General features: G+C 43.0%; 1 protein-coding gene across 1 annotated transcript; it reads left to right on the forward strand.

The window, feature by feature from the left end:
• The first annotated feature begins 21,750 nt into the window (after positions 1-21,750).
• On the forward strand, positions 21,751-59,007 carry LOC144487985 (scavenger receptor cysteine-rich type 1 protein M130-like). Its single transcript, XM_078206017.1, has 14 exons — positions 21,751-21,790; positions 25,074-25,718; positions 26,886-27,140; positions 33,337-33,651; positions 43,568-43,882; positions 48,677-48,994; positions 49,075-49,131; positions 49,217-49,534; positions 49,679-49,720; positions 49,928-50,044; positions 51,704-51,811; positions 56,901-56,953; positions 57,116-57,206; positions 58,952-59,007. Exons 1-14 carry the CDS (start codon positions 21,751-21,753, stop codon positions 59,005-59,007), a joined length of 2,730 nt encoding a protein of 909 aa, XP_078062143.1.
• The last annotated feature ends 3,433 nt before the right edge of the window (positions 59,008-62,440 follow it).

Here is a 62,440-nt window from a genome sequence, read left to right on the forward strand (position 1 = left end):
AAAGGGTTGTTGCAATGTATAGGAGAGACGTAAAGGATGGGGGAGCTGGCGCGAGATGGATTGAGGAATGATGTATTTTTCGGGGACTTGCCTTAATATTTCCAGGAATTATCCAGCAGTTTGCTGAACATTTCAACATTTACATATCAACTGAACAGGAGAAAGCTGCGTGGGAATGAAAGCAAATGGAGTCAATAAATGAATACAGAAACAGAAAATGCTGGGAGATCTCAGCAGGTCTGACAGTATCTGTGGAGAGAGAATAGAGCCAATGTTTCACGACTGTGTGACTCTTCCTCAGGGTCCATTCGTGAGACCATTTTGATGATAATGTAAGCAAAGTTGTCAGTAAAGGAGACTACATCCTGAGGGTGTCATCCAAGGTAATCAATAATCAACAAAGAACAAAGGAAAGTACAGCACAGGAACAGGCTCTTCGGCCCTCCAAATCTATGCCGATCATGATGCCCTAACTGAACTACAAAAAACAACTTCTGCCCTTACCCGGGACTGTCGGGGGTGAAGACCTTAAAACGATCACTATTACTAAAGAGGTAGTGCTGGGTAGGCTAATGGGACTAAAGGTAGACAAGTGCCCTGGTCCGGATGGAATGCATCCCAGGGTTCTAAAAGAAACAACAGAAGTAATCGCAAATTCATTAGTTGTAATTTTTCAAAATTCACTGGACTCTGGGGAGGTGCCAGCTGATTGGAAAACAGCTAATGTAACGCCACTGTTTAAAAAAGGAGGTAGACAAAAGGCAGGTAACTACAGGCCGGTTAGCTTAACATCCGTAGTTGGGAAAATGCTGCAATCTATCATTAAGGAAGAAATAACAGGACACCTGGAAAAGAATGGTTCAATCAAGCAGACGCAGCATGGATTCTTGAAGGGAAAGCCATGTTTGACTAATTTACTGGAATTGTTTGAGGATACGACGAGTGCAGTTGACAGAGGGGAACCAGTGGATGTTGTGTAAATAGATTTCCAGAAGGCATTCAATAAGGTGCCTCACAAAAGGTTGCTGCATAAGATAAAGGTACACGGAGTTGGGGGTAAAGTGTTAGCGTGGATTGAGGATTGGCTATCTAACAGAAAGCAGCGAGTCGGGATAAATGGTTGCTTTTCCGCTTGGCAATCAGTGACGAGTGGCGCGCCGCAGGGATCGGTGCTGGGGCCTCAACTATTTACCATATACATAGACGATCTGGAGGAGGGGAGCGAGTGTAGGGTAACAAAGTTTGCGGATGACACAAAGATGAGTGGGAAAGCAAATTGCGTGGAGGACAAAGAGAGTCTGCAGAGAGATTTGGAGAGGCTAAGTGAGTGGGCAAGGATCTGGCAGATGGAGTATAACGTTGGTAAGTGTGAGGTTATCCACTTTGGAAGGAATAATAGTAAAATGGACTCTTATTTAAACGGTGAAAAATTACAACGTGCTACTGTGCAGAGGGACCTGGGGGTCCTTGTGCATGAATCACAAAAACTCAGTTTGCAGGTGCAGCAGGTGATCAAGAAGGCAAATGGAATGTTGGCCTTCATCGCGTGAGGGATGGAGTATAAAAGCAGGGATGTCATGCTGCAACTGTACAGGGTACTGATGAGGCCGCACCTAGAGTACTGTGTGCAGTTTTGGTCCCCTTATTTAAGAAAGGATATATTAGCTTTGGAGGGGGGACAGAGAAGGTTCACCAGGTCGATTCCGGAGATGAGGGGGTCAGCTTATGAGGAGAGGTTGAGTAGACTGGGCCTGTACTCATTAGAGTTTAGAAGCTTGAAGGGAGATCTTTTAGATACATATAAGATAATGAAGGGGCGAGCCAGGGTAGAAGAAGCGAGGTTTTTTCCACTTCCAATGGAAACAAGAACTAGGGGGCATAGCCTCAAAATATGGGGGAGTCAATTTAGAACAGAGTTGAGGAGGAACTTCTTCTCCCAGAGCGGAGTGAATCTTTGGAATTCTCTGCCCAATGAAGAATTCGTGGCGACCTCGTTAAATGTGTTTAAGTCACAGATAGATAGATTTTTAACCATTAAGGGAATTAAGGGTTATGGGGAGCGGACGGGTAAGTGGAACTAAACCCACTATCAGATCAGCCATGATTTTATTGAATGGCGGAGCAGGCTTGAGGGGCTAGATGGCCTACTCCTGCTCCTATTTCTTATGTTCTTATGTTCTAACATTACAGTCTATTGTTGTCAGATTCTGATCCAGTATTGTAACATCCCGTTCTATTATTCCCAGATCCTGATCCAGTATTGGAACATTACAGTCTATCGTTTTCAGATTCTGATACATTATGGGAACATTGCAGTCTATTGTTCTCAGATTCTGATCCAGTATTAGAACATTACAGTCTATTGTTCTCAGAATCTGATCCAAAATTGGAACATTACAGTCTAAAGATCTCAGATTCTGATTCATCATTGTAATATTCCAGTCCATTGTTCTCAGATTCTGATCCAATATTGGAACATTGCAGTCTATTGTTCAGATTCTGATCAACGATTGGAACATTACAGTCTGTTGTTTTCAAATTCTGATCCTTTATGGGAGAAGTACAGTCTATTGTTCTCAGATTCTGATCCAGTATTGGAACATTGTAATCTCTTCTTCTCAGATTCTGATCCAGTATTGAATCTTGGCAGTCTATTGATCTCAGATTCGGATTCACTATTGGAACATTACAGTCTATTGCTCTCAGATTCTGTTCAATTATTCTAAAATTGCAGACTATTGTTCTCAGAGTATGATGCTCTATTGAACATTACAGTCCATTGTTCTCAGATTCTGATCCATTATTGGAACATTGCAGCCTACTGTTCTCAGAATCTGATCCATTATTGGAACATCCCGGTCTATTGTTCTCAGATTCTGATCCAGTACTGGAACAATACTGTGTATTGTTCTCAGATTCTGATGCAGTTTTGGAATATTACATTCTATTGTTCTCAGATTCTGATCCAAGTATTGTAACATCCCAGTCATTGGTTCCCAGATTCTAATTCGTATTGGAACATTACAGCCTATAGTTCTCAGATTCTGATCAATTATTGGAACATTGCAGTCTACTGTTCTCAGGTTCTGAACCAGTATTGGAACATTGCAGTGTATGGTTCTTAGAATCTTATCCATTATTGGAACATCCCGGTCCATTGTTTCCAACTTCTGATCCGTTATTGGAACATTCCAGTCTATTGTTCTGATTCTGATCCATTTTTGGAAAATTGCAGTGTATTTGTCTCAGATTCTGAACCAGTATTGGAAAATTACAGTCTATTGTTCTCAGATTCTGATCCAGTATTGGAACATTGCAGTCTTTTGATCTCAGATTCTAATCCAGAATTAGAACAATACAGTCTATTGTTCTCAGTTTCTGATCCAGTATTGGAACATTACTGTCTATTGTTCTCAGATTCTGATCCAGGATTGGAACATTACAGCCTATTTTTCTCAGAGTCCGATCCATTATTCGAACATTGCAGTGTATTTTACTCAGATTATGATCCTTTAGTGCAACTTTACAGTCTATTGTTCTCAGAGTCTGATCCAGTATTTGTAAGAGGGAGGTCGTGCCTTACAAAATTGGTGGGGTTTTTTGAGGAAGTGACAAAAACAGTTGACGAAGGAAGGGCTGTGGATGTCGTCTATATGGATTTCAGTAAGGCATTTGACAAAGTCCCTCATGGCAGGTTAGTTAAGAAGGTTAAGGCTCAGGGGATCCAAGGAGAGGTGGCTAGATGGGGAGAGAACTGGCTTGGCCACAGGAAGAAGTTTAACAACACCAGGTTAATGTCCAACAGTTTATTTGGCAGCAAAAGCCACACAAGCTTTCGGAGCTCCAAGCCACTTCCTCAGGTGAGGGCTCCGAAAGCGTTTGTGGCTTTTGCTACCAAATAAACCTGTTGGACTTTAACCTGGTGTTGTTAAACTTCTTACTGTTTTTACCCCAGTCCAACGCCAGCATCTTCACATCTTGGCCACAGGAGACAGAGGGTAGCAGTCGAAGGGTCTTTTTTCCGGCTGGAGGTCTGCGACTTTACAGTCTATTGCCCTCAGAATCTGATCCAGTATTGAAAAATTGCAGTCGATTGTTCTCAGAATCTGATCCTTTATTAGAACATTACAGTCTGATCCATCATTGTAATATTCAGGTACACTGTTATCAGATTCTGATCCAGTATTGGAACAGGACAGTCTATTGTTCAGATTCTGATCAACGGTTGGAACATTGGAGTCGGTTGTTCTCAAATTCTGCTCCAGTATTGGAACATGACTGTCTATTGATCTCAGATTCTGATCCATCATTGTAATATCCCAGTCCACTGTTCTCAGATTCTGATCCAGTCTTGGAACATTGAAGTCTACTATTCTCAGATTCGGATCAATGATTGGAACATTACAGCCTATTGTTCTCAGAGTCCGATCCAGTATTCGAACTTTGCAGTCTATTGTTCTCAGATTCTGATCGAGCATTGGAACATTACGGCCTATTGTTCAGATTCTGATCAACGATGGGAACATCACAGTCTGCTGTTCTCAAATTCTGATCCTTTATTGGAACATTACCGTTTATTGTTCTTAGAATCTTATCCATTATTGGAACATCCCGGGCCATTGTTTCCAGCTTCTGATCCATTATTGGAACATGACAGTCTGTTTATCTCAGATTCTGAACCAGTATTGGAAAATTACAGTCTATTGTTCTCAGATGCCGATCCAGTATTGGACCATTGCAATCTATTGTTCCCAGATTCTGATCCATAATGGAACATTGCAGTGTATTGTTCTCAGATTCTGGTCCTGTATTGGAACATTGCAGTCTATTTTTCTCAGATTCTGATCCATTATAGGAACAGCCCGGACCATTGTTCCCTCATTCTGGTCCATTATTGGAACATTGCAGTCTACTATTCTCAGATTCTGTGCAATTATTCCAACATTTCAGTCTATTGTTCTCAGATTCTGATCCAGTATTGGAACATTGCAGTCTGTTGTTATCAGATTCTGAACCAGTACTGGATCCTTGCCGTCTGTTGTTCGCAGATTCTGATCCAGTTTTGAAACATTGCAGTCTATTGTTCTCAAATTCTGATCCTGTATTAGAACATTACAGTCTATTGTTCTCAGAGTCCGATCCATTATTCGAGCATTGCAGTGTATTGTTCTCAGATTCTGATCCTTTATTTGAACATTACAGTCTATTGATCTCAGATTCTGATCCATCATTGTAATATCCCGGTCCATTGTTCTCAGATTCTGATCCAGTATTGGAACATTTCAGTCTATTGTTCAGATTCTGACCAATGATTGGAACATTACAGTGTTGTTCTCAAATTTTGATCCTTTATTGGAACATTACAGTCTATTGTTCTCAGATTCTGTTCCAGTATTGGAACATTACAGTCTATTGTTCAGATTCTGATCAATGATTTGAACATTACAGTCGGTTGTTCTCAAATTCTAATACTTTATTGGAACATTGTAATCTCTTTTTCTCACATTCTGATCCAGTATTGGAACTTTACAGTTCATTGATCTCAGATTCTGATCCATCATTGTAATATCCCGCCCCATTGTTCTCAGGTTCTGATCCAGTATTGGAACATTACAGTCTATTTTTCAGATTCTGATCAATGATTGGAACATTACAGTCTGTTGTTCTCAAATTCTGATCCTTTATTGTAACATTACCGTCTATTGTTCTCAGATTCTGATCAGTGTTGAACACTGCAGTCTATTGTTTTCGGATTCTGTTCAATTATTCTAACATTGCACTCTCCTGTTCTCAGATTATGATCCTTTATTGGAACATTACAGTCTATTGCTCTCAGATTCTGATCCAGTATTGAAACTGTGCAGTCGATTGATTGATCTCAGGTTCTGATCCAGTATTGGAACATTACAGTCTATTGTTCAGATTCTGATCAATGATTGGAACATTGCAGTCTGTTATTCTCAAATTCTGATCCAGTATTGGAACATAGTAGTCCATTGTTCTCAGATTCTGATCCAGTATTGGAACATTACTGTCTATTGTTTTCAGATTCTGTTCAATTATTCTAACTCTGCAGTCTGTTGTTCACAGATTTTGATCCTTTATTGGAACAGTGCAGTCTATTGGTCTCAGGGTCTGACCCAGTATTGGAACATTGCAGTCGAATTTTCTCAGATTCTGAGCCAGTATTGTAAAATCCCAGTTTACTGTCTGTGTGGAGTTTGCACATTCTCCTCGTGTCTGCGTGGGTTTCCTCCGGGTGCTCCGGTTTCCTCCCACAGTCCAAAGATGTGCGGGTTAGGTTGATTGGCCAGGTTAAAATTGCCCCTGACATGCGTAGGTTAGAGGGATTAGCGGGTAAATATGTGAGGGTAGGGCCTGGGTGGGATTGTGGTCGGTGCAGACTCGATGGGCCGAATGGCCTCCTTCTGCACTGTAGGGTTTCTATGTTTCTATGTTTCTATTGTTCCCAGATTCTACTCCAGTATTTGAACATTACAGTCTATAGTTTTCAGTATCTGATCCGGTATTGGAACATTACAGAGTATTGTTCTCAGATTGTGATCCTTTAGTGCAACATTCCAGTCTCTTGTTCTCGGAGTCTGATGCAGTATTGAAACTTTGCAGTCTCTTGATCTCAGATTCTGATCCAGTATTGGAATATTACAGCCTATAGTTTTCAGATTCTGATCCGCTTTTGGAACATGGCAGCCTATTGTTCCCAGATTCTGATCCGTAATGGAACATTACACTGTATTGTTCTTAGATTCTGATCCAGTATAGAACATTACAGTGTATTGTTCTAAGATTCAGATCCATTAATGGAACATCCATTTCTATTGTTCCCAGATTCTGATCCACTTTTGGAACATGACAGCCTATTGTTCCCAGATTCTGATCCATAATGGAACATTACAGAGTATTGTTCTCAGATTCTAATCCAGTATTGGAACATTACAGTGTATTGTTCCCAGATTCTGTTCCATAATGGAACATTACAGTCGATTGTTCTTAGATTCTGATCCAGTATTGGAACATTGCAGTCCATTGTTCTCTGATTCTGGTCCAGTATTGTAAAATCCCGGTCCATTGTTCCCACATTCCAATCCAGTATTGGAACATTGCCGTCTCTTGTTCTCAGATTCTGATCCATTATTGGAACTTTGCAGCCTACTGTTCTCAGATTCTGATCAAGTATTGGAACATTGCAAGTCACAAATGGAAGGGTAGAGTGTGGTGGAAATAATTTTTAGAAGTTTGTCTATTTCAATGCCAGGAGGATTGTGGGGAAGGCGGATGAGCTGAAGGCGTGGATAGACACGTGGAAATATGACATTATAGCCATTAGTGAAACTTGGCTACAGGAGGGGCAGGACTGGCAGCTCAATGTTTCAGGGTTCCAATGTTTCAGGCGGGATAGAGGCAGAGGGATAAAAGGTGGGGGGGGTGGCATTGTTGGTCAGGAAAAATGTTACAGCGGTACTCAGGCAGGATCGATTAGGGAGCTTGTCTACAGAGGCCCTATGGGTGGAGCTGAGAAACAGGAAAGGTATGACCACATTAATGGACTTGTATTATAGACCACCCAATAGTCAGCGAGAATTGGAGGAGCAAATCAGCGGAGAGATAGCTGACAACTGCAAGAAACACAAAGTTGTGAAAGTAGGGGATTTTAATTTTCCACATATAGATTGGGACTCGCATACTGTTAAAGGTTTAGACGGGGTAGAGTTTGTAAAATGTGTTCAGGAAAATTTTCTACATCAGTATATAGAGGTGCCAACTAGAGAGGATGCAATATTGGATCTCCTATTGGGAAATGAGTTAGGGCAGGTGATGGATGTGAGTGTGAGGGAACACTTTGGATCCAGTGATCATAATGCCATTAGTTTCAACCTGATCGTGGATAAGGATAGATCTGGTGCTCGGGTTGAAGTTCTGAACTGGAAAAAGGCCAAATTTGATGAAATGAGAAGGGATCTGGGAAGTGTGGATTGGCACAGGCTGTTCTCTGGTAAGGATGTAAATGGAAAGGGGGAGGCCTTCAAAGGAGAAATTTTGAGAGTGCAGAGTTTGTATGTTCCTGTCAGGATTAAAGGCAAAGTAAATAGGAATAAGGAACCTTGGTTGTCGAGGGAGATTGTAACACTGATTAAGAGGAAGAGAGAGTTGTATGAAATGTACAGGCAGCAAGGAACAGATCAGATGCTCGAGGAGTATAAAAAGTGCAAGAAGCTACTTAAGAGGGAAATCAGGAGGGCTAAAAGAAGACATGAGGTTGCTTTGGCAGACAGAGTGAAGGAAAATCCAAAGAGCTTCTATAGGTATGTTAGGAGCAAAAGGATAGTGAGGGATAAAATTGGTCCTCTTGAAGACCAGAGTGGTCGACTGTGTATGGAACCAGAAGAGATGGGGGAGATACTAAATGGTTTCTTTGCATCCGTATTTACTGAGGAAACGGGCATGGAGTCTACGGAAATAGGGCAAACTGGTAGGGAGGTCATGGAACCTTTACAGATTAAAGGTGAGGAGGTGCTCGCTGCCTTGAGGCAAATCAGAGTGGATAAATCCCCAGGACCGGACAGGGTATTCCCACGGACCTTGAGGGAAGCTAGTGTTGAACTTGCAGGGGCCCTGGCAGACATATTTAAAATGTCAGTATTCACGGGGGAGGTGCCGGATGATTGGAGGGTGGCTCATGTCGTTCCGTTGTTTAAAAAAGGTTCCAAAAGAAATCCGGGAAATTATCGGCCAGTAAGTTTGACGTCGGTGGTGGGCAAGTTATTGGAACGTGTGATAAGGGATAGGATCTACAAATATTTGGATAGACAGGGACTTATTAGGGAGAGTCAACATGGCTTTGTGCGTGGTAGGTCATGTTTGACCAATCTATTAGAGTTTTTCGAGGAGGTTACCAGGAAAGTGGATAAAGGGAAGGCGGTGGATGTTGTCTACCTGGATTGCAGCAAGGCCATTGACAAGGTTCCTCATGGGAGGTTAGTTAGGAAGGTTCAGTCGCTAGGTATACATGGGGACGTAGTAAATTGGCGAAGATACTGGCTCAATGGAATAACCACAGTAAGAAGTTTAACAACACCAGGTTAAAGTCCAACAGGTTTATTTGGTAGCAAAAGCCACACAAGCTTTCGGAGCTGCAAGCCCCTTCTTCAGGTGAGTGGGAATTCTGTTCACAAACAGAGCATATAAAGACACAAACTCAATTTACACGAATAATGGTTGGAATGCGAATACTTACAACTAATCAAGTCTTTAAGAAACAAAACAATGTGAGTGGAGAGAGCATCAAGACAGGCTAAAAAGGTGTGTATTGTCTCCAGACAAGACAGCCAGTGAAACTCTGTGGGGGTTACAAATAGTGTGCCATGAACCCAATATCCCGGTTGAGGCCGTCCTCGTGTGTGCGGAACTTGGCTATCAGTTTCTGCTCAGCGACTCTGCGCTGTCGTGTGTCGCGAAGGCCGCCCTGGAGAACGCTGACCCGAATATCAGAGGCTGAATGCCCGTGACCGCTGAAGTGCTCCCCAACAGGAAGAGGACAGTCTTGCCTGGTGATTGTCGAGCGGTGTTCATTCATCCGTTGTCGCAGCATCTGCATAGTTTCCCCAATGTACCATGCCTCGGGACATCCTTTCTTGCAGCGTATCAGGTAGACAACGTTGGCCGAGTTGCAAGAGTATGTACCGTGTACCTGGTGGATGGTGTTCTCACGTGAGATGATGGCATCTGTGTCGATGATCCGGCACGTCTTGCAGAGGTTGCTGTGGCAGGGTTGTGTGGTGTCATGGTCACTGTTCTCCTGAAGGCTGGGTAGTTTGCTGCGGACAATGGTCTGTTTGTGGTTGTGCGATTGTTTGAAGGCAAGAAGTGGGGGTGTGGGGATGGCCTTGGCGAGATGTTCGTCTTCATCAATGACATGTTGAAGGCTCCGGAGGAGATGCCATAGCTTCTCCGCTCCGGGGAAGTACTGGACAACGAAGGGTACTCTGTCCACTGTGTCCCGTGTTTGTCTTCTGAGGAGGTCGGTGCGGTTTTTCGCTGTGGCGCGATGGAACTGTTGATCAATGAGTCGAGCGCCATATCCTGTTCTTATGAGGGTACCTTTCAGCGTCTGGAGGTGTCTGTTGCGATCCTCCTCATCCGAGCAGATCCTGTGTATACGGAGGGCTTGTCCGTCGGGGATGGCTTCTTTAACGTGTTTAGTGTGGAAGCTGGAGAAGTGGAGCATCGTGAGGTTATCCGTGGGCTTGCGGTACAGTGAGGTGCTGAAGTCCTTCATGGAGATGCGTGTGTCCAAGAATGCAACCGATTCCGGAGAGTAGTCCATGGTGAGTCTGATGGTGGGATGGAACTTGTTGATGTCATCATAGAGTTGTTTCAGTGATTGTTCACCATGAGTCCAAAGGAAGAAAATATCATCGCTGTATCTAGTGTTTAGCATCGGTTGAAGATCCCGTGCGGTGAAGAAGCCTTGTTCGAACCTGTGCATGAAGATGTTGGCATATTGAGGTGCGAATTTGGTCCCCATGGCTGTTCCGTGTGTCTGGATGAAGAACTGGTTGTTGAAGGTGAAGATATTGTGGTCCAGGATGAAGAGGATGAGATGTAAAATTGCATCTGGAAACTGGCAGTTGTTGGCGCTGAGCACTGAGGCCGTTGCAGCAATGCCATCGTCATGGGGGATGCTGGTGTAGAGTGCCGAGACATCCATTGTGACGAGGAGTGCTCCTGGTTCAACTGCTCCATGTGTGCCGAGTTTCTGTAGGAAGTCCTTCGTGTCACGACAAAAGCTGGGGGTTCTTTGTACAATGGGTTTCAGGATGCCCTCGACATAGCCGGAGAGGTTCTCGCACAGGTTCCCATTGCCCGATACGATGGGACGGCCGGGTGTGTTTGCCTTGTGTATCTTCGGGAGGCAGTAGAGATCTCCAACACGGGGAGTACGTGGGATTGCTGTTTGTCATTTTCATAAATGACCTGGATGAGGAAGTGGAGGGATGGGTTGGTAAGTTTGCTGACGACACCAAGGTAGGTGGTGTTGTGGATAGTTTGGAGGGATGTCAGAAGTTGCAGCGAGACATAGATAGAATGCAAAACTGGGCGGAGAAGTGGCAGATGGACTTCAACCCGGATAAGTGTGTGGTGATCCATTTTGGCAGATCCAATGGGATGAAGCAGCAGTATAATATGAAGGGTACCATTCTTAGCAGTGTAGAGGATCAGAAGGACCTTGGGGTCCGGGTCCATAGGACTCTTAAATCGGCCTCGCAGGTGGAGGATGCGGTCAAGAAGGCGTACGGCGTACTGGCCTTCATTAATCAAGGGATTGAGTTTAGGAGTCGGGAGATAATGCTGCAGCTTTATAGGACCCTGGTTAGACCCCACTTGGAGTACTGCGCGCAGTTCTGGTCACCTCATTACAGGAAAGATGTTGAAGCCATTGAAAGGGTGCAGAGGAGATTTACAAGGATGTTGCCTGGATTGGGGGGCATGCCTTATGAGGATAGGTTGAGGGAGCTTGGTCTCTTCTCCCTGGAGAGACGAAGGATGAGTGGTGACCTGATAGAGGTTTACAAGATGTTGAGAGGTCTGGATAGGGTAGACTCTCAGAGGCTATTTCCAAGGGCTGAAATGGTTGCTACGACAGGACACAGGTTTAAGGTGCTGGGGGGTAGGTACAGAGGAGATGTCAGGGGTAAGTTTCTCACTCAGAGGGTGGTGGGTGAGTGGAATCGGCTGACGTCGGTGGTGGTGGAGGCAAACTCGTTGGGGTCTTTTAAGAGACTTCTGGATGAGTACATGGGATTTAATGGGATTGAGGGCTATAGATAGGCCTAGAGGTGGGGATGTGATCGGCGCAACTTGTGGGCCGAAGGGCCTGTTTGTGCTGTGGCTTTCTATGTTCTATGAGAGCACGGAGGGTGTTCTGAAGGTCCGGATCAAAGGTCTTGATCACAGTGTTGAGTTGACGGGTGTGTTCTTTGGTCGGATCTGTCAGTAACTGTCTGTAGTGTTCCTCGTTGTTTAGTTGTCGGTACACTTCTTTGCAGTAATCCGTTCTGTTCAGTATGACGATGGCTCCTCCTTTGTCTGCTGGTTTGATGACAATGTTGTGGTTGGTCTTGAGAGCGTGGATGGCGTTACGTTGTGCTTGGGTGATGTTCGGGGCTGTCTTGTGAGTGCGGCTGATGAATTTGGTGTTGACGCACATCCTGACGGCTTGGGCATACATGTCAAGTCGAGGGCAGCGGCCTTCCGGAGGAGTCCAATTCGACTCTTTCCTCTTCGGATGCACTGCGGATCTCTCTGTCGGCTGTTCCGGTTCATTGGCTGTCCCATTGTGTTCGTTGTTGGCCTCTTGGGGTTTGTGGAAGAACTCCCTCAGCCTCATTCGCCTGATGAATTCCTCTATGTCTGCTGCGAGAATGATGGGGTCTATTTTGGTGGTGGGGCAAAAATTAAGCCCTCGGCTGAGAACTTCGATTTCATCTGGTTGAAGTGTGTGGTCCGATAAGTTGACAATGGACTTCCCTGCAGTGGTGCTGTTTTCTACTGTGGTACCGGGGGAGGCTTGGTTGCTGCTGGTGGTGATGCCGAGTTTCTCAAGTTTTCTGTTCTTGGTGTGCATGTAGATGGTGTAGTTCCTTTGTCTCGTCTGCTTGGCAGAGTTTCGCAGCTGGTCTGCATCCTGAGTGCAAGTTGAGAATATGGACTCTATCTTGGTTTCCAGTCTACGGCGTTTGCTGTAGAGTTGGTGTATGAGGTGGTTGAGGAGGGTGAGAGAGGTGCGACAGCAAAGTCTCTCAGTGTCGTCTGTGTTATAGGTTGACCTGAGTGGGTTCGTGATCCGTAGTCCTTTCGGTATTTTGTCTGTTTTCTTGCATCTTTGTAGAAACTTGATGTCTGTGTCGATATGCGCGATCTTCTTGGAGATCCTCTCCACTTGGAGCTGGCAGTTTGCGGTGTCTATGGTAGTCATGATGTGGAGATGCCGGCGTTGGACTGGGATAAACACAGTAAACCTTCTAACTGTGTTTACCCCAGTCCAACGCCGGCATCTCCACATCAATGGAATAAGCCAGAGAGTGGTTGTGGAGGATTGCTTCTCTGAGTGGAGGCCTGTGACTAGTGATGTGCCGAAGGGATCGGTGTTGGGTCCATTGTTGTTTGTCATCTATATCAATGATCTGGATGATAATGTGGTCAATTGGATCAGCAGGTTTGCTGATGATACAAAGATTGGAGGTGTAGTGGACAGTGAGGAAGGTTTTCAAAGCTTGCAGAGGGATTTGGACCAACTAGAAAAATGGGCTGAAAAATGGCAAATGGAATTTAACGCAGACAAGTGTGAGATATTGCACTTTGGAAGGACAAACGAAAGACGAACGTACAGGGTAAATGGTAGGGCTCTGAAGAGTGCAGTTGAACAGAGGGATCTGGGAATACAGGTACAGAATTCCCTAAAAGTGACGTCACAGGTGGATCGGGTCGTAAAGAGTGCCTTTGGTACATTGGCCTTTATAAATCGGAGTATCGAGTATAAAAGTTGGAGTGGTACGGTAAGGTTATATAAGGCATTGGTGAGGCCGAATTTGGAGTATTGTGCACAGTTTTGGTCACCTAGTTACAGGAAGGATGTAAATAAGATTGCAAGAGTGCAGAGAAGGTTCACAAGGATGTTGCCGGGACTTGAGAAGCTGAGTTACAGAGAGAGATTGAATAGGTTGGGACTTTATTCCCTGGAGTGTAGAAGATGGAGGGGAGATTTGATAGAGGTGTACAAGATTTTGCTGGGTATAGATAGAGTGAATGCAAGCAGGCTTTTTCCGCTGAGGCTAGGGGAGAAAAAAACCAGAGGGCATGGGTTAAGGGTGAAAGGAGAAAAGTTTAAAGGGAATATTAGGGGGGGCTTCTTCACGCAGAGAGTGGTGGGAGTGTGGAATGAGCTGCCGGATAAAGTGGTAAATGCGGGGTCACTTTTAACATTTAAGAAAAACTTGGCGGGTTCATGGATGAGAGGGGTGTGGAGGGATATGGTCCAAGTGCAGGTCAGTGGGACTAGGCATAAAATGGTTCGGCACAGACAAGAAGGGCCAAAAGGCCTGTTTCTGAGCTGTAATTTTCTATGGTTCTATGCAGTCCGTTTTTCTCTGATTGTGGTCCAGTATTGGAAAATCCCGGTACATTGTTCCCACCTTCCAATCCAGTATTGGAATATTGCCCTCTCTTGTTCTCATATTCTGATCCATTATTGGAACTTTGCAGACTATTGATCTCAGATTCTGATCCAGTATTCGAACATTACAGTGTACTGTTCTCAGATTTTGTTCCAGTGTTGGAACATTTCAGTCTATTGTTCTCAGATTCTGATCCATTATTGGAACATTGCAGTTGATTGTTCTCAGAATCTGATCCGTTATTAGAACATCCCGGTCAATTTTTCCGACATTGCCGTCCATTATTGGAACATGATGGACTATTGTTCTCGGATTCTGATCCATTATTGGAAAATTGCAGTCTATTTTTCTCATAATCTGATTCATTATTGGAGCATCCCGGTCCATTGTTCCCACATTGTCATCCATTATTGGAACACTACAGGATGTTGTTCTCAGATTCTCATCCATTATTGGATAATCCCTTTCCATTGTTCCCAGACTTTGGACCAGTATTGGAACATTACAGTCTAATATTCTCCGATTCTGGCCCAGTATTGGAACATTGCAGTCTATTGTTGTCAGATTCTGACCCAGTATTGGAACATTCCGGTCCATTGTTCTCAGATTCTGATCCAGTATTGGAACATTACAGTCTATTGTTCAGATTCTGATCAACGATTAACATTGCAGTCTCTTGTTCTCAGATTCTGCTCCAAAATTGGAATATGAAGAATATGGAATATGGAGAATATGGAATATGGAGAACTGGCCCAGTAGTGCAAAAGGGTAAGGAAAGGAGGGTAGTGCTAATTGGGGACTCTACGGTGAGGGGGTCAGATAGGCGTTTTTGCGGACACAGACGGGACTCTCGGATGGTGGTTTGCCTCCCTGGTGCAGGGGTCCGGGATGTCTCTGGTCGAGTCCCAGAAATCCTGAAGGGGGAGGGAGAGGAGCCGAAGGTCGTGATGCATATAGGTACTGCTGACATAGGTAGGGAGAGGGAAGGGGTCATGAAAAGAGAATATAGGGAGTTAGGTAGACAGCTGAGAAAGAGGAATGCAAAGGTAGTAATCTCGGGATTGCTGCCTGTGCCGCGAGAGAGTGAGAACAGGAATCGGTGGAGAATGAATGCGTGGCTGAGGGACTGGAGCAAGGGACAAGGATTTGGGTACTTGGATCATTGGGACCTCTTTAGGGGCAGGTGTGACCTGTTTAAAAAAGACGGGTGGCACTTGAATCCCAGGGGGACCAATATCCTGGCGGGAAGGTTGGCTAAGGCTACTGGAGAGACTTTAAACTAGAAAGGTTGGGGGGAGGGAATCGAAATGAGGGGACTGAGAGCGAGGAGGTTAGCTCGCAAATAGATAAGGAATGTAGACAGGGTAAGAGGGAGGTTAGACGAGTGATGGAGAAGGGAAGTGCTCAGGATGAAGGTCTGAGATGTGTCTATTTTAATGCCAGGAGTGTAGTGAATAAAGTGGATGAGCTTAGAGCGTGGATTGCTGCTTCGAATTGTGATGTGGTGGCCATTACGGAGACTTGGATGTCTCAGGGACAGGACTGGGTGCTTCAGGTGCCGGGTTTTAGATGTTTCAGGAAGGACAGGGAGGGAGTCAAGAGAGGGGGGGGATTGGCACTGTTGATCAGGGATAGTGTCACGGCTGTAGAGAAGGTGGACGCCGTGGAGGGATTGACTACGGAGTCTCTGTGGGTGGAGGTTAGGAACAGGAAGGGGTCGGTAACTTTGCTGGGTGTTTTCTATAGGCCGCCCAATAGTAACAGAGATGTTGAGGAGCAGATGGGGAAACAGATCCTGGAGAGATGTAGGAATAACAGAGTTGTCGTGATGGGAGATTTTAATTTCCCAAACATAGATTGGAATATCCCTAGGGCTAGGGGTTTGGATGGAGAGGAGTGTGTTAGGTGTGTCCAGGAGAGTTTCCTGACACAGTATGTGGATAAGCCTACTAGAGGAGAGGCTGTACTTGATCTGGTGCTGGCTAATGAACCTGGACAGGTGGAGGATCTCTCGGTGGGTGAGCATCTTGGGGATAGCGATCATAATTCTATCTCCTTCACGATAGCATTGGAAAGAGATAGGATCAGGCAGGCTAGGAAAGTGTTTCTCTGGAGTAAAGGGAAATACAGTGTCATCAGGGAGGAAATTAGACGGGTAAATTGGAAGGAGGCATTCTTGGGGAAAAGTACCGAAGGAAAGTGGAGGATTTTCAAGGAATGTTTGTCTGGAGCTCTGCATGACAACGTTCCGATGAGACAGGGGGTTGTTGGTAGGGTACGGGAACCGTGGTGCACGAAGGTTGTGATGAACCTGGTGAATAAGAAAAGAGAGGCGTACAGAAGGTTCAGAGAGCTAGGAGGTGTTAAGGATTTAGAGGAGTATACGGGATGTAGGAAGGAGCTTAAGAAGGAAATTAGGAGAGCGAGAAGGGGTCACGAGAAGACCTTGGCGGGTAAGATTAAGGAGAATCCCAAGGCTTTCTACAAATATGTCAAGAGTAAAAGGATGAGATGTGAAGGCATAGGACCCTTAAAAGGTGAAGGGGGAAAAGTTTGTGCGGAACCGTTAGAAATGGCGGAGGTGCTTAATGAATACTTTACCTCGGTATTCACGGTGGAAAGGGATCTGGGTGGTTGTACTGCTGGTTTGCGGTGGACAGAAAGGATCGAGCATGTGGACATAAAGAAAGAGGATGTGTTGGAACTATTGAATGGCATCAAGGTTGGTAAGTCGCCGGGACCGGATGGGATGTACCCCAGGTTACTGTGGGAGGCGAGGGAGGAGATTGCGGAGCCTTTGGCGATGATCTTTGCATCGTCGATGGAGACGGGAGAGGTTCCGGAGGATTGGAGGATTGCAGATGTGGTCCCTATATTCAAGAAAGGGAACAGGGACAGCCCGGGAAATTACCGACCGGTGAGTCTAACCTCAGTGGTTGCTAAGTTGATGGAGAGGATCCTGAGAGACAGGATTTATGATCATCTGGAGAAGTTTAGTATGATCAAAAGTAGTCAGCACGGCTTTGTCAAGGGCAGGTCGTGCCTTACGAGCCTGGTTGAGTTCTTTGAAAATGTGACCAAACACATTGACGAAGGAAGAGCAGTGGATGTGGTCTATATGGACTTCAGCAAGGCGTTCGATAAGGTCCCCCATGCAAGACTTCTTGAGAAAGTGAGAGGGCATGGGATTCAAGGGGCTGTTGCCTTGTGGATCCAGAACTGGCTTGCCTGCAGAAGGCAGAGAGTGGCTGTGTTGGGGTCTTTCTCTGCATGGAGGTCAGTGACCAGTGGAGTGCCCCAGGGATCTGTTCTGGGACCCTTGCTGTTTGTCATTTTCATAAATGACCTGGATGAGGAAGTGAAGGGATGGGTTGGTAAGTTTGCTAACGACACCAAGGTAGGTGGTGTTGTGGATAGTTTGGAGGGATGTCAGAAGTTGCAGCGAGACATCGATAGAATGCAAGACTGGGCGGAGAAGTGGCAGATGGACTTCAACCCGGATAAGTGTGTAGTGATCCATTTTGGCAGATCCAATGGGATGAAGCAGCAGTATAATATGAAGGGTACCATTCTTAGCAGTGTAGAGGATCAGAAGGACCTTGGGGTCCGGGTCCATAGGACTCTTAAATCGGCCTCGCAGGTGGAGGATGCGGTCAAGAAGGCATACGGCGTACTAGCCTTCATTAATCGAGGGATTGAGTTTAGGAGTCGGGAGATAATGCTGCAGCTTTATAGGACCCTGGTTAGACCCCACTTGGAGTACTGCGCGCAGTTCTGGTCACCTCATTACAGGAAAGATGTTGAAGCCATTGAAAGGGTGCAGAGGAGATTTACAAGGATGTTGCCTGAATTGGGGGGCATGCCTTATGAGGATAGGTTGAGGGAGCTTGGTCTCTTCTCCATGGAGAGACGAAGGATGAGAGGTGACCTGATAGAGGTTTACAAGATGTTGAGAGGTCTGGATAGGGTAGACTCTCAGAGGCTATTTCCAAGGGCTGAAATGGTTGCTACGAGAGGACACAGGTTTAAGGTGCTGGGGGGTAGGTACAGAGGAGATGTCAGGGGTAAGTTTTTCACTCAGAGGGTGGTGGGTGAGTGGAATCGGCTGACGTCGGTGGTGGTGGAGGCAAACTCGTTGGGGTCTTTTAAGGGACTTCTGGATGAGTACATAGGATTTAATGGGATTGAGGGCTATAGATAGGCCTAGAGGTAGGGATATGATCAGCGCAACTTGTGGGCCGAAGGGCCTGTTTGTGCTGTGGCTTTCTATGTTCTATGTTCTATCTACTGTAACGCTGTTCTTTTCTCAGATATGAGCACCATTATTTTGTTTAATCAGTTTTTTGCTATGGAACGTATTACTTTATTTTGGAAAGTGAAAGATGTTTTCTTATATTTTAAAGAAATTGTGGAAAGTTGTATTCGGTATCATGACTTATTTGTCGATCACAATCAATCCACAGTTTCAGCACAGCACAGACAATGAAGTTAACATTCTAGTTTGATTATTTACCCTGTATCTCCCAGAAATAGAATCTGATTCCTCTTGAACAGCGTGTTCTGGGGCCAAGTTTCAATTTACAGTATTATGTGCTCATTAATTCAAATTTTTCAATGCCTTATGGTCTCAAATTTATATTGTGTTGTATATTTTTGAATGATTGCTTCATGTTTAATTTCTGTCACACTTCAATAAAAATTCAGCCTTATTTCATGCCAAAAAAATCCTCTTTCAGATCACTCCATTCACGTTTTCAGGGAAAGTGAAATACTAAAATGCCAATGAGATACATTTAAAATGTCCACAACACGTATTCCACTGTAGGAAACGCTGCTGTCTACTTAAATCCAGACTATTGCTACGGACAATTCTGTGGCAATTTCCAATTAAAGGTGTTTTGTAAGTGTTTTGAGTGATATGTTGTTGCCATAAAAGCAAGGGGGAACACCATTGCCTTGTCTGAATTATCCACTTGAGCAGACGTTCAAGAAAACGCATTAATGTCTAAATAGAAAGGGAAAATCTCGGACAACATCCTCAGCACTGAACTGGGAGATCAGCTGAGACTCTATACTCAAGTCTCTACAATGAGACTTAAACAGAAGATAGACTGACACAAAGGTAAGAGTGCTTAACAGAAGGCAGGACGAGAGTTTACAATGTTTTGACTCTGATTAAATTAAAGCTTCTTTTTCTTATTACTCAGAGTTTGTCAAAATCAGATTGTAAGTCGAATCAAATACAATTAGCACGGCTGATTCCGTGTGATGGGCCCCTGCGCTAGTTTACCAGACAGGCCTCAAATTCGGATGATAACCGTTTCAGTTATACATAATCTGCTAGGATAAGAGCTCACTGTTGTTACATTAGAGTATACTCTGCTGTGTGAGAATGTAACTGCGGGGTGTGGGACACCCGCCTCCCCAGCACAGCTCAATGGCTGAAACTGACAATCTAATTATTTAAGCTGAATCTTGTGAGAAATACAGTTGAACACTTTTGAACAGGCTGTTGTGGTGCCTGGGTTCAATTTACAGAAAAAAATGTTCGATCTCATTCAAATTTGTCTTTTTGCATGATCGCTTAATTTGGAAACTGAAGTATTTTAACTCATTTGTTTTAATAAAACAAATTTTGGAGTGTACCTTTCGTAGTTCTATCAAATTTTGAAAGGTAATCATCCGCGCCCGATCGAGAAAAAAAAAACACCATTAAATTTCATGCCATTTATTTCGTGGCGGAATTTCACCAGCTTAACTTCAATGAGATACATTTAAAATCCCTGTATCAACTATTGTACTGTAGGAAAAGTTGAAGTCAGTTTAAACTATATGTGCTGCTCCGTGCAACAGTTTGATAACGGCCACCTGAGACCACTTTTGCGATGATATTTGAGCGGCAGATATTAAACAGTCCAGCCGGGTTATTCCCCTGCCTTGTTCGAGTGCTCCTTATGAACGGACAATGGGACATTTGCGTTAAGGTCTTGTCCAGAAGCGGGGACCTCAGACAATGCAGCACACACTCCGATCTGAACTGAGATATCTCTCGAGAAATTGTGCTCAAGTCTGTAGAACGAGACTTTGAAAACAGACTGATACAATGATATTAAACTGAGAGTGCCAACAATGAGCCAACTTTCACCGTTTCCCTTTTACTGGCAGCTTTCAATAGTTACTTTCCATCGATACAAATATGTGTTATGCTCTCTGTTGAATTGTGTCAGTCTTAGATTTGACACCCAGTCCAACCCCATTGATTATGTGACTTTGAACTCTGCAGTTCTTTTCCAGGCACAACAGACTAAAATACTGATCCTCCCCACTTACTGTGAACCAAATGTTATAGAATTGGAGCGTCATTTTATTACGCAGAATGTAATGTGCTGTGGAGTAAGAGATAATGCACTTAGTGTGGGCTCTCGGCATATATTTTATTTCTATGAATTTTGACACACAGTGGTGGTGTCTGTTCAGAAATCTCTGTGACAGAAATATGTGTGACGATCCAATTGTTACATACCTAACTGATATGTCCAGTACATATATTCATGATTGCATGTACTTTGAATTGCACATTTGTAAAAATGCTTTGATGAATATGCTGTATTTGCACAGTATTATAGGCTTCCTTCCGAGGGCGAGTCTGTTTGTTTGAGTTCCAATGCAGATTGCTCAGTTTCCTTGCTCACTATTGTCAGATCGTGTTTGGTGGCATTTATTACTCAACCAATAATTTAAAAATATACTGTTTAACTGACGGGATATCGCTGTCACAACATTTATGCTTTTCACGAATTGTACATCATGGAATATTAACTAACTGGATCAAAAAACTACGCTTCATGTGGGGAAGGGAATTCCATAGATTATTTTGCACGGGTTCAGAAACTTATTTTATTGAGAAATAGATGGGAAAAATACCCGCGTGAGTTCAGTCGGTAGCATGTGCTGGTTTGGTTGATGTTCTGCATTCAGGGAGTTAACTTTCCCTCCACACTCCACATTTTAACAACTTTGCTTCCTGCACGATGTGTTCGGGTTTGCAGTTCCTGTCTATTATGCATCTGAAAGAGTCGTAGTGGCAGCAAAAATGGGCTGCAGTCCGTAAAATGTTAAAATCTAATATTCACATTTGCAAAATTAGAATGTTGCTTAATCAGTTCCAATGAATTATATAATGCAAAAGTATTGCCTATGACAAAATTAGGTAAATTATCTCTCTTGCTGCTGTTGAAATTTCGAATAGAATTTTCCAAGATTTGTTTTAAGCATGAGTTTTGCCATTAAAGTAAACAATTTCACTCTTCACCTCATGGCAGAAGGAAAGAAATCATTCATTTTTGTCAAATATGCCCATTTAAAATACTGATTCCACTCAGCAAGCGGCGGAGTGAATGGACACGGAATGTAGCATGTACTTGGCAGTTTACTCCTGCGTTTGTCTGAAATGCATGTTGCACCATGAATCGTTTTTACCAATCGACAGCTGATCAAAATCAATGAACATGAAAAGTGCGCATTTAATTCCGATGAATGATCATCTGTAGCGAATATGGAACAGTTTGTGTCGAGGAAAATTCACAACTTAATACGTATGTAGTGTTATTTGACTTTCAGCTCTACCGTTTGAAATAGGCGATTTTATTTCCCATTTTCCTTGCCGTCAGCCTGGAGGGGGATTTATCCTCTTGCGATTTCCAGACAGATAGGAAGAGAGAGAGAGAGCTCAGTGTCAGAATATTGCGAGTTCTAAATCAGAATCCAGGGGGAAAACTGCAGCTGTGCCGACTCCTCCCACACCAACCATTCTGTCAATGGGATTTCAAACTAGAATTTTCGTGTGGCGCAGGGAATTAAAGTTATTAATTTAAAATCACTTGCACTGAATTTAGAATATTCAGAAAAAGTATGCTGCAGATATGTATTCAGGGGAGGAAGGAAAAAATAGCTTTCTTGCTATTAAATATTAAGACTGACATAGCAGCGAGAACATTCAAAATAATACCACTGATTTCACGTACATGGATTGCATGAACAATTATGTCTGGTTATTGATGGCCTCCAACATTCTGAACTATATCATTCAATGGCATCTTTTATTTCATATATTTTTATGTTCAGTTCTTTCCGATAATTAATCGTCTTCACAGACTCTTTGTTAATGGCCCATATCACTTTGGCCATACGTTTTTTTCTGTATCACCTTACATAATGGCCAATATCTTTTCTGTATGTCTTATCAAAATTTCACAATCTCTGGAGATAAACTTGTTTGCTAGCCTAAAGTTGACGGAATAGGTTAGGAATGACATTATCATTGATTTCAATTATATCCGCAGCATGAATTAGATCTGTGCCTTACTCCTGCTCATATTTCTTATGTTCATTAGTCTCTGCTCACTTGTTAGGTATTTACATTATGTCGTGCAGTAAAACGGAATTCATGGTTACAGTTATAGTGATCAGAGTTTTCTGATTTTACAACCAGGAAAATATTTATTCAGTCAAGAGCTGATTATTTGAATACATAATTATTGAAAGTTATGTGATTCGTACAACTGGTCATATTTGTATAGTGTGTGTTCCTTTTGGCCAGTATTTTAACATTGTCTCAAATGTATGGTTAAAAGTAACGTTCTCAGGACATCCAGCAAAACAATATTTAACAGGGAGCTGCTCGAATCCGAATTGAAAAACATGAATGTAAAACAACACAGTAACCATGTGCTCTAATCAAAAGATCACAACAGAGCTAACTTCTGAATTGTCCGAATCTATCCTTCTCTTTTCAGAAATGTCCTGTTTTAATAAACATAATTTCCAACATTTTACATCAGCCTTAAATATTCTTCTTTTTCATTGTATTTTGTTGGCGATTATAATCAGTTCCAGCACCACTTTTACTGACACCTATTGATTTTAGTTGACAAATACTCTTAGTTCCAAATAACAGGAAGCATTGATGTTTCAGAGTCGCTGTAGGTTAATGAGAGCAGAGAATGCCAGTGAGCGAATTAGAACCATAGAAACCATACAGTGCAGAAAGAGGCCATTCGGCCATCGAGTCTGTACCGACCGCAATCCCACCCAGGCCCTATCCCCATATCCCGCCCGCTAATCCCTCTAACCTACGCAACTCAGGACACTAGGGCCATTTTTTTTAAGCATGGCCAATCAACCTCACCCGCACATCTTTGGACTGTGGGAGGAAACCCGGACCAAATCCACGCAGAGACGAGCACATGCAAACCCGGACCAAATCCACGCAGAGACGAGGAGAGTGTGCAAACTCCACACAGACTTTGATCCAAGCCGGGAATCGAACCCAGGTCCCTGGAGCTGTGAAACAGCAGTGCTAACCAGTGTGCTACCGTGTCGCCCGTGAGTCTTTGAGTATCAGCAGCCGCAATAAGGCCAACTGAAATTTGAATTGATTAGCAATCAAGCAGCAAATCAAGCTATTTATCTAAATGGTCATGGGCTGCAAGTATTAGCGAAGGAGAATATGAAAAGTCAAATATATTGAAGAATCCTCCCAGAACTGTTAACATTCTGAACATTATCCCGAATATAATTAAATGTTACTCGCTGTAGATTCTAATATCGTATTACAGCAAAAATATGTTCTTTTTCGGTCATTGACTACCATCAGGGATAATTGGTCAATGGTATTCAGAATTAAAAACTGTAATATCGTCTTTTAAATGTCATTATTCTCTGCAGGGATGGCAACACTATGGTGTTTCAGTCGACTCTTCCAAAATGAAAAGCCCAAACGCAACCGCATTTGCACTGTTCAAACAAGAGACCCAACCACAGACACGACAAAGAGAGACTGTACCAAGTTATCAGTGTGTATCTGTGAAAACAATTCGCCTTCTTCTATCACATTACCAATGTTGGATTTCTGCAGGAATTGTATATATTGTTTCATGCGAATCTAATGAAATCACAGATGCCACTTCTGCAAAGTGAAGGGATTTTTTTTCCACAGCCATTTGGTGTATTTAAATGAAACCTTCACTCATTCCGAGCCTGGGCAAACTCCAACTCTCAGCATTTCATTACAGGCGGACCCGGAAACAGTCAACGTCGAGGTAATTGCCCTTTATTTACACATTATCTGATTCTATCATTTCCAATCCAGATCATTACATCCAGAGACTGGCCGAGAATCTCAGTGCATTTCTGGTCAGTAAACAGCGCCCCTGCCCTTTAGCAATCACAAGAAGAGAGGCTCGTCCGGGCATTTCCGGAAGGTGTGTCATCCCAGTTGAGGGACTGCTGTTATGTTCATGCATAGTGACAATTGAGGTGGTTCCCTTCAGTGCAGAGGTTGTAGGGTTCTCTTCACTCACACGACTGTCTCTGACAAAAGGGCTATGCTTTCTATCTCAGCAACATTGACGTGCAGACAAGAAGGTCACACACCAGCCTTTCTTATTGACTGCCAGAGACAGGTGCATTTCAGCATTCACTCCGGGCCCAAGCATTCCTGGGACTCTGAGAACGGTTTTCTATCAATCAGTGCCAATCAAGGTGATTAAGAGCACTGTCACCCTGCTCGTCCCGTTCCCCGTCAGCTCTCCTTGGAATACAGAATAAATTCCGGGCCCACAGCGACCAAGATTCTTCTTGAGCAGCTGCCTTGGCGGAATCTTCTCTCTGACTCCTGGTACCTGCTCACTCACGTGGTTTCCATATATTTATCTTTCTATTGTTTCATGTTTCAAATTAATTTCGTCCTTTATTGCGAACCTAGGATAGTCCAACTGGCAGATTGATTCTTCATTATAATCGTGAATGTGTTGTCCCTGTGCTGGGAGACTGGGGGTTTAACTGGTTTTGAATCTTGCTATCATTTGTACTGGACAGAAAAACTACGACTGGTGAGCGGGATCAGTGAATGCGTTGGGAGATTGGAGATTCGCTACTTAGGGCAGTGGGGGACTGTGGAAGATTCTCCCTGGGACCTGGCAGATGCTGCTGTTGTGTGTCGGGAGCTCGGCTGTGGGACTGCACTCTCTGCTCCCCGTGGGGCTTACTTTGGCGAAGGATCCGGATACATTGTGACCTACAATGTTCAGTGCAGAGGGAACGAGAACGCCCTGCGGAAATGTCAGTCAGGTGGATGGTCGCGATATGACTTGTCACATTCCTATGATGCCTCTGTCATCTGCTCAGGTATTTACTTTTCTGCTTTCTCCATGTTTTATTTTCCCGACGACGAGGGAACTAACCTGGAACTGTCCGTCACCAGAAATGGAATGATAGTCATTGTCCAATTTGTCAGCGCATACTCATGTTGCATTCATATTAGAATGAACAAACCCCTCTGTAAGCAGTACGTAAATATTTGTCCTTTACCGCTCATCACGTCGTCCAGTGAAGTTTTCCCGAAAGCCACAGCCGCTGAGCTAGATTGCGGGGAATGTCACAATCACAGTTTAAATTTCCATTCGCGAAGCCAGCAGCCGCTCCCAGGCATTGATCAACCAAAAGTTCTTGGTTGCATTGGCCGTTTGTGGTGCGTCTGATCGCGTACATGAAGGTGAAGTCGGCCAAGGAAGTTTCTGAGCTCCAATGGATCAGCAGTTAGTATGGGTAGCTGAGAATGAAGAGACATAGTAAGATGCAAATTTCATGATATATTGATTCGCATTTGAATATTTATGCCGTGCACTCAGAGATGGAAACACAGATTGGTCATAAGAAACACAGACACGTCCCTGGGACAGATTGAGAAAGAAAACACAATTCATCAGTGTCCCTGACCCACATTGCTCTCCCGGCCTCACTCACAGTTGATTCGTTGGCGATTTACAAAATGTATATTAAGTGGGATGTGACTACGTAAACGGAAATGACGTTTGCTGATCAACTGCTTGTGTATTTTGTGAATAATTTTCCAGTGGAATGCTTATGAACATTCGTAAGTCTCTCTTTAAGCACATAGCCACATTGAAGCTGACAATCCATACATCTTTTGCACACCTATCTTCCATTGTCCCAACCGAATGTCTTCAGTTACCTATCCGATTTCGCGCTGATTTGGCAGATTCCGAATGTCCCAAACAAATCCTTCTAATTTCTCTCCACTGCATATTCTCGGGGTGTGAACAGAATGACCATTTGTCCCACAGAATAGAGATGGCCAATTCCTATCTGAGTTTGATGGGATTCCCTTGTTTGCAATAACTTCCTAATATTAAATCTCATCAGGTTCCACAAACACAGCCAGGTGACAGGAATGTACAGTTGAAATGTTGAAATCGGACAGTTTATTAAGCATGTGTCGGAAAGATAAAAGGCCAAGTTTCTGTTAGCATAATTAGAAAATAATTAATATCAATAGGACAAATATTATTTGTGATATAATTCAATAAGCATTTTACTTCGTAAGAAATGGTTAGACTGCAGCATTTCAGTGACATTTTCATTGTTGAAAAGAAAGCAAGGCAACATACAGTGATATCTAAAAAAATAATTAATAGAATAGCAACTACGTTAAAACTGATATCTCCAGCACTTTCGCACACAGGGGGACGATAGAGTTCATGCGATTAAATGTGCCATGTGACGTTGATCAATAACGATATGGGATTAATGTTGACTTTTGCCGACATTTTCTCGAATTTTTCATCGAAAATAGTTTCAGAATTATGTGTATCCAAATATATTTCTCAGGAAGTACACTGCCCAGGCTGCTGAATGGAAGCCATCCCTGTGCTGGGAGGCTGGAGATTTATTGGAATGGAAACTGGGGAACAGTTTGCAAAGATGAGGCATGGTCATCACCTGAGGCGGAAGCTGTTTGCCAGCTGTTGGATTGTGGTTCTGTCACAGCGATGCCGCTTATCTCTCATTTTGGTCCAGGGTCAGGGCCTGTGATTGGTCGAGAAGGTTGTGGACACCAGCAAGATTTTGCAGTAATCTGTTCAGGTACAAACCCTGATAATTCGGGAAATTAATGTCTTATCCACAAATACTACGTGGTCTGCCTCAGAAGGCAGCGGACAAATGCGGAGCTTTCTTTTTTAAGACAGTTCGATAGATGATTATTGGACAAAGGGATCAAACGTTATTGAGTGAAGGTCGTAATGCATATATCTAAATACGAATAAGCCAGACATTGTCTTATAGAATAGCGGTGCAGTGTCGAGGAAGTGAATAACAGATCACTGCTCCTATTTGGTATTCCCGAACACTCTTATTAATAATGTCGCGATTTAATAACAGGGACGCGTTCCTGCGCGGTTTGCTGCAACATTGCAACAATTTCTGGACGAAAACAAATACAATATTACTTGAATGACTATAATAATCCATTACTGATTAGATTACTTTTGCAATAATAAATTTGTTGCAATATTTAATTGGGCGACAGGAAGGTTGACTTAATGCGCCTCTGGACTCACTGCTCAGGTTCCTCCTACATGCAAAAGCGAATGGCTGGATCACTGCCGGACACAGCACAATTTATAATAACCGAGGAAGAGAAGCCATTGGCTTCGACAGCGCTGAGATTTTTGAAAAGAAAACCGAATACTGCTCTGCTATAATTGCAGAGTGATTCATATACATTCCCGAATAACGAGCTTCCTCTATATTTCGTCAATCACAGAATTCATACAGTGCAGAAGGAGGTCATTTGGCCCATCGATTCTGCACCGACCCTCCAAAGCAACATCTCACTCAGGGTTCTCGAGTTCTTATCGCACTCCTGTCCATCCCTAACTGCCCTAGAAAAAGTGGTGTCATGCTGTCTTCTTCAGCAACTGCAGTCCATTTAATGTGGCTGAGGCATTTGCCCTTTCCACTATCTTTCAATTTACGAATACTGAATTCTTGAAACGTGGGTGCGGGTATGGATGAGAGGGGAATAAAAAGTGAGGGCAGAGGTATTGACCTGGCGTGGCTAAACTCAATTTCTGTTCAGAAGACAGTTTAGAGGCCTGATTTGCGCTCATGACTCAGATGGTATCTAAGTCTGTTTTATATTATTGTAAGAAGTTTAACAACACCAGGTTAAAGTCCAACAGGTTTATTTGGTAGCAAAAGCCACACAAGCTTTCGAAGCTCTAAGCCGCTTCTTCAGGTGAGTGGGAATTTTGTTCACAAACAGAGCTTATAAAGACACAGACTCAATTTACATGAATAATGGTTGGAATGCGAATACCCACAACTAATCAAGTCTTTAAGAAACAAGACAGCCAGTGAAACTCTGCAGGTCCACGCAACTGTGGGAGTTACAAATAGTGTGACATGAACCCAATATCGCGGTTGAGGCCGTCCTCGTGTATGCGGAACTTGGCTATCAGTTTCTGCTCAGCGACTCTGCGCTGTCGTGTGTCGCGAAGGCCACCTTGGAGAACGCTTACCCGAATATCAGAGGCCGAATGCCCGTGACCGCTGAAGTGCTCCCCAACAGGAAGAGAACAGTCTTGCCTGGTGATTGTCGAGCGGTGTTCATTCACCCGTTGTCGCAGCGTCTTCGCGACACACGACAGCGCAGAGTCGCTGAGCAGAAACTGATAGCCAAGTTCCGCACACACGAGGACGGCCTCAACCGGGATATTGGATTCATGTCACACTATTTGTAACTCCCACAGTTGCGTGGACCTGCAGAGTTTCACTGGCTGTCTTGTCTGGAGACAATACACATCTTTTTAGCCTGTCTTGATGCTCTCTCCACTCCCATTGTTTTGTTTCTTAAAGACTTGATTAGTTGTAAGTATTCGCATTCCAACCATTATTCATGTACAAACAAAGAACAAACAAAGAACAATACAGCACAGGAACAGGCCCTTCGGCCCTCCAAGCCCGCGCCGCTCCCCGGTCCAGGATTGAATCCTGAATCCAGGATCCCCGCCCAATTTTCCAGCCTATCTACATCCTAATATCCTATCCACCGAGCTGTCCCTCACAGCTACGATGCTTTGTTCATCACAACCTATTAACTCACCCCCACCCCCCCCCCCCCATTCCAGACCATGTGATCTCCAGGGAGAGGCGAAAACCCAGAGTGAAAAACCCCAGGGCCAATATGGGGAAAAAAAATCTGGGAAATTCCTCTCCGACCCCCTGAGGCGATCGAAACGAGTCCAGGAGATCACAATGGCCCTGATCAGAAAATGCTTCCCAACCCTATTCATTTCCACTTCCACGAACACCATATGAATTCCCTGCCCCCGAGACAGGTTCCCAACTATCCGCAGTCTCGCTCTGTACTGGCACCAGCAAGATGATCATAGAATGAAGCCTTAAAACGAGAAACAAGGAACAATTAGCCCGCGCCGCTCCCTGGTCCAAACTAGACCACTCTTTTGTATCCCTCCATTCCCACTCCGTTCATATAGCTGTCTAGATAAGTCTTAAACGTTCCCAGTGTGTCCGCCTCCACCACCTTGCCCGGCAACACATTCCAGGCCCCCACGACCCTCTGTGTGAAATATGTCCTTCTGATATCTGTGTTAAACCTCCCCCCCTTCACCTTGAACCTATGACCCCTCGTGAACGTCACCACCGACCCGGGGAAAAGCTTCCCACCGTTCACCCTATCCATGCCTTTCATAATTTTATACACCTCTATTAAGTCTCCCCTCATCCTCCGTCTTTCCAAGGAGAACAACCCCAGTTTCCCCAATCTCTCCTCATAACCAAGCCCCTCCATACCAGGCAACATCCTGGTAAACCTCCTCTGTACTCGCTCCAAAGCCTCCACGTCCTTCTGGTAGTGTGGCGACCAGAACTGGACGCAGTATTCCAAATGCGGCCGAACCAACGTTCTATACATCTGCAACATCAGACCCCAACTTTTATACTCTATGCCCCGTCCTATAAAGGCAAGCATGCCATATGCCTTCTTCACCACCTTCTCCACCTGTGACGTCACCTTCAAAGATCTGTGGACTTGCACACCCAGGTCCCTCTGCGTCTCTACACCCTTTATGGTTCTTCCATTTATCGTGTAGCTCCTCCCTACATTATTCCCACCAATATGCATCACTTCGCATTTATCAGGATTGAACTCCATCTGCCATTTCCTTCCCCAAATTTCCAGCCTATCTATATCCTTCTGTAGCCTCTGACTATGTTCCTCACTGTCTGCAAGTCCTGCCAGTTTTGTGTCGTCCGCAAACTTACTGGTCACCCCAGTTACTCCTTCTTCCAGATCATTTATATAAATCACAAACAGCAGAGGTCCCAATACAGAGCCCTGCGGTACACCAGTAGTCACAGGCCTCCAGCCGGAAAAAGACCCTTCCACTACCACCCTCTGTCTTCTATGACCAAGCCAGTTCTCCACCCATCTAGCCACCTCCCCCTTTATCCCATGGGATCCAACCTTTTTCACTAGCCTACCATGAGGGACTTTGTCAAACGCTTTACTAAAGTACAATGTAAATTGAGTCTGTGTCTTTATAAGCTCTGTTTGTGAACAGAATTCCCACTCACCTGAAGAAGGGGCTTCGAGCTTCGAAAGCTTGTGTGGCTTTTGCTACCAAATAAACCTGTTGGACTTTAACCTGGTGTTGTTAAACTTCTTACTGTGTTTACCCCAGTCCAACGCCGGCATCTCCACATTATATTATTGTGCCAAACTGTTCTCCCATTACAGTCCAGCTGACTAGACATGAATGTCGTACTGAACGGAAATGTTATACGTACCTGGCCACTGCATTTCTTGTTCTGACTACACTAACACGTAGAGTTTCACGGACTTACTCTGTCCCTAATTTCCTTTTGTTTCATCAATAGTTGCAACTTAATGTCAGCTGCAGAAATAACACTTCAGCGTCATTTTGGATTCAAGTGTTCGATTGAAATATAATCACGTGTAGACAATGTTGCAGGCTGGGATGACTGTAGGGACTATGGTTATTCCAGATACTCAAGTTTCTCTCGTTCAACACAGGGTAAAAATGAAAGTGAAATGTGACGCCTAATGTTGCTGTCTGGGTTCTGAATGAAAACATTAAAGAAATGAAAAGGGAGCAAAAAATACATTGGTTTCGATCTGAAAGAGATTATTTGTCTTGGATTTCTCATTTTTTCTCTTCATAGATGCTTGCAGAGCTTTCAGTGGGGATAGTGTTTATTTTTTACATCACACTGATCGCATTGGATTCGTCAGAATAAAAATATAGTACCGACAAGCGTACAGTGATATTTCAAACAGAAGCGTTGGCCGGGTGTGATGGTGGAGGAACATTAGGCATTGGGAGGTGGTCTCGGTGCTGAACAATTGCTATTGGACGGAAATCCAATCAAACTAAGAACGAAATCTGACAAATTCATGTTGATGAGCTATGTGATAAGTGGTCATTGATAAGTAAATTGCACTCTCGTGAATTGATATTACTCAGGTCGCCGAAATGCTGCACGAGCAGATGGAGAGTCCCGATGCTCGGGTAGATTGGAAATCCAGCACGCTGAACACTGGGAAACAGTGTGTGATCTTCACTGGGATTGCAATGCCGCAGATGTGGTCTGTGCTCAGCTGCAATGTGGAGTCGCTGTGAATCTACCAAGACGCGTCCAGTTTCGACAGGGCACTGGTCTCATACGGAGGAATCGCTTGGAATGTAAAGGGAATGAGACAAGTCTGTTCCATTGTCCTCTTTCTCCAGTAACTCAACACGAGTGCACACACAGAAACGATGTCAATGTGATTTGCTCCAGTGAGTACAAACAAAAAAACCCAAACAATCCCTGTAATGAATAAAACCAAAGGAAATGACATTATTGCCATTCCCACGAACAAAAGCATATCCAAACCAGTCTAACAGTTCAAATCGTTTTGACACTGGCCTCATCAAACGTTACCAATAATCCGCAATCACTTTTTAAATGAGGAAGTTATCAAAATGACGTTTGTTGCTGGGTAATTTGATACATATTTTTATTTACTTCGAAGTTGGGTCTCCTTTCTGCATATTTGATGTACCATTCATTGTCAAATGAGTAGTACTGTGCCCTATCACTAACCGTGCAAAACCTCAAGAACTTCATCCAGAAGTGCGTCATTAACTTTTCGTTCGCTTCATTAACCATACGGTTACATAACTTGCCAAGTGAGCACTCATATAAAATTGAATCATTGAGATCTAAAAATATATATATTTCGTAGGTTTATCTCATGGTTAAGTGCAGAGGGAACAATTTGCCACTTGCGCACCTTGTTAAATAAATATGTATTTGCTGTCTTTTACATTCAATTTCATTTGAGTTCATTGATCTGATGTTGCACACACCCTCTTGCCTTCCTTCCCCGAGCAATGGCGTTAAGTTTCCAGCTCTGTCAACATTCGCTTCTGCCAGAAAACCTTCCCAAATCACCACATCAGCACTGTTCTCAATTTCCATACCCTTCTACGTCTAGTCCCCTCAGTTGACATTAATTGGCTATTGTTTCAGTTATTTGCTGCAACATCTCTTTCGGTAATGGTAAGGGAATCAACATTGACCACGCACTTAAATGCCACAGGTGACAGAACAGGTCAGTTGATGAAATCTGCGCAACGATTGCTTTAGCAACACAACTCCTCTTTATTACTGATGAGGCAGATGTCAAAATTAGGATTAAACACGCTGCAATCGATTTGCAAGCAAATCTCAAGGAATTAAATGATCCCCAGGCAAGCAATCTAATTGAACGGCAGCAGGTAAGGTTCCATCCATCCTGCTACTTACACAAGCCATGGCGCATTGGTCTGCTTCAAAATTCTAGAGCCCTCTATCTAACATGAGGACCTTCTAAAACAATACATTTCACGTTCTTTTCCTGCGTGATCCTGGGAAATATAGCAGGTGAGTTTTGTTGCTTTGAGAATAATTCATCAGACATCTTAAATGCGTCACGTAATATTCAGTTTTAAGTACATTTCGAATGTATGGCAGATATGTGTTCCTTTAATTTCCCCAACATTGTACTGTGCTTGGTATTGGCATCAAATTGAATATTTCTTCAAAACGTATTCACTGGTGAAAAATATAAGGCTGAATGCTCTTCTTAAATTTCTGTCAGCTATTGCAAAAAGGAGCAAACAATGACAGTGACTTAAAGTGTCAGTTTTAATAACCTTCTTTCTTATTTAGTTCAACTTCTGCTTTACAATTTGTTCCTATTTTTCAGATGAAAGCTGGTCATTGAGATTAACGAATGGGGGAAGCAGTTGCGATGGGCGAGTGGAGATTTACCACAACAGCTCTTGGGGCAGAGTGCAGGACAGCTTCTGGGATCTGAATGATGCCAACGTTGTTTGTAGACAATTGGAATGCGGCGACGCAAGATCCGTTTATAACTCTTCAAAGTACGGAGAGAGTGATGAGCCTGTGTTGTTGAATGATGTCCATTGTGAAGGAAACGAATCACACCTCCGGAGCTGCAGATCATTTCTACTGGATTCCTCTCTCAATGACAGATTCGGCGTTGGTGTTCTGTGCTCAGGTGAATAAAACTGTCGTTGCTTGCGAAACATAAAGAACACATTCTAACTGCTGAGGCATTTAGTAATGTTATTTTCCCTTTTTGTGGTGTCACCAAAACATGTTGTTAAGGTAATGAAGGTAGAGATGGGTGACCGAGCTGGATGTGCACGGCGAACAGATTTTATGGTGGATTAAAGCAAGGCAAAACTCACAACGGTCAACACAGGAACAAAATAGAGAACGCAACATGAAATAATGCCAAAAAATACATGCCAAAAACGTCATTAAATTGGTAGCTATATGCGTTTCACAGCACAATGAAAGACGGTGATGTGAGTGAGGAATTCATTTCAGAATATATGAAGGGTTCAGGACAAGGTTGAAGCTCCTGTTAGGACTGAGTACTCGAAGCACTTTGAACAGCCGTTTAAATCTTTAGTTCGGCAGCATTTGAAGTATGTGTGCTGTTATGGTGATCACACTGTCAGAAGGACGTGGATGCTTTTTAGAGTGTGCAAAAAAGGCTCTTCCAGCATCTTGCCTGGAGGATTTTAGGTATGAGGCAAGGTTGGATAAACCAGGATTGTTTTCACGGGCAGGACGCAGGTTCAGAATGACCTGATTGAAGTCAACAACGCCATAAGAGGCATACAAAAATCTGAGGTCACGTGGATAGTCAGAGGCTTTTTTCTCAGGGTGGATAGGTGGACGACAAGAGGGCACAGGTTTAAGTTGATAGGTGATAAGTTTATGGGAGTCCTGCGGGGAAACGTTAGCACAAAAAGGATGGCGGGTGCCTCCCATCCATTGGCTCTGTGTACACTTCCCGCTGCTCGGCAAAGCAGCCAGCTTAATTCAGGACCCGACGCACCCCGGGCATTCTCTCTTCCACTTTCTTCCGTCAGGAAAATATACAAAAATCTGAGGTCACGTACCAAACGACTCAAGAACAACTTCTTCCCTGCTGCCATCAGACTTTTGAATGGGCCTACCTTGCATTAAGTTAAACTTTCTAAACACCCTCGCCATAAATGTAACACTACATTCTGTACGCTCTCGTTTCCTTCCTTTTGGACTATATGGTTTGTCTGTTTAGCGCGCAAGAAACAATACTTTTCATTGTGTGTAATACATATCACAATAATAAATCAAATCAAATCAAATGAAAAGAAAACACTGCCAGTGGAGGTGGTGGAAACAGGCAAATTAGCAACATTAAAGGTGTATACACATGAACGGGAGTCGATCAGAAGCATAGAAACCATGTATTGGCGCAGTTTTAGTCGGGTCTTTTCTCCTGTGCTGTACTGTTATTTTTTTTCTTTTTAAAAGACATCAGAAATCCAGTGAACTTGACATGGTTAGATCTGGAAACGCTGAGGAGATGTGACATGATTGTGGGTGTGATGTACAAAATGGATATGCTTGAACACTATGATCCTCATTTAAAATTGAAGACGTTTGTTGAGCGGACCTCCTGTGTAGAGCAAGCAGAGCAGCGACGTTGAGGCAGAATTCTTAGGAATGGGTTAACAACGGGTTATGTGAGTGAAAGTTTTAAAGAGTAAATAATAGAATATAGGCCAGAAGGAGAGTTAAATATATGAAATCCTGGCTACAAAGCGAAAAATAGCACCTAAAGGGCTTATGAACGAGGCAAATGTGAGCCTTGATATTGGTCAAACTGCTCAGACTTGTGAAGAGGAGTTTGTGGGACAGAAAGGCCGTTTCCGTTAAAGCACAGTTATGGATTTTTTTGTGCGATTTGAACCGTAGAAAAGTTGGAGTGAAGTTATCGCATTAACTTCACATTAAAGTTTCATTATGTTTTGAATTGTTGGAACTGATATCTTTTGTGGAAATTGCGTTATTCTGTGAAGAACTTTGTTTGTGCAAGCTCAAATGACACAGTTGTTTTTTGCAACAGTTCCCAAATCCGGATAAAGGCACAGGAGATAAACATCTGTCCAGAAGATATTATGGTCCAATGCATTTTAATGAATAGTTGAGGATTAAAACTTGCATTACGAGATACATGAGATCTATTTATTTCAGTTGTTACATTTTAATTGTCAGTGAAGTGATGGATTGTTACAGCTAATAGTACTTTCATCGACAGACAAAGGAAGGTTACTGACGTTTACTTAAGCTGAGCATGTTTTTGAATCGGAAAATATGATTTTTTTTCTTTTGGAATATTTTACTTCAGTCAAATACTGATGACAATCTAAACATATTTCGGAATTTTGAACTATACCCTTAGATATATAGAGGTTAGGGGTTGGCTGCGTGCGTGTGTGTGTGTGTGTGCGTGAGTGAAGAAGACAGCCTGCAAATTGAATTACTCTGCTCTGGGTGATGGTGCAGAATGAATCAGACATACTTGGAACGTCATGAGGTTGGTCGAAGCCGAAATACTGAATTTCGAAAGTAGATAGACCGAATTTTCCGAGTCTGTGTTGTCTACCTTATTGAATTCAGAGCAGCTATGTATTGAGTAGTATCGCTGCATTGTTATAAATAAGCACCAATGTGGGAGTTGGGTTGCTTACTTGTGTGTATGACAAAGTGGTTAGTATTTTTGGGGGAGATTGTTTTGAAGGACTGATTTTAAATCTGAAACTGTAATCTTGCGTGCAAGAATTCAGTTTTCTTTCGGTTAATAACTCTTTCAGGTCAATAATGCTTTCTAACTTTAGGAAACTAAAATGATAAAATTATAATATATAAACTTAAACAGAAAATTCTCAAATTATGGGGAAATTTCGCGTTGTTCACTTCAGTGGGTTAATTTGCACGTTTTCTGAATGCAGAAAAAAAACATGTGGCCCAGGACATCAATAATCTCTCCGGGTTATGATATTATCAGCAATACGCATTGCTGACACAATAGCAATATAACGATGGGTGTTGCTCTGGTGTAGTTAGTGGCAATTTCCGATCTGAAACATGCAGCTTCAGATCGTAATTCTTTTTACAAATGTTAAATAGTAATTTTGAAGCCAATTTAGTGGAATAGTGTCATAAAGCACCGTGCAAATATCATAAAGCAAACCACAGAATCATATGTTTGAGGGTATAAACATATTAGACAGTGGATTAAACAGTTCAGCAGGAAATAGTTGAAATTAATCCATTGCAACGTTCACTGAGGAATAGGATAAAGTAGATACATAATTCAGGAAAGTGGTGATGAACTTGCAGTTTGCCCTGACGAGCTTCAAAATGGGGGAATCCCCCCGCCCGGATGAATTGCATCTCAGCATGCTGTGGGAGGCGAGGCAGGATATAGCAGAGGCACAGAGATACTTTCTGAATTCTTCTCTGGGGGAAGTGCCAGTGGACTGGAGGATGACTAATAGGGTTCCAATTTGCAAGAAGGGTGATAGAGATGAACAATTTAAATACATATTTCTGAGTCTCACATCAGTGGCAGAGAAATATTGGAGAAATATTTTGAGATGAGAATTAGTATCCATTCGGATAGGCATGAGTTAATTATGGAAAATCAGCTTGGCTATGTCCAAGGTTGGTCATGATTAACAACTTTGTTCGGACTTTTGTGAATGCAATCAAGTTTGGGGATGAGGAAAGTTCAATTGATGTAGTTGAGGTTTTAGCAAAGCTTTGACGAGGTCCCATTTGTCAGACAGATTGTGAAGGTTTCAGCATGTGGAATTCAGGACGACATGGCGAGATAGCTCAGGAACTGCTTCGTAATAGGGCACAGATGTTAGTGTTAGAAGGCCGTCGAGTGACTGGAGGCCAGTGCCTAGTGGTGTGCCACATAGATCACCACTGTGACCCTTATTGTGTATTATATACATAACTGATATAGACAGAATATGAGGGGAGCATTAAACAAGTTTGCAGATGACATGTAAAATGGGAGGGTGGTTAATACTGAAGGAGAATACTGTGTTAATACTGAATTTACAGAAACATGCAGGTGGGTTGGTCAGATGGACAGAACAGTGACAACAGTCATTTAACCCTGATAAGTGCAAGGTGAAGAAGAAACAACGCCAGGATGCATTTAATGAATGGCAGGGCACTGGGAAGCTCGTAGGAACAGACTTATGCACAGTTCCTTGAAGTCGGCGGAGCACATGAATAGTATAGTTAGAAAGGCATGTGGGATACTTGCTTTTATCAGTCGTGGCATAGATTATAAGAGTGAAGAGGTAATATTGGAACTGTACAGAACGTTGATTAGACCGCAAATGGAGTATTGTGTGCAGTTATGTTCAACTCATTATAGGAAGGATATGATAACACTAGAGTGGGTACAGAGGAGGTTCAAAAGCATGCTGCCTGGGATGGAGAATTTGAGCTACAATGAGAGACTGGATAGGCATGGATTGTTTCCTTTAGATAAGAGAAGGCTGAGGGGTAGGGGTATATTTGAGGTATATAAGATTATGAGAGGCATGGACAGAGTGATTATGGAGAAGCTGGTCCCGTTGGTAGAGGGGTCATTCACAAAGGAGCATAGTTTTTGGATATGAGCCAGAGATTCAGAATGGATTTCAGTGAAAGAAAAAAAACGCCCAGATATGGTGGGAATCTGTAAAACATTGCTGGGGAATGTAGTGGAGGCCGGAAAACCTACAATCTTTACAAAAAAATCGGATGAGCACTTGAAATATCATAAAATTCAAGAACATGGACAAGTACAGGCAAATAGGATAAACGCGTATTTAGTGCTGATGACTGTCGGTGCCGACTCATTGGGCCAAATGGCCTTTTCAGCACTGTCTGAATCTAATACTTTGCGGCAATCTTTTACAACATAGAATGTTGATCATATTAATCTTTGGATCCAGTAAGTGCGGTCTTGATAAATTTGCTGTCAGTTCGTACACAGCAGCATTGTCCTCAGCTTAAGGGTTAACGAGATTTTTCTTTTCCAATTCTGAACGTCCACTCCTTTCAAATTCCTGGTCACAAGCTGCACTAAGACTGATTATGTTTCATCGTGTTTCCTTTACTTTTTGAGCTGCAATTGTTTATCGTACAAATGGTCCTGTTTATTCTGACCAAGATTCTATGATTTTTTCCCCTCTTTCGTACCATCCAATAGCCACACGGTAGCTAATCAGTAGCTAAATTAATCGAATGTTTTAACTTTGCTAAGAAAGGTCATGACAGGGCTTACACATCGCCCATAATCTCTTTCCGAGTACTACTAGCGTATTCAGTTTGTTATATCGAAATGGATTCTGCTCAGAAGAGGCAAATAGCATTTCGAAAGATATTCAACTTAGCACATTGTCAAAGGGAGAGTCCGATGCTGGGAATCACATGAGTAAAAGAATGAGATAGGAGGTACCACGTGTTTCTAATAATATTCGCATTACCTCCAAACATGTTGCACATTTAGGAAAAAATGCAGGAGATATGTACAGCTACATTTAATTCGAGCTATATTTTGAAGTCGAGGTTATATAGCAGGTCGATGCAACTTTGCACAAGATTGATGAGTGGGTCATATAGAACAAAACATCAGGGCATGCTTCGCTTCTCTAACAATGTCCATAATTTTATTCATACGTTAGGAACGAAAGGGTTGTCAGGGAAAAAATCGGACCTCTCAGGAACAAAAGTGGGGAATTATGCTTAGAGCCCAAAGAAGTAGGGGAGATCCTAAATGAGTACTTTGTGTCGGTATTCACAAAGGAGAGGGATGTGTTGACTGGGAGTGTCTCGGAGGGGAGTGTTGACCCGTTGGAGAAAATCTCCATTACAAGGGAGGAAGTGTTAGGTTTGTTAGAGAATATAAAGACTGACAAATCCCCAGGGCCTGATGGAATCTATCCAAGGCTGCTCAGGGAGACGAGAGATGAAATCGCTGGGCCTCTGACGCTAATCTTTGTCTCGTCACTGGACACAGGTGAGGTCCCAGAGGATTGGATGATAGCTAATGTGGTCCCGTTATTTAAGAAGGGTAGGAAGGATAACCCAGGTATTTATAGGCCGGTGAGCTTGACGTCCGTGGTGGGGAAGTTGTTGGAGAAGATTCTTAGAGATAGGATGTATGCGCATTTAGAAAGGAATAAACTCATTAACGATAGTCAGCATGGTTTTGTGAGGGGGAGGTCATGCCTCACTAAATTGGTGGAATTTTATGAAGAAGTGACTGGAATGGTTGACGAGGGAAGGGCCGTGGATGTCGTCTATATGGACTTTAGTGAAGCGTTTGACAAAGTCCCTCATGGTAGGCTGGTGCAAAAGGTTGGATCTCATCAGATAAAGGGGGAGGTGGCTAGTTGGGTAGAGAACTAGCTTGGTCACAGAAGACAGAGGGTGATAGTGGAAGGGTCTTTTTCCGGCTGGAGGCCTGTGACTAGTGGTGTTCCGCAGGGCTCTCTATTGGGACCTCTGCTGTTTGTGATTTATATAAATGATCTGGAAGAACGTGTAACTGGGGTGATCAGTAAGTTTGCGGACGACACAAAATTGGCAGGACTTGCAGATAGTGAGGAGCATTGTCAGAGGCCACAGAAGGATATAGATAGGCTGGAAATTTGGGCAAAGAAATGGCAGATGGAGTTCAATCCTGATGAATGCGAAGTGATGCATTTTGGTAGAAATAATGTAAGGAGGAACTATACGATAAATGGCAGAACCATAAAGGGTGTAGATACGCAGAGGGACCTGGGTGTGCAAGTCCACAGATCTTTGAAGGTGACGTCGCAGGTGGCGAAGGTGGTCAAGAAGGCATATGGCATGCTTGCCTTTATAGGACGGGGCATAGAGTATAAAAGTTGGGGTCTGATGTTGCAGATGTATAGAACGTTGGTTCGGCCGCATTTGGAGTACTGCGTCCAGTTCTGGTCGCCACACTACCAGAAGGACGTGGAGGCCTTGGAGAGAGTACAGAGGAGGTTTACCAGGATGTTGCCTGGTATGGAGGGGCTTAGTTATGAGGAGAGATTGGGTAAACTGGGGTTGTTCTCCCTGGAAAGACGAAGGATGAGGGGAGACTTGATAGAGGTGTATAAAATTATGAAAGGCATAAATAGGGTGAACGGTGGGAAGCTTTTCCCCAGGTCGGTGGTGACGTTCACGAGGGGTCACAGGTTCAAGGTGAAGAGCGTGGGGGAGGTTTAACACAGATATCAGAAGGAGATATTTTACACAGAGGGTGGTGGGGGCCTGGAATACGCTGCCAGGCAAGGTGGTGGAGGCGGACACACTGGGAACGTTTAAGACGTATCGAGATCGCCACATGAACGGAGTGGGAATGGAGGGATACAAAATAATGGTCTAGTTTGGACCAGGGAGCGGCACGGGCTTGGAGGGCCGAAGGGCCTGTTCCTGTGCTGTATTGTTCTTTGTTCTTTATTAAAGGAGCATCCTAAAAAAAACAAATAACACTCATCAATCACCATCACAATCAAGGAAAATATTTCTGAATCATCGAAAACTCTCTTTTATCCTGGCATCCAAGAAAATTTAAATCCCACCATTGGATTTACTATTCACAGTTTATTCTCCTCAGCAGCCCCTACCTTGACACCATCAGTGTGTTCAATCTAATAACAGTTTCACCTGCACCATCACATGAAATTGACATATCTAGTTTCTCTCCAATATTTGATCATGCCCCATTCGAGCTAGCTTGTTGATGGTTTCAATCTCTTTCCCTCTGGATTCTACTTCCACTGAAATCACACATTCATCCCTATTTTTCGGTTAGTTAATACTTTGCCGATTCTTCCTGCATGTTCTGTGCCCCTTTCATTTGAGAGTTAATTGCAATATATTTGAAACACGAGAATCATATATTCAGCCCTACTCTACCACAGAAACAACCCTTAGTGAACGTGCCAAATGCAAACTATTGCTCCTTCTCCTTCTGTATTACTCTTCAGTTTACGATACAGTTGGTCATGGATCTTTTATCCCAAAACTGCTGTCCACTGACTGAGGTTGGTTGGGAATGCAATCTATTGGTTCCACTCTAAGCTAATCAATCAATATGATGGAATTATCAGCAACAATCTTCACTTTCCTCGACAGTAGGCTATTGTGGTGTCCTCCAAGCATGATATCCTGATCAAAAACTGATTTTTGTTTACTTGTTGTCTTTTAGTAGCATCCTGCGGAAAGAGAGTGTCCATTTCCAAACAAAAGCAATGGACTGCGAATGCTGGAATCTGAAACAACAACAAAAAATGCTGAAAAATCTCAGCATGACTCTTAGCATCTGTGAGAGTGAATAGAGCTAATGTTTCGAGTCTGGGTGATCTTTCGTCTCGCTGAGAGACTCGAAACGTTAGCTCTATTCTGTCTCCAATAGTGCTGTCAGAACTGCTGAGATTTTCCAGAATGTTCTGTTTTTGTTTCAGATGCCAGGATCCGCAGTATTTTCCTTTTGTCATGTCATCTGTAATGCTGATGTGATTGTTGACATCGAGGTGTCTTTCTCTGCACCTGTTCATACCATCACCAAAGCTCTTTATTTCATTTTGTTACCCTTACGGTTGGTGATTCAAATTCACTGGTAGCTCGTCTGTCTAAATCTATTCCTCGAAAAGTAGATGTCATTCAAATTTCATGTGCCTATTGCCCACCTTTGAAGACGTCTCTCGATCGCATCTCCAGAGCCGACAGTGAATTATCTTATGTCCACACAAATGCTTTTGCAACATCTTTTGAGTTCACAGCTCGCAGTACACTTCAATTTCTGCCACTACTGGCCTTATGGAAAAAAGCTAATAATTGTCAACACAACATTTCAAGTATTTTCAACCGAAATGTACCTGCAATGAAACCCTCTTTGCTTCGTTAGATTGTTCATAAATAAACACAAATACTTTTAAACACCTTTTGTTTGCCTGACTTTATTTGTACTTACCTGGTTTCAGATTTTCTTGTGCACTATAGATTAAAAGCATTGTGAACATTGAGAAGGAAAGGAGAGGGCGCAGGATGTAGTATTACAATCATAGCTAGGGTGTAGAGAAAGATGAATTTAATATGAGTGACGTCCATTCAGAAGGCTGATGGTGGCAGGGAAGAAGTTGTTTTTGAATCGGTTGGGACTTGACCTCAAACCTTTGAATTTTTGTTCCAAGGGAAAGAGGTGTAAGAGAGTATGCCCGGGGTGCGTGTGGTCCTTGATAATGCTGGCTGCTTTTCCGAGGCAGCGGGAAGTGTAGACAGAGCCAATTGACGGGAGGCTGGTTTGTGGGAAGGACCGGGCTTCTTTGACGACACTTGTAGTTTTTTGCCATCTTGGACAGAGCAGCATCCATATCAAGCTCTGATACAGTCAAAATAATGCTTTGTATGGTGCATCCATAAAAGTTGCTGAGAGTCGTTGGGGACTTGCCAAATTTCCTTAGCCTCGCTTGAAAATAGAGGCGTTGGTGGGCTTTCCTAACTATAACGTCGCCGTGGAGGGGCGAGGACAAGTTGCTGGTGAACTGCTGACCTAGAAACTTGATGCTCTCGACCATTTCCCCTTCATCCCCTTTGATTTCAGCAGAGGCATTTCCTCCACTGAGCTTCCTGACATCGATGCCAATCTCTTTCGTTTTACTGACATTAAGGGAGAGATTATTGTCGTTGCACCAGTTCACCAGATTCTGTATCCCCTTCCTGTACCCGTCTCAACATCGTCTGAGATCCGACCCCTTTCGGTGGTGTTATCAGGAAACTTGCAAATCGAGTTGGGGGGGAATTTGGCCACGCATTCATAGGTGTATAAGGAGTATAGAAAGGTGCTGAGGACATGGTCATGTGGGGTACCAATGTTTAGGATAATTGCAGAGGAGTTGTTGTTGCCGTTCCTTACTGATTGCCGTCTTTGGTTCAGGACATCGAGGATCCAATCACAGAGCGAGGAGCCTATCCCAGGCTACTGACCATCCAATGTTAGTATTCAATGGTGTTGAATATAATCTACCTAACTTCTTGCCCAACAGGACATGAACAGTTAAGACTGTCAGACGGTGGAGACCGATGCGCTGGCCGAGTGGAGATTTATTACAATGGGACATGGGGCTCAGTGTGTGATGATTCCTGGGATCTCACGGACGCCCATGTGGTTTGCAAACAGCTGTCATGTGGAACTGCATTGGACGCAGCACTTCCTGCTTCAAGTGGACCCAGTGTGGACTCAGTTTGGTTGGATGAAGTGAACTGTTCCGGTGACGAGTTGTTTCTATGGAACTGTCCCTCTGCATCACGGGGTAACCACGACTGTAATCAGAAAGAGGATGTCAACATTATGTGTTCAGGTAACGGAGATTTCAATGTGTTAATTGTTCTCAGACAAAAACATGAGTTCGCAAAACAGATATTTCATTGATAGAAATGGAAATGCAGCACACAGAAATAACCTCGAATTACGAATGGATATTTTATTTAATTATGAAGCAAACATAATTCTTCATCGAAACAGTTCTGTCAATGGGATCACGGCCCATTCTTCCAAATTCCAATGAATCGAGTCCTAAACTGTTCAACTTTTCTCATAAGACAATCCCTCCATACTGGAGATCATCCCAGTGAAACTTCTCTGTTTTGCCTCGAATGAAGTATTATTTTCTTTCAATAAGGAAACGAAGCTGTTCACAGAAATTAAGATGTAGTCTCGACAATGCTTTGTGCACTTGCAGACAGACTAACTGTATTGGCCATGCAAAATAGTCCCTCAGTCTATCCAAACAGGCGCCGGAGTATGGTGGCTAGGGAGTTTTCAAAGTAAATTCATTGCAGATATAAACCAAATTGTGACAATAATAAATATACTTAAACTTCCACAAATTACCCTCCAGCCCCCTTGAAACAATTGCCATAATTGATTAAAGAAAATCCCAAGGCTTTTTATACATATATAAAGAACAACAGGGCAGCCAGGGAGAGGGTTGGCCCACTCAAGGACAGGGGAGGGAATCTACGCGTGGAGCCAGAGGATTGGGTGAGGTATTAAATTAGTATTTGCATCAGTATTCACCGAAGAGAAGGACTTGATGAATGTTGAGCCTGGGAAAGGTTGTGAAGATAGTTTGAGTCATGTTGAGATCAAAATGGAGGAGGTATTGGGATTCCTGATGGGATATACCCCAGAATACTGAGGGAGGCGAGGGAGGACATTGCTGGGGCCTTGAGATAAATCTTTGTAGCCTCACTGGCTACAGGGGATGCCCCAGATGATTGGAGATTAGCGAATGTTGTTTCTTTGTTTAATTAGGGAAGCAAGAATAATCCAAGTAGTTACAGGCCGGTGAGCCTTACGTCAGTGGTAGGGAAATTATTGGAGAGGATTCTTCGAGACAGGATTTACTCCTAGTTGGAAATCAATTGACTTATTAGAGAGAGGCAACATAGTTTTGTGAAGGGGAGGTCGTTTCTCACTAGTTTGATCAAGTTTTTCGAGGATGTGACGAAGATGATTGATGAGGGTAGGGCAGTGGATGTTGTCAGTAAGGCCTTTGACAAGATCCCTCATGGCAGATTGGTGCAGAAGGTGAAGTCGCATGGCATCAGAAGTGAGCTGGCAAGTTGGATACAGAACTGTCTCAGTCATAGAAAGCAGATGGTAACAGCGGAAGGGTGCATTTCTGGATGGAGGGCTGTGACAAGTGGCGTTCCTCAGGGATCAGTGATGGGACCTTTGCTGTTTGTAATATATACATGTATATATATATATATATATGTATATGATTTGGAGGAATATGTAACTGAATGATCAGTAAGTTTGCTGATGGCGCAAAGGGAGGTGGATTTGCAGATAGTGATGAAAATAGAAGATAGAACAGTACAGCACAGTACAGGCCCTTCGGCCCTCGATGTTGTGCCGAGCTTTGTCCGAAACAAAGATCAAGCAATCCCACTTCTTATCATACTGGTGTGCTCCATGTGCCTACCCAATAACCGCTTGAAAGTTCCTAAAGTGCCCGACTCCACTACCACAGCAGGTAGTCCAGTCCACACCCCAACAACTCTCTGAGTAAAGAACCTACCTCGGACATCCATCTTAAATCTCCCACCATGAACCTTATAGTTATGCCTCTAGTAACAGCTACATGCACCCGATGAAATAATCTCTGAACATCCTCTTTATCCCCCTCATCATCTTATAAACCTCTATTAAGTCGCCTCTCATCCTCCGCCGCTCTAAAGAGAAAAGCCCTAGCTCCCTCAACCTTTCCTCGTAAGACCTAGCCTCCAAACCAGGCAGCATCCTGGTAAATCTCCTCTGCACTCTTTCCAATGCTCCCACGTCCTTCTGATAGTAAGGTGAATAGAACTGCACACAATATTTCAAATGTGGTCTCACTAACGTCCTGTACAGTTGCAGCATAACCCCACGGCTCTTAAACTCAAACCCCTTGTTAATAAACGCTAACACACTATAGGCCTTCTTCACGGCACTCTCCCCTTGAGTGGCAACCTTCAGAGGTCAGTGGATATGTACCCCAAGATCTCTCTGTTCCTCTACATTCCTCAGAACCCTACCGTTGACCCTGTAATCCGCATTCAAATTTGTCCTGCCAAAATGAATGACCTCGCACTTATCAGGGTTAAACTCCATCTGCCATTTTTCGGCCCAGCTCTGCATCCTATCAATGTCTCTTTGCAGCCCACAACAGCCCTCCACCTCATCCACGACTCCAGCAATCTTGGTGTCATCAGCAAATTTACTGACCCACCCTTCAGCCCCCTCCTCCAAGTCATTGATAAAAATCACAAATAGCAGAGGACCCAGCACTGATCCCTGTGGAACACCGCTGGTAACTGGTCTCCAGTCTGAAAATTTTCCATCCGCCACCCCGCTCTGTCTTCTATGAGATAGCCAGTTACTTATCCAATCGGCCAACTTTCCCTCTATCCCACACCTCCTTACTTTCTTCATGAGCCGACCATGTGGAACCTTATCAAACGCCTTACTAAAATCCATGTAAAAGACATCAACTGCTCTACCTTCATCTACACACTTCGTTACCTTCTCAAAGAAGTCAATCAAATTTGTGAGGCAAGACTTCACCTTCACGAATCTGTGTTGACTTTCCGGGATTAAGCTGCATCTTTCCAAATGGTCATAAACCCTACCGCTCAGGACCTTTTCCATTAACTTACCGACCACCGAATTAAGACTAACCGGTCTATAATTACCAGGGTCATTCCTATTTCCTTTCTTAAACAGAGGAAAAACATTCGCCACTTTCCACTCCTCTGGAACTATCCCCGTGGACAGTGAGGACCCACAAATCTAAGCCAAAGTCTCTGCAATCTCATCCCTTGCCTCCCAAAGAATCCGAGGATATATCCCATCTGGCCCAGGGGACTTATCGACACTCAGGTTTTTCAAAATTGCTAATACATCTTCCCTCAGAACATCTAACTCCTCCAGCCTATCAGCCTGCATCACACTCTCATCCTCACAAACATGAGGACCATCAGAGGATACAGCAGGATACAGATCAGTTGGAGACTTGGACGGGGAAATGGCAGATGGAGCTTTATCCGGACAAATATGAGGTAATGCATTTTGGAAGTTCTAATACAGATAGGAAATATACAGTAAATGGCAGAATCCTTAAGATTATTGATAGGCAGAGGGATATGGGTGTACAGGTGCACAAGCCATCGAAGGTAGCAACGCAGGTGGAGAAGGTAGCCAAGAAGGGACACAGCATGCTTGCCTTCATCAGCCGGGGCATTGACTTTAAAGATTGGCAAGTCATGTTGCAGGTTTATATGATCTTAGTTCGGCTGCATTTGGAATATAGTGTTCAATTCTGGTCGCCACACTTCCAGTAGAATGAGGAGGCTTTGGACAAAAGAATTACCTGGATGTTGCCTTGCATGAAGGTATTAGGTATGAGAAGAGGTTGGAGAAACTCAGTTTGTTGTAACCGGAACGACGGAGGTTGTCGGGCGACCTGGTAGAAGTCTCCAAGATTATCAGGGGCGTGGACAGAGTGTAGAGTCACAAGCTTTTTCTCAGGGTGAAAGAGTTAATTACTCGGTGGCATAGGTTTAAGATGCGGGGGAATGTTGAATGGAGATTACGATGCAAGTTTTTCACTCAGAGGGAGGTGGGTGTCTGAACTCGTTGTCTGCAGAGGTATTGGAAGCAGATACGATAGCGACATTTAAGGAGCGTCTTGACATATACATGAAGAGGATGTGAATAGAGAGATATGGTCCCCGGAAGGGTAGGGGGCTTTAGTTCAATCAGGCTGCATGTTCGGTGCAGGCTTGGAGGGCAGAGTGCCTGTTCCTGTGCTGTAATTTTCTTTGCTCTTTGAATAAGCCTTCCAGAATACCTACTACATCTTTGTACTAGCTTTCTGTGCTTTTGCACATGGAGTCCCAAGTCCATCTGTGTTGCAGCTTTCTGAGGATTTTCACCCTTTAAGTATTATTTTGTTCTGTGCTCTCCCATCCAAAATGAACAACTTCACGGTTTCCCACAGATACTTAATTTGATAATTATTTGGCCACTTACGTAACCTACCAGGCTCTCATTGTAAACTGTTTTCGTCCCTGTCGCAACATGCCTGCCCACGTTCTTTTCTGTGTTGCCTGTAAATTCGGCTAAAGTGCAATCGTTTCCTTCCTGCAAATCATTAAAATATGTTACAAGTATCTGCTGTCCCAGCACTGTTCCTTCCGAAACCCCACTGGATACTGGTCGCCAAAATGAAAAAGAACCCCATCTCCCTGCTCGCTGATTCCTGCCCATTAGCTAATTCTCTATCAATGCCGAGTTACTGCCTCCAAAACGGTGGGCCTTTACCTTCGGGCTTTAATCTTGGCGAGATACGTTGTGGAATCCCTTGTCGAAATCCATTCTGGTTGAGAATTCGTTGAAAACATCTGTAACTTCTTCAAATGATCCAATAACAACTGGCAAGAGTGAGATAATCACTTACTTTAGAGTAGATTTTATTTACATCTTTACCCACCGAAACAATGACCAATAGGCAGTGAACTTCGTATTTTTATTATTTATGACCTGCTCATCGATCATGCAGCGAGCTTACGAATGAACCATTGCACATTTCTAATTTCATTGACAGAGTACAAAGAGTTACGGTTGGTGAATGGAAAGCATCGCTGTGAGGGGAGAGTGGAAGTGTTCTACAATGGCACCTGGGGAACAGTGTGCTCGGACAAACTGGATAACCATGATGCAGAAGTGATTTGTAAACAGCTACACTGCGGCGCCTTTTCTTACATTAATTATGACGCTCAGTTGTTCGGGCCAGGAACCGGACCCATATGGCTTGATAATATTGAGTGTAATTTAAATGAGAGAACGCTTTGGCAGTGTCAGACAGACCCTTGGGGTAAACACAACTGTCAGCACTCGGAAGATGCGGGTGTTGTCTGCTCAGGTAAGCCAGCACACGTATAAATCATGTAGCCTTTTCAGACATTGGTGCCCAATTCAATTATATTTTCCTCCTGCTAACAGAATCCATCGTGGGTAAAGAGGAAGTCGACAGGCCACCGGAATGCGTTCGCAAATCAGGTGTTTGCATTTCTTCATTACACTGAACATTTGAGGTATTCGTGGCTTTAGGAATGGAGATGTCAATAATAGTTTCTATTTCCAGATTTGGGACTACCTGTGCGCTTGGTTGGAGGAGACAACAACTGTTCAGGGAGAGTAGAGATATTGTGCAATCACCTCTGGGGCACAGTATGTGATGACCCATGGGATATTGAAGATGCCAATGTCGTTTGTCGTCAGTCGGGTTGTGGTTCCGCTCTATTTGCCCCAGGAGGGGCCTATTTCACTCAGGGTGAAGGTGATATCTGGCTAGAAGAGGTGAAGTGTACTGGAATGGAATACTTTCTCTCTGACTGTCCTACATCATCGTCCGCACAATCAGATTGTAATCATAAAGAAGATGCCAGTGTGATCTGCTCCGGTAAGGGTCCAGACACGTGATGAGTTTGTTTTGTTCGGTTAGAAGGAGGCAGAGTTTTTTCATAAATGAGTGTCAGCAGTTCCGTGTCTTAAGATAAACTCTAAGGTATCAATCTCATGACTTAATATGCAATGCCTTCCACAGGACCCGAGGCCGCACTGACAGATTCCCCATCCTCAACTGCAGGTAATGTTCCTTAAAATCTTTACAATATCTTGAATATTATTCCTGTTCTTCACAGTGCTCGCACTAGCGATACTCATGTTATTGACATTCTCTTGGCATTGTAAATTTAAAAGAAAATATTAGTGTTTTCATCAGTGATTTACTTTTGTTTGAGAAATGCAATCGTTGTGTCTATTTCTTAAATCCCTCTGTGATTTTCCGCTTAAGCACAGGGAATTGAGAAGACTCCCATACCTGTTGTCATCTGCATTACACTCGGAGTTTTGTTAATCTGTGAGCTATCAGCACTAATGGCTGTCATACAGAGAACTCTAAAAAGGAAAGGTGAGTTTCATATCTTACCTCTGATCTAACACTGGACCAGTCATCATATTTCACATCCCGGACAGTCTGCATTTATTACACTTTTCCAGAGAGTCTGAGTTGACAACGTGAGAAATACATGTTAATCTACTAACTTCCTTTTTTTAAATGTTCAATGCAGTTGTTGATTACGATGAAGACAAAGAACAAAAAAAACTGGAACACATCAGCACAGAGAGCAGCATATGTAGAGGAAACAGGCCTAACGTTCTTAGACGATATGCCTCTTCCTCAATGCAATTATGGAAATGTAAATTAGTTGCAAACTTCATATTCGTTCTCCAAGATCACACAGTGTACTCGATACAAAATAAGTTACTTGTTGTACCGATGAATCACATTTGCTTCAATTAAAAATTCACATGTCACTCATCCTTTCCCACTCGGGTTCCATTCTTCTTCTTCTTCTCATTCCTAACGCGCAATAATATACAAAACATTCCAATTCAACTAATATATAATATTAAAAACCACCCTGAATATGGATAAACTGATCATTTTTCAAACTGACGAGATAAAACAAAGAACAGTTTTGTCCTCATTCGCCCGTCAAAACTGATACAGTCCGCAGAGTTCAGCCGGTGTCATACGCAATCACTTCGCACAAGCACATACACATGCAAACACATTTAAAAAATATACCTATTACATACAAATAGTCTCCTCCTTATTCAAGCTGACTGGCTTTGTCAAATCACTGTTTTCCTCGGTTTTCTTTACTCCTGTTACACATGAGAACCCGTCCTGCACTACATTTCTCCTAAGCAGACTCAGTAAAGTGTAAAATCCCTCCGGAATCTGGCTTGTAAATTCTGGGAGAATGATAATGTCCGGAGCATGAGGCGCGCCTGAACCTCAAACTAAATGGAGCAAAACTTCAGAAGTTTCCAGAGTTTAAATCGATGATGGAACATGGTTTATGATTATAACTAAACCATGAAAAAAAATCGAAATTTAGAAATGGTATCAATAAATATCAATATATGTGAAAATAATTAATGTTCTTTGCTCAACGGAACACTTGAGGAGCTGATGTCCAAGTTAGGATAGTTTGTGGGGGGCGGGGGGGGGGGGGGGGCGCGGGGAGGGGGGAGAGGCGGGGGGGGGCGTTCTGTACAGACAATTTTTCTCACTTATTAGACAATGGGACTGGTCAAACTGCACATTATCTTTATTTTTCATAGAACAAATGTCACTTTCATTTCTCAGAAACTCACAGTGGGAAGTGGTTCAACAAAATATTCCTTTGTCAATTTCAGGCGTGTTGCATTCACCAGTGAAGAATTATTTCTGAATCAGTGTTGATTTTCTTAATGAATTGCAGGTCCTTCTTCAATATTGCTCCATGAATAGCATTGCAACTTAAGCTCCATCTTAATTATGAATCATAAATATATAAGGCAGCAACTTTCAGGAAATACATAAATCAGAGGCAAAGGCAAATAACTTCAATTAGGAAATATATTTTACAGCAAAGAGCCAGAGGCTGACACACTGACCCTATTTCAAGATAAACAGGAACTGCTCCTCTATTAAGTTAAGGCGCAATTAAGCACAACCTCAGATGTAAACCCGGGGGAATGTACTGAAAATCAATTCACTCTTTGCTTCCTGAAACAGATGCCGTCACTGGCGCCAGTGGTCCACCTGCTGGCTCGTATCAAGGAATTTATGAAGAAATTGAGAGTATTCCATCTGGCAAGATTTTCGATGAAACTTGTGGCTCAGGTATTTATACACATTCTGGCTGATCGCGAACGTTCACTGAAGGAATGCCCTTTCCACTGAAATTCCCATTTCCAATTGAAAATTCACCGAAATGACATGATCAGCAGTATAATCAGTATGCTCTTGTGATGGAATACTTTCACATTGAGCGTCTCCATGAAGATGAGTGCAGAGAGAAGTGATGGGTTTGGGAAGATTGCCCCTGCTCCTTCCTGTCTTATTTGAACAAAAAACAAAGAACAAAGAACATTATAGCACAGGAACAGGCCATTCGGCCCTCCAAGCCTGCACCCACCATGCTGCCCGTCTTTACTAAAAGCCCCTGAAATTCCGGGGACCATATCTCTTTATTCCCATACTATTCATGTATGTGTCAAGATACACCTTAAAAGTCACGACAGTATCCAATTACACTCCCTCCCCCAGCAACGAGTTCCAGGCACCCACCACCCTCTGTGTAAAAGATCTGCCTCGAATATCTTCTTTAAATGTTGCCCCTTGCACCTTAAACTGTTCCCTCAAGTAAATGACTCTTCAACCCTGAGAAAATGCTTCTGACTATCCACTCTGTCCATGCCTCTCATAATATTGTACACTTCTATCAGGTCGCCCCTCAACCTCCGTCGTTCCATTGAGAACAAACCAAGTGTCTCCATCCTCTCCTCACAGCTAATGCTCTCCATACCAGGAAACATCCTGTAAATCTTTTCTGTACCCTCTCCAAAGTCTCCACATCCTTCTGATAGTTTGGTTGTAGACAACGATAAGGAATCCCTTTTCCTATTTCTCACTCAGCAGCATACTGACTACTTCAGGTGTCTGAGCTGTGAAGAGTAACTTTATTGACTATAACATAATTCAGTCACTCCCATGGCGGAATGTGTGTGTGTGCCTGTGGGGTGGGGTGGCGAGGAGGGGGGAGGGGTGTGGTGGGATGAAAGGGGTAAGCGAGGAGGGGGGGAGGGGCGAGGGGGGGTGGTGTCGTGGGGGGAGTGTGCTGGAGGGGGCGGGAAGCTGGCTGCTACGGAACAACAAACAAAAGAAGTTCTATTGAGGAACATATAGAACCATACAGCACAGAAACAGGCCCATCGAGCCACCGTATGTATGCCAAATGGCAAATACTAAAGCATATTAATTCCATTTTCCAACACTTGGCCCATAACCCACTATGCCTTGGCGATTTAAGAGCTCGGTCAAATGCTTCTTAGATGTTGCGAGAACACTTGCCTCCACCACCTCTTCGACATTTGTTCCATATTTCCACCACTCTTTCAGCAAAACATATTTCCTCAGATTTCCTCCAAATCACTAACTCTTCACCTTAAATCTCTGCCCCGTGGCCATCGTCAGCTCAGCTATGGAGGATCATTACTGTGTTCTACCCGATCTATGCCTCTCATAAGTTTGTGCTCCTCTATCAGATTTTCTCTCAGTCTCCTATGCTCCAGGGAAAACACACACATCTTATCGAGTCTCTCCTCACAACTGAAACGTTCCTTCCTTGTGAATCTCATCAGCACACCTATTCGTGCAATCATGTCCGACTGAAAGGCAGACAATCAAACTGCACACAATCCTTCATCTGTGCCGAAACAATGTTTTATAAAGTTGTACCAAGAACTCGTTGTTCCGATATTCCATGTCTGGCTAATGAAGGCAATAATTCTGTACATCATCTTCACGATAATATCGATGTGTTCTGCCACCTTTAGGCAACTATGGACTTCTACACCAATGCCCCTTTGCTCGTTAATAATCCCCAGTGGCTGACTGTTCATTGTGTATATGCTACCTTCGTTGGACCTCCCACAATACATCAGCTCATATTTATCAGAATGTGTAGTTAATTTAGGATAAATTATACAATTATCCATATAAAAATAATCATGAGATTATTTCCAGTGCCGTTAAATTCATAGAATGTTGTTGCAGGAAACAAATAGCAAGGGAAAATGTACTTACAATGCATAAATAATAATATAATCCGCGTGGGAGTACAAAAGAATAGGAATCTCCACTATATCGAGAAAGGGGGAATGATTCAGAGCAGATGGAATCAAAAGGTAAAGCAACAGCTGGAACCGAGTCACTTGAATGCAATTGCCTTTTAGATCGCAACTAGAATGGCAAAATAATAGATGGGAGGAGCCAGCTGAGGGACAACATAGATACCTTAGGAATGAAAAAGTCATTATATTTAGGAAGGTGCCCTATGTCGATCCTCAGAAAATTTGAAATGTTGTCCCGCAAAGAGCTGCGAATATATAAGCTGTCAAATATGTAAGAAAAAGTCAAGTATGAATGTCACATTGTGGACGAAAGAGACATTGTTTGAATTGAAGCTGAAGGAACAAGAATGCACGAAGAACATGGAAAGCTGGAGATGGAGAAACCAAGAAAGAAAACAGGATGGTAGGAGGCACGAGAAACAATGAAGAAGGCAATGAAGTTAAATTATATAGCAAACCAGAATAATATTGCAACATATTGTATCGGATATTTTAGATATTTCTGTCAGAAGTTAGTGAACACTGCAATGAAGTAAACGTGAAAATCCTCCAGATGCCACATTCTGGTGCCGACTCGCCTATGACATCGGAGAAAAAAATAGCAGACTACAAAATCGAGAAAGATCAAATGGCCATAGCACTAGAAGTTCAGGTTAGAAAACAAATGCAATCACTATCTAATTGTGAGGATTTAGAATATTCGTAAGTTAGATAAGCTGAAAGCTTATCCAATGACCTAAAACATGACAGTGGCGACATTACATCTGTTAAAAATATACAAAGCAAAAAGTGTGCAATATCTGAATTCTACCTGATAATTAATAATGACTATATTTGAAATGTGTGATGCAACATGTCCCTTGCACAACAGACAAATCATCTTTAGGTTATTAGACAAAATACAATGGGACACCTGCTAAATGAGAAAATACGACACAAAATACAAACATATTGTGATTAGTAAGTGGACTTCGAGAATGAAAACTACGTATGCCTCAAATGGTAGATGAGATGATCACCAAATTGATCAACATTTCAAATTCCATTTGATAAGCTATTGCATCATTACCTCATGAAAATGCCTCATGTATGCGTCAGCCTTTGTTCAGGTGCCAGCACTGTTAGGCAGCGCTGGTTTCAACTCATTCTACAGAAGCAAGGCTAAATTATCAGTGCGATTATGAGGGAAAGATCCACATACCGAGGGCAAGAAGTGGATGAGACGTTCAAAACGTTCAAATATACGTTGGTATATTTCAATCCAAATGAGAGGTCCATGTTTCCCCTCTCATTTTGGACTGAAATATACCACAGAACCAAACTGAAGCAGGGCATGGCAATTTTCCTGGTGCTTTGGCAAATATGTTTTCCATCATGTTTCATCACGTAATCAGACCATCACACTTAATTGTTCGCATTTAATTGAGTAAATCAGCTGTCATGTTTTGTTTGTTACATCAGTGTTTGAACATAAACAAATTCCTAAATGGCCGCAATAACTTGTCAATGCCGTCTGGCTAAGAGCATACAATGTTAATGCAGATATTATGATGATCTCTCTGGTCACAGTTTAGAAAGCACTACCTACGAGTCTTGCATAGATATACAGAATGGCAGAATGCGGGACCTTGTGTTTCACAAGCATCCATGCAGAACAGAGATTTATGATACAAACATGGGGATTAATCCTGCACTTCCTACATTTGTCAATGAAACTGAATTCCCCCCCAGGGTGGGGATTTCAACATTCGGGCAATAATAAATTATAACCTTAAAATTTGTGTTCATTCGTGACTCTCTTCGTTTCTTTGCAATGTGTTCATAATGGAAGCACCTATTCTGCGATTTGTCTTATCCACCTGAAAATTCTGAAATTCCAGAATCTGATATTTAATATTAATTGTCCAATTATGTGCCGCAATATCAGTTCAAAGACACTTACGCTCTATTTTGGGAATGAATGAATAGGTAAGAATACATTAACGCACTGAAATATAGTATGATGCATGTATCTGGGTTTTCATTCCCACAGTCACTGCCGGCGAACTTACGTTAGCAATTATAAACAACTCCGTGCGGTCGGGGGTGGGTGTTCGCTCTGAGAGGATTCGTCATCAGCATACACCGCTCAATGTCTCTATATGAAAAACATACATTATGCTTTATAATCTGCAATCATTCCCTTTGTTTGGAAGAGGTCTAACACTTACAGTATGTCGCCTGCAATAGGAACGGCTTTATTTGGACAGTGTTGCTCTGATCAGAAGGTGCGGATAATTCTCCTTGAACTATTGTATTTCTGTGTATTTAAGTTTATGACTGAAAGGTGCCCTATTAAATTTCCAGTATAGTGACACAGGAACGATGTACGTACTGGGCGCTCTGCCCCTACATTTCAAGTTATCTCCCCAATGATAAATCATTTTGTCTTCAGCAGTTTCTGCTTCCATGGATTCCCTCAATCAGATCGAATATTACACCAGTCACAGCTTAGGTAGCACGGATCTGGGATCAGAAAATCCAGCTTGGAGCTCCTCCTGCTTTCAGGGTCAGTATGACTTCAATTTTGTGACTGTCAATTTTGTTCCCTTACCCAACTCCAAGTCCCCCCCCCCCCTCACCCCCCAAACCCCCCACTACTCTCTCTCTGCTATCGAATAGTATCAACTCAGCATCAAAACGACCAAACGGTCTAAGGGCGCTGCCATGAACGCGCAGTGATGTAGTGGTTAAATTTAACAATGCTGGAATAATATACATCTGACACATTATCAAACTGACTGCACCCAGCGGTAAAGGAAATGAAAAAAATTTTCGACTTTCTGCCAGAAAAAATAAGAAATGCCTGTTCGTATTTGATGGTTGCTACATTGTGATCCTTGTGCCTTCCAAATTGAGACGATCCGAACACCAGTTAGCAAGCTGCAAACTTTCTTGATGTTCTCATCTTTCGACACATAAGGTCAACGTTCATCAATTTTCCTGTGCTCAAACCCGGGTAGATTGACACAAATATGGTCATTTCTGTGTGTGCAGTGTTAGCAAGAATTTTAATGGAAATCTCTATTTCATTGCAGATCCGGTATTGGGCGATTATGATGATGCTGAGACTGAAGCATATGGGACAAGGGTAGGTAACTTGTTGATGAACAGAGATCCTGATCACCGCTTCACAGAAAGGACTGCTGACGGCGATCTCTCTCTTCTTGGTGAGTTCAATCACTGACACTTACCCAGTAAAAGTGATCTGTGTAAAAAGGCTGTTTTCAATTCAATTCTAACCAACGGCCAGAAAATTGAGAGGCAACCTCCAAAAATATCTGAGTTCGCTGGGCAGAAGGTGTCGTTGCAAAGCGCCAGTTGTACTGGAGACGATGTCCATGGTAAGATATTTGCGGTACACTTTCAATTTAAACAGACTCATCCCCAATACATCTTGTGTAACATAAACTATTCAGCACAAGACAGTCTTATCTTACTGGAGATGTGAAGAACAGGTTGTAAGTTACATAGCCTGATTACATTCCAGTAATTGCAGGCAGTCAGCAAATCCGCTGTTTAATTGGAATACATATTGCCGAGAAAGAGAATGAAACACCAGGTTTATCAGGGGACGATTTGAGATGGTGTAGTTCTTGTTTGCTGTTAAGGCAATGGATATTTTCAAGTATCAGTGGGCCCTCTTCTGTATCCTTTCCCGTCTCCTCAAATGGCTCAGCTGGGGAAAACAAAGCCATTCCATTGGAAACTTCGATCGTTACTTTCCGAATCAGTTTTGCCCCTGCAATCACATTTTATTCTCCATACACCTGAGTTCATTGTTTTAAAAAAAACTTTAAGGTCGAATCTTCCTGTTGTTCCTGGAGTATCATCGATCCCAGTTCATCACCAGCCAGATTTTTTTTCTAACCCCCCCTCCATTAATTAAGCACGCTCTCTGCAAACCTTTCCAGCCATAGATCTTCCCGTACATCCTGGCCATTTGGAAACCCCGCAATGAAATCCCGACGTGATTTGTGGCTGAAGGCCACTCTACCGCTCTTTGTGTCTTGAGGTCACAATTCCAGGCATAACTTTCTAAAATGCAATGACTTTGCTATCTGCCTGATTTTGCCATTATGCTGCTTTATGTAAACATTTGTTTGCAAGCACTTCTCTGTAAGTTATGAGAAATGTCTGGCAGTCAATTGTTTAGAAAAATAAGAGTTGCATTATTCCTTCACTCCCATCATAACACTATACTCTTTATCTCATCACAAAACACAGCACTCATAACAACACAGATCCCACTCAATTGTCATCCTCCTAGTTTGGTAAGAAAGAGTGCTTTCGCCCTGACAGTTACAAGTTGTGTGATTCCCGTGCAGAAGGCCAACGACCCTGTGCCTGAAAATGAAGAAAGATCATTACCAACCGGTTAACAACAATGTTTAATTATCTCTTCCAATGTTTATGCGGCGGTGATGAGATTGTGCCGTGTGTGGTTTCTGTCGCTTGTGATGTGACTCCATCCATTAGCTAAGGTTAAAATTATGCGAGCGAACAAGTTATGTATTGATTAATCAAAGATATTTGAGGTGAACAGGTTCAGATTGACGAGTAAAGATGAGAATTATCATGTCCTAGTGGCGGTTGGAACTTTTTTTATAGAGCAAAAGAAAATGAAGATAGACAACGTATGAACAACTCAGGTCAAAAGCACGCTTTAACCTCGTGTTTGAAATGTAATCACTCTTGACATAACGGACATGGGGACGCCGTTTGCACTACACAAACGGATAACTTGATTCAGTGAGAACGACAAGATCAGTTGCTAAATGGGATGGCTGATTGAATGGCAGATAATGGTCAGATGCTGGCAAACTACAGGATAATTCCTCTGGTCTATTTGAAATTACTTCTCTGGTACTTCACATTCAGTTCCGTTGACATAATGCCTTAACTGCCAATTCTGCTCGCTAAGATGGCTTTCACATTTGTCAGCGTAGGACTTCCTCGCGATTGCTTTGGCGTGTCAACCACATATTTAAAAATAAAGAAACATTGAGTTGGGAATTGACAGATGAGAGATCGACCAACTGAGTGGTAATGCACATCGCCCTTACTCTCGCTTTTTTCTCCATTCCAGGTAAATGTCAACGTCTAATCACAACAGATAAGACAGAACTTCAGGATGCGTTCTGAGAAAATTGTCATTATCTTAGCGAACTGTATGAACATGCTGACTACGATTGTGTCGATGCGAATTTACCTTTATTTCAATTAATTACCATGATATTTTGTGCTGAAATAACTGCAGTTCAATTTTCTCCTTTTTTCAGATTTTGTAATGCAGATGTTGAATTAAATTTTTAAACAGCGTTAGTTTTAAATAATTTAGTTGGTTATATTAATAATGAAAACTATTGCTCTGTTTGCATACGTTATCTCTACTACAAAACTGCGAAACTTGTGTATGAATGAAAGGCATCAAGGAATATCAACTGCTTTGTATTTGAAACCCCATTAAATACGTTGTAAAACAATTGGCCAAACTGTTGTATCGCGATTTATTTTAACATCGTCCGCCGCCGCCAAATGTCCCAAATGCAGGAACGAATGTTCCCTTAGTCTGTATGCATTCATATGCAACGTTGCTGGATTTTATCAATAAACGTACATTGACTAAACACTTCAGTCAGAATGTGTGTTCCGTCGTTGTTTATGTTCTATCTAAAACTTGGATGTTGCAATTATTTCAGTTTCTTTTAACGCAGCAATTATTTAGAGAATATGAAAGAAAACAGTGTTGTTGTGGTAGTTAATGGCAACGTCTCCTGTATTGACATGGGCTCTCACAATGTCTGGGTGCATGGATGGAAGGGGCGCGGGGTGTCTGTGTGTGTGTGTGTGTGCGGGATGGGGTGGAGGAGAGGTGATATTTGTTTGATGCGTCCAGCAAGGTTTCTTGAAGCAATATGGGAACAGTCAAATAGGGAATGGGCCGTACCAGATCTACTATTGGTGAATCAGAGCAGCGAGGTGACACGAGTATCAGTGTGGAAGCATTTCGGGAAGGGACCATAATCACTACGTTTTAAGTTACTTATGGATAAGGAACAGAGTAGACCTCTGCGCTAACCTGTGGAAAGGCGATACGACAATATTAAGCAGCAATTGGGTAATGTTCATTTGGGCGGCTGTTTGAGGATAAATCATAAGACCATAAGACCATAAGACATAGGAGCGGAAGTAAGGCCATTCGGCCCATCGAGTCCACTCCACCATTCAATCATGGTTGATTTCAACTCCATTTACCCGCTCTCTCCCCATAGCCCTTAATTCCTCGAGAAATCAAGAATTTATCAATTTCTGTCTTGAAGACGCTCAACGTCTCGGCCTCCACAGCCCTCTGTGGCAATGAATTCCACAGACCCACCACTCTCTGGCTGAAGAAATTTCTCCTCATCTCTGTTCTAAAGTGACTCCCTTTTATTCTAAGGCTGTGCCCCCGCGTCCTAGTCTCCCCTGTTAATGGGGAACATTTTAAAGGCCAGTTGATTAGAGTTCAGGATCAGCATGTTCCTGTGAACCTGACAGAGAAGGATTGAAAGATTCGGGGATCTTGAATCACAAGAAAAATTGTGAGCTTAGTCAAAAGAAAAGGGGGCAGCTTTAGGAAACTGAAGACAGACAGAGCCATCGACGAATATTAACAAAGCAGAAATTAAAATTAATATGGAGGTATGAGGGTTAAAAGGGGGCATGAAATGTCTTTTGCAAACAGGATTAAGGAAAATCTCAAGGCGTTTTCTGGATTGGTAATGAGAAAGAGGGTAGCCAGCGACAGGGTAGGTCCACTTAAGGACAAAGGGAGGAGTTCATCCGTGGAGTCGGAGAAAGTGAATGAGGCTCTCAGCGAAACATTTGGATCGCTACTCCCAAAGGAGAAGGAGCTGTTGGATGATGAATCTGGAGAGGGGCATGTTGATATTCTCGGGCATGTCAGTATAAATCAGGAGGATGTGTTGTGTGTTTTGAGAAGCATTAAGATAGACATGTCCCGGTATCTGATGGGACCTATCCCAGAATACTGAGGGTGATGAGGCAGGAAATTGCGGGGCCTCCTACAAAAACTTTGTATCGTCTTTAGCCAGAAGAGAGCTCCCGAGGGATTGGAGAATAGCCAATGTTGTTCCTTTATTTCATAAGGATAACAGGGATAATCTGCAAAATGCAATGAAAATTATCAATTCTTGCGCGCTATACAGACAATGCATACTATATATGGATAAGGAAAGGAGACAGTGCAGAATGTGGCTTTGCAGTCATAGCCAGGGTGTACAGAGAAACATCAAATTGATGCGAGGACCATTCAAAGGTCTTATGGCAGCACGGGAGAAGCGGTTCTTGAATCGGTTGGTACGTTTTTTTCTAAATGGAAAACGTGGAAAGAGAGAATGCCGGGGTGCGTGTGGTCCTTCATTATGCTGGCTGCTTTTCCGAGGCAGTGGGAAGTGAAGACAGATTCAGGGGATGGGAGGCTGGTTTGCGTGATGGTCTGGGTTTCGTTTACGACCCTTTGTAGTTTTTTTGTCGTCTTTGACAGAGCAGGAGCCATGGCAAGTTGTGATGCATCTAGAATTGGTAAGCTGAAGGGATGGGAAAGAATGGATTGTCTTCTCTTTTTCGTTGGGGTAGTGGAGGATGATGGGGATTCCAAGAAACTGTACACAATTGTGAGGTGTCAGGATAGACTATATGGGAAGTGCGTGCTTATTTTAACAGATAATTTCATGACTAAGGGTGATAGATTTCCACAGGTTTTTGGAAATATTAGAGGGGAGATCAGAAACAAAAATCACACAGAGACCTGTGGGTCTCTGCCATTCACAGCCTTGAGGGTAATATGTACAGAATGCCTCAACGGTTTATGGATATCCATCGCATGTTCCAGAAACTTTAGAGCTACGGAGCAAATGCAAACGGTGGAATAAGGTTGCTCGTTTCATTTTCGGATGGCGACAGAAATGATGGACCAAGAGGCGCTTTTTGTGTTTTGAGATCACTGCAATTTCATGATATGTTACACCATGTTGTTATTTAGAAGAATAAATGGTGATCTCATGTCAACTTCGACATTCCCGATGGGACTCAGAGACTATAATCGGCTAGGAATGCTCATTAAACTCTGCATTCCAACGATATTTCCACGTACGCCAGATGTCTCTTCTTAACTTCACTTGCCATTTTTATTTCCCCTCAGCTCCAGTTGCCTCCAGATATATGTAGAAGTAACCTTGGCAAATATGTTCGGTGCAGCCGGGATATCCCCATTTTTCCTGGTTCTCGCCACAGTGCTTCGCCCCTGAGTCCCGCTATTGCCCCATTTCAATGCAGGATAACCCCTGTCATCCTTCTTTCCTAATTTACACATTCACACTTTGTTCTCGGTAATTCGAATTCCACCACACCCATTTATGTTTCCTGAAATGTCCTGTACAGACTGATAACGGGTATTTAATATACCATTGAGCGAGAGCATCAAAAAAGCGGCCCACTGATATTGACCCTATGTGTCCCAACCCGTTTGCTAACACATCCTGTAAATGCTTTATCAGATGCAATGACACACAGT

Source organism: Mustelus asterias, unplaced genomic scaffold, assembly GCF_964213995.1.
Source record: "Mustelus asterias unplaced genomic scaffold, sMusAst1.hap1.1 HAP1_SCAFFOLD_1182, whole genome shotgun sequence".
Lineage (NCBI taxonomy): Eukaryota > Metazoa > Chordata > Chondrichthyes > Carcharhiniformes > Triakidae > Mustelus > Mustelus asterias.

Excerpts from the sequence above, each read along its gene's own strand:
- LOC144487985 (XM_078206017.1), top strand. The coding sequence starts at position 21,751 with ATGGAACAGTTTGTGTCGAGGAAAATTCACAACTTAATAC. Across the intron at positions 21,791-25,073 it reads GAAAATTCACAACTTAATAC|AAAAACTACGACTGGTGAGC; the intron begins GTATGTAGTGTT and ends TGTACTGGACAG. Across the intron at positions 48,995-49,074 it reads TGCGGGTGTTGTCTGCTCAG|AATCCATCGTGGGTAAAGAG; the intron begins GTAAGCCAGCAC and ends TCCTGCTAACAG.